Source organism: Eleutherodactylus coqui, chromosome 11, assembly GCF_035609145.1.
Source record: "Eleutherodactylus coqui strain aEleCoq1 chromosome 11, aEleCoq1.hap1, whole genome shotgun sequence".
Classification (NCBI taxonomy): Eukaryota; Metazoa; Chordata; class Amphibia; order Anura; family Eleutherodactylidae; genus Eleutherodactylus; species Eleutherodactylus coqui.
The window spans coordinates 88,219,865-88,291,953 of record NC_089847.1 but is presented as its reverse complement, the minus strand read 5'-3'; the positions used below and the strand labels follow the sequence as shown (position 1 = coordinate 88,291,953).

At 45.6% G+C, this 72,089-nt stretch overlaps 1 protein-coding gene across 1 annotated transcript; it reads left to right on the top strand.

The window, feature by feature from the left end:
* The first annotated feature begins 39,061 nt into the window (after positions 1-39,061).
* Positions 39,062-71,618, top strand: LOC136582791 (4-galactosyl-N-acetylglucosaminide 3-alpha-L-fucosyltransferase FUT6-like). The gene is made up of 2 exons (XM_066584043.1): positions 39,062-39,089; positions 70,379-71,618. Exon 2 carries the CDS (start codon positions 70,446-70,448, stop codon positions 71,502-71,504), a length of 1,059 nt encoding a protein of 352 aa, XP_066440140.1. The 5' UTR covers positions 39,062-39,089; positions 70,379-70,445; the 3' UTR covers positions 71,505-71,618.
* Positions 71,619-72,089: the final 471 nt, after the last annotated feature.

Sequence of the window (72,089 nt, the reverse complement as noted above, 5' to 3'; positions counted from 1 at the left end):
CCTGGAGATGCTTGCTTGTCCTGCGGCTAGCGTCTTGTCAGAGAGTGTGTTTAGTGTGGCTGGGGGAATCATCACGGATAAGCGTACCCACCTGTCAACCGACAGTGCTGACAGGCTTACACTCATCAAGATGAACAAAGCCTGGATTTCCCCAGACTTCTCTTCTCCACCAGCGGACAGCAGCAATACATAAACAATACGTAGGCTGCACCCGCGGATGGAAGCATCGTTCTCTATCACCATCCAAAACGGGGACCTTTTTGCTTCATCAATCTTTGTATAATATTCATCCTCCTCCTCCTGCTCCTCCTCCTGAAACCTCACGTAATCACGCCGAACATGCAATTTTTCTTAGGCCCACAAGGCTCAGTCATATAATTTTTCTAAACTTTTTTTATACATTTCAATGCTCATTAAAGCGTTGAAACTTTCACCTCCACCAATTTTTATTTTAACTGGGCTGCCTCCAGGCCTAGTTACCAATTAAGCCACATTAACCAAAGTCATTAATGGGTTTCACCTGCCCTCTCGGTTGGGCATGGGCAATTTTTCTCAGGTACATTACTACTGTTGGTACACCAATTTTTGTGGGCCCTCGCCTACAGTGTAATCCAATAAATTTTTGGCCCACCTGCATTACAGCTGACATAACATCAGCTGTGATGGGCACTGCAATGGGATATATTTATGTACCGCCGGTGGGTTCCAGGGAGCCACCCATGCTGTGGGCCCACAGGGAGTTGTAAATGCATCTGTTTCCACTTCTAAAGAACCCCAGTCTGAATGGGGCATGCAGTGTGGGCAGAAGCCCACCTGCGTTAAACATGACATTACTACCTCAGCTGTGATGGGCAATGCAATGGGATATTGTTATGTACCGCCGGTGGCTTCCTGGCACCCACCCATGCTGTCGGTCCACAGGGAGTTGTAAATGCATCTGTTTCCACTTCTAAAGAACCCCAGTCTGACTGGGGCATGCAGTGTGGGCCGAAGCCCACCTGCATTAAACATGACATTACTACCTCAGCTGTGACGGGCAATGCAATGGGATATTGTTATGTACCGCCGGTGGCTTCCTGGCACCTAGCCATACTGTGGGTCCACAGGGAGTTGTAAATGCATCTGTTTCCACTTCTAAAGAACCCCAGTCTGACTGGGGCATGCAGTGTGGGCCGAAGCCCACCTGCATTAAGCACGACATTACATCAGCTGTGATGGGCACTGCAATGGGATATATTTATGTACCGCCGGTGGGTTCCAGGGAACCACCCATGCTGTGGGTGCACACGGAATTCCCATTGCGGAGTTGTACCTGCCTGTGACTATATATAAAAAAACGCGGTCTGACTGGGGCATGCAGACACCTTGACAGAATGAATAGTGTGTGGCACATAGGTTCCCCATTGCTATGCCCACGTGTGCAGCTCCAGATGGAGGTGGCACAGGATTGGATTTCTCATTGCTTCTGTACAGCATTGTGGGCTATCGCCCCGCCCCTTTTAAAGAGGGTCGCTGCCTAGCCGTGCCAACCCTCTGCAGTGTATGCCTGGTTTTCCTGTTGCAGACGCACTTATAAATAGACATGAGGGTGGCGTGGCATGAAGGCAGCTGAAGGCTGGGCAGGGACAGTTTGGTGTGCGCTGTGGACACTGGGTCGTTGGGGGGGGTGTTTTGGCAGCATGTAACCCAGGAGAAGTGGCAGCGGAATGTCATGCAGGCAGTGATTGTGCTTTGTTGGAGGTAGTGTGGTGCTTAGCTAAGGTATGCATTGCTAATGAGGGCTTTTCAGAAGTAAAAATTGTTGGGAGGGGGGGGCCCACTCTTGCCGCTATTGTGGCTTAATAGTGGGACCTGGGAACTTGAGATGCAGCCCAACATGTAGCCCCTCGCCTGCCCTATCCGTTTCTGTGTCGTTCCCATCACTTTCTTGAATTGTTCCGATTTTCACAAATGAAAACCTTAGCAAGCATCGGCGATATACAAAAATGCTCGAGTCGCCCATTGACTTCAATGGGGTTCGTTACTCGAAACGAACCCTCGAGCATCGCGAAAAATTCGTCTCGAGTAACGAGCACCCGAGCATTTTGGTGCTCGCTCATCTCTATTTATGAGCACAGGACAAACGGCGGTATCCATTTTGAGGTGCAAGTCTTCATTCATACATTTGCTGTAGAAAAAAAGAACCTGTTTTTAAAATGACACAATTGCCAAAAAATTAAAAATCGTAATTTTTCCTTTCTGCTTTGCTTAGATTCATTCAAAAACTGTGGGGTCAAAATACACAGTACACCCTTAGATGACTTCATTAAGGGGTCTTGTTTTCAAAATGGGGTCATTTGTGGGGGTTCTCTATCGTTTTGGCCGCTGAAGGGCTCTACAAGTGGGTAATAGGGCCTAAATCACCTACAAGCAAAATGACTGTTCTGAAAGCCACCGGCTGCTCCTTTCGGTTTGAGCCCCGCATACAAACATAAGATTAGGGCCACAATGGGTATGTTTCTGAACACAGGACAAATAGGGGTATCCATTTTGGGGTGAAAATCTTCATCCTTATGTGTGCTGTACAAAAAAAACAACAGTTTTTAAAATGACACAATTGCCAAAAAAATGAAAATCGTAATTTCTTTCTGGATGAATTTGTTATGGGGTCTAGTTTTCAAAATGGGGTCATTTGTGGGGGTTCTCTATCGTTTTGGCCGCTCAAGGGCTCTACTAGTGGGCAAATGGGCCTTAATAACCTTCAAATGTCTGTTTTTGAAAGCCACCAGCTTCTCCTTTCTGTTTAGGCCCCGTTGTGCATACAGACATAAGATTAGGATCACAACTAGAGATGAGCGAGTCTACTCGGCCACGCCCCTTTTTCACCCGAGTACCGCGATTTTCGAGTACTTCCGTACTCGAGCGAAAAGATTCGGGGCCCCGTGAGTGAGCGGGTGGTTGCAGCGGGGGGAGGGGGGGGGGAGAGAGGGCTCCCCCCTGTTCCCCGCTGCTACCCCCCGCTCCATCACGCCTCCCCCCGCCCCCCGAATCTTTGCACCCGAGTGCTGAAGTACTCGAAAATCGCGGTGCACAATCGAGTAATTACTCGAAACGAGTAGGTTCGCTCATCTCTAATCACAACGGATCTGTTTCTGAACACGGGACAAACAGGGGTATCTATTTTGGGGTATCAATCCTCATTTTCACGTGCACTATAGAAAAAAAATATGTCTTTGAAATGACATATCTGCAAAAATATAAAATTGTATTTTTTCTTTGCATTAATTTCTGAAAAGAAAAACTGTGGGGTCAAAATATTCATGACACCCCTCTGAATATATTAAGGGGTTAGTTTTTTAAATGGGGCCATTTGTGGGGGTATCTATCATTCTGACACCTATGAGCCTTTGCAATCTTGGCTTGGTGCCGGAAAATAAAGTGTTCCTTAAAATGTTGATAATCAAAGTTAAATTTGTACATCTCCTAAATGGTTAAAAAAAGTTTTTTTTAAATGTGCCCCAGAATAAAGTAAACACATGGAAATATGTATCTTGGCAAAAATTTGTACGGCATGTTTGCACATATTTTAGATATTACAGTTGAAAATGTGAAAAAAATAACTTTTTCCAAAACGTTCCCAATTCTGGCAATTTTAATATTCACAAATTCTATTGGTCTATTTTTACCACCTAAATGAAGTACAACATGTGGCGAAAGAACAATGTCAGAATCACTGGAATATGCAAAACCTTTACGGAGTTATTCTATGTTAAAGATACATGTCAAATTGCCAAAATTTGGCTTAGTCACTGGCAAACAGGCTTGGTCACTAAAGGGTTAAACATAGGTTTTTGTTTTTTTCCCAAGGAACCCCAATCCATCGCAAATCTCCATTTAACTTGTATACAGAATGTGCACATTAAACGGAGGCCAGAAATGTGATGTGAACAGGGCTGAACAATATCCTTCTATTTCCCAAGTACGGCTTTACAACTCTGGATGGTTGATAGAAAGTATATTAGAGACTTGACCGACTTCTACAATGAATAACGTTAACGGACGTAAAATTAGGAAACTCCTTTTAATTACTGATTTGCTGTTTTGTGAGTTAGTATTATACCAGGGTGTATTGTACACGTGTCAGTAAGTGCTTCAGTGGCTTTTATTCTTTCGTCATACACGTCTGCCATACCTGAAATTAACCACAAGATGTCACTGTGCGCTATAAAACATCTATCTGTTCCCTGGACGGTTTTTCTAACATTTAATTTTTATCAATTTGATTTTTGAACAATGAAAAAGGTGACTGTTAGGGATGAGCGAGTATACTCGCTAAGGCACTACTCGCTCGAGTAATGTGCCTTAGCCGAGTATCTCCCTGCTCGTCCCGAAAGATTCGGGTGCCGCCGCGGGGCGGGGAGCTGCGGGGGAGAGCAGGGAGGAACGGAGGGGAGATCTCTCTCTCCCTCTCTCCCGCCCGCTCTCCCCTGCTCCCCACCGCAACTCACCTGTCAGCTGCGGCGGCTCCTGAATCTTTCGGGACGAGTGGGGAGATACTCGGCTAAGGCACATTACTCGAGCGAGTAGTGCTTTAGCGAGTATACTCGCTCATCCCTAGTGACTGTACAAACAAATCTAACAAATGTAGCCGCTAACGTATAAACAATGAAAAGAACATGTTAACAAAATATAGTCAAATAAGGTGGAATCAGTTTCCTGACTGAGCAGATATCTTATGGCCCTTTTACATGCAACGATTATCGCTTGAATGACTGAACAACTTAATGACTTTTTTGCATAAAATGCTAAACCTTTATATGTGATCAAATCTGGCCAGAGGACTTTAATTAGTGTGAAGAATCTGCTTTGTCTCCTACTGACATGAGTAAACAAGTAGTCTATGTCCTTAACATGACAAACAAACACCTCTCCACTCAAGTGATTCGCTTGAAAAAATGAACTACTGCCATTTAAATGGAATGAATAGCGAATGAACTAACGAGTATTTTTATGTCGGCTGAAACTCAGCGATAAACCACAAGTGAACGAATTGTGCACAACAGCCGCATGTTTACATGTAACTATTATCGCTCACTTTTCCTCACCGTTTGAACGAATTTAGAGTGATAATCGTTGCGTGTCAATGGGCCTTTAGATAAGAAATTAAATTTGCTATTCAGCCAGACCTTCTAATCAGATCTGAACCTGGCATTTCTATTTGCCGCCCTAGAACTCATAAATTCAGGCCAATAGTCCTTGTTTACTCCTTTTATTACATCCATTAACCTCTTAACGCCACAGGATGTAACTTAAGATCCTGTCTGGGGAGCACTCACTGGAATAGGACTTGGACTTGCGTCCTGTGGATGAGACGAGATCAGAATTTCTGTACTGCAATGCATTATCACAATAGTGATTGTACTTCCTGGCAGAACCGGACACCAGCGTATGGCGTTAGTTGCCATGACAACCCATCGACCCTCTGCAATTACATCGCAGAAGGACTGCGCTCCCTCTGTGAACCCTTTTTTTGTTCATTTTGCCTCTGAAAATGAAATATCTGCATATAATTAAAGCACGCTACTTCGCGGAAGACAACTGCTCAAATACATTTCTCAAGAAAGAAGCTTGGTGTCTGTCAGGCGCATATAATGCAAGGACATTGTATGGAGTTATTGCTCAAACAAACTGTCAGGTTGTGCTACTGGGATCTCTAGTTCTACTGGGTTCCAAGAGAAGACCTTCACAGGTAGGGGTTAATTGAGCTGGTTGGGTGTGGTATTCTCCGCCAGCCAATTAGTCTGCTGCATATAAAGACCAGCATCTCTCAGTAGTTGATGCTGGGCATTTTACTGCTTGGATATCAGTCTTGTGCCCACTCAGAGCTATGTTTGCATGCCTGTCAGTTAGTTCCTCTCTGCTTCCCAAAGACGGTTTGGACACCTGTAGTCCTTGTCTGTATCATATGCAGACCCCTCTTTCCTTCTCCTGACAGGTGCGGCCTCCTAAGGGCTTATGCCCCTGGTTGTGACAAACTCTGCCAGCGGAATATCGCAGCAGAGTCCACCATGATGCCCCCCCTAAAACGCGCATACTTACCACTCCGGATCCTCCGTACGCATCCTGCCTGTAGGGCTGGCACGCATGCGTAGTACAGCAGTGTCATATGACACGGCCGGCGTGGGCCGGTCCCGCTTATTAACGTGATACATCCGCTGTGCTACAGCGGAAGTATAGCATGACGGCCAGCTTCCATTGACTACAATGGAAACCGGCCGCGCGTATTCCCATGGTGGAATTTTGCAGCGTGAACATCGAGCTATTAGGTTTTAGCTATTATCTACTGGGCAACGCTGCGGATTTCTGCCGCGTACAACTCAGCAGAACTCTGGCTGTGGGCATTAGCCCAAACGTCTTATATTGTCTTTGTGTGTCAGATGGGTGATGTTTAACTCAGTTCCCTATGCCAGCACGATGGCTGACTGTCTATCCCCCTGGTATGAGGACACTTTAGACTTGCTGTGGAGTTTCCTCTGTGTGGATGTGAGCTCTGTGTGGATTCCGTGTTGTATGCACTACCTGTTGTAGTCTGGAATGAGCAGTCCTGTTCTGTGCTCATTCTGTCTCTGTCTGTGGTGTGAACAGGTTCTATGCGTTGTGGCTGTAAGAGAGGTTGGTGTTGCTGGACTCCTGGTTAGTGTAGGGACTAGCGGTATAGCCAGGAGCCGTGACGTGGCCTGCTAGCTTCCATATTTTGATCAAAATGTCAACTAATACCTGGTATTTATACCTTAACAACTGCTATTATTGGTTGCATTGTAGCTGCTGTATGGTGCGTTTTCTGGCTCTGTGTGTCTCCTTACTCTGTCCTGTTGTCCCTGTCGTGGTGGCATGTTTATGTGTCCTATCCTGGGTGCATGGTTTCTAGCAGAAGCAAAGGCCCAGGTCCAAAGACCACTGGGTCACCCATTATAGGGGCGATGTCCCTGCTTAGCATCTGAATTAAAATTAAGGCAATTAAGGGCAACCAAATTTCTAATTGCAAAATGTACCTTTTTTATTACTTGCATGTGAGGAAAACAAGAATTTTGAAGTCTAACCGGATCGGCCTCATTTAGTTGAGATTCTTGTACACAAAGGATGTCCCATCTCTTTCCATAACAGTGAATGTTTACATGGGTTGCTGAACCCCTTGACATAAAAAGATGGAATTGTTAACACCATAGGAATGAGGGTTCAGTTACAAATGTATATCCCTATAAGGGTCAGGAAAGACTGGAGGAGGTATGAGCTGCACCAGAGCAGAGGACAACTTCCACAAAGTAATAGGAGGAAAAATAATCTATCAGGAAAGATATACTGTATGTAAAAGAAACTGTAACAAAACCCCCAAAACAAACAATACAACTTATTGTGCAGAGTCCTGGCTCTACGTGAACCAATATGATCCAAATGGAGTGAGTATTTGTAAAGGTATCACAGCTGCAGGGGAATCAACAATTCAAAGAAACGCCTTCACTGACTTGACTCCTTAATAAAACATAACTTTTAATAATGACTTATAAAAAATGAAAAAGGCCTCACAAAAAAACTATTTTTTAAAAACGAAAATATTGCGATAGGCGCCATAATCAGCCAAAAATGTGGCCCATGAGTAATCCCATGTTTGAAGAGCAGGAGCAAAAAGTACCAGTCAATCTGGGTGATCTATGCTTTTGTTTTACTCAATGACCGACGTTGGGGCCCCGATGACTATTCTATCCGTGGGAAATGGTCCACTGGAAAGGTGGTACCGGTAGATCCAATCCCACTGTGGGCCAAATAAAAAAGTGCGTATCCGCGTCCAAAACAACTAGGCTTGTCCACCTGCCAAACGGTGCGGATCAAGTCTAAATACACATTGGTTTTGTAAATATTTTCCACATTATCAGAGTCAAAAATAGATCAAGAGAGTAGTCCTTAGTTCTGTTTCCTTAGATAAGCTCCAGTTGTAAATATGGACATACCCGGAATTAGATCTATTATGAATCTCAGATCGAGAAAAAGGACCTAAATGATTCACTAGATAAATTGGCTCAACGCGTTTCTGACGCAAAAGCGACTCATCAGGAGCCTTATTAGTAGGGAAAGAGGAACCAGAAAATGGTCCGAAAAATATTTGGATAATAAGGACAATGCCTCTCAGTGCTAAGAAAAAGGGTTAACTATAGTACATGGTTTCTAATCCCCAGTATTGCAACCAGAACAGCACCTATATAGTAGTTTCCCCTAGCCTCAAAGTTGTCAGATATCCCTGAGCTCCTTTGGGCTAAAAGCAAACCCTGTTTAACTAAACAAAAACTGCCCAATCACAGTCACTCTGGCACTACCCGCAGTCAGTACCCGGAAAGAGGTCTGTTGGTAAGAGAACCAAAATAATAAATTGGAAACCTAGCAGAGTCTATCGTGCAAACTTGAAATGCTATAAGCTCTGCAATTTCACGAGGATTAATCATTTTCTCACTATGACAGTCAAATAGGAATGGGATTCTAGTTTTTGTTTCAGTGGCTTTAACCCTTTTGGCTAATAATTTGGAGGCCCTGTTTCCCTGGCTATAGCTAATAAGCTTCAATCTGCGAAGATGAAATTCTTATTTGTTTTGCATGAGGTTGTATAAACAAAAGCGTGAATTATTCAGATCTGACAAGGTTTAATCTGAGAAATTGCTTTTGTTTAAAGCCTCTAGCTGTTTAATGCATAACAAGAGATCATCTATTTCATTCAGTCTTTTTTCTTTTCATACACTGCTTTCTTTAGAAAGTGGCCTCTTATCACAGCTTTATGTCACACCAGATAGTGTTGCTGTAACAACACATATTCTGCACAGTACCCCTGCTGCAAAGTTCTGATTTCGAAGCTATAAATTGGTTAGTGCTTTACTGCTAGCACACCAGATGGACAAGATTGAGGTATCACCTATATCATTTGGAGAGAAGTACTCTTCCAAGTGTGTTTGTGTTTTATTTGAGAATTCCAAGTCATTGAGAATAAAGTTAAGTCTCCAAGGAGAAGATGGAGCTAAATTAAACACCTCACTGATGGCCAGGGAAACAGGGGCATGGTCAGACCAGATTATAAGACCTATGTCGGACGAGTGGGACCTCTGCAGTACCCATTTGTCTACTAAGATGTAGTCAATTCGAGAATATACCTTATGCAGGTGTGAGAAAAAGGTAAAATCCCTCTCGTTAACATGTTGTATTCGCCAAACATCATAAAGATCATTTTGAAAGAGGAGGTCTTGTGGCTCCTGTGCATTACCAGTGAGGAATGGACCACTTTTGTCGAGAGAGTTAATGGGGACAGTATTGAAGTCTCCACAAATGATCAGTGCTCCTTGCTTAACACCTGGTAGGCGATCTAGGACTCCCTAGACAAAAGTGGATTGTTTGATATTTGGAGAATAAATCATGAGAATAGTGTATGAAGCATTATTGATCAGGCATGTTAGAATAATAAATCCCCCCTCGTCATCAGCAACCACATTTAGGCATTGAAATGCTACAGTCTGTTTTATAGCTATTAGAACACCCCTTTTTTATTGATAGCATGGGAATAGAAGATATGCAGGAAGTTTTTATTTTGAAGTCTAACAGTATCTTTTTCATTTAGATAGGTTTCTTGAGCGCAAAAAATATTGCATTTCAATTTCTTGGCCTCTTTCCAAAAGAGATCGATTAAAGGGACTACTGAGGCCTGTTACATTTAGTGATGAAATTTTTATAACCATATTGTGGGGAATTTATGTTGTATCTGTGAAATCCGCCCACACATCCTCGACCCCCAGGAGACGATCACAGAGAAGCAACAATGAATCATGGGAGGAATCAGATTGGGTATTGACCTAAGAAATTCACCTATAAAAAATAAGCCAGGGGTGTGGCAGTGAGACAGGACACACAAAAAACAGCTACGCTGTCCAGCCTTTGAAATCCCCTAAAACCCTGCTAACAGGAGGACCCTGACCTGCTGATTGGGTCCTGTGCTATCCCCCTTGCCTTCAAGGAGAAGCTAGAGACCTTTTAAGACCTTTTAAGGTCTTTCTGTGGACAGACCTAGACTGGTGCCTGGTGCAGCCTGCTGAACCCAGAGGATCCCCAGGCTGGATTACCGGGTGACTGTGCCCAGCAAAAGTCCCAGCTGCATCCCTCCTGCTGTCCGGGCTGCGGGCTCTGACCTGGGGCTCTGTGTACTGCTCTCTCCACTCTGCTCTTGCACCAGTGACCGGATGAGTGACAGACTTTGACAGAGGCTTGCGGCTGCTCCCAGGCTGTGGCCCACAGCCCAGGCCCCTGCACTTCACTGCTGCCACTTCCCTGGTGCCTACACAGCAGGAGCTGTACTAACTGCTGACCCCATACTGCACAATGTGCATTGGGGGTGGATGCTGACAGGCTGTCACAGGAGCTGGGAGGCAGAGAGAAACATCAGCTCTCAGCTTCACCTCTGGCCCACATAGAGAGGATGGGGCGATATTGGAGGAGAGGGAGCAGAGTGAAGGAGTGAGAAGAAAGCCTGCAGCAAGTGAAAAAGTGCCTCTACAAGAATAAATTAAAAAATAAATTTACCACAAGTGAAGTCACCTACCTGTCTTCCTCGTCTGACCACCTGCAACCCCCCCCCCCCCACCCCCACCCCATCCTTCAAATACCAGGCAAAAGCTTACATCCAGGAAAGAGAGGAGAGACACTCCGGAGAGATACAGCCGCTGTCTTATGAGATCAGGACTGTTACTGTACTCTGCTACCACCTAGTGGAGTGTTGCTGAAACAACACATATTCTGCACAGTACCCCTGCTGCAAAGTTCTGATTGTGAAGCTATAAATTGGTTAGTGCTTTGCTGCTAGCGCAACAAACTCACGATGAAACACAACCTGCACTCTGCTAATTATGCTAGGGCTGTGACCATCTTAGTAGCCAAATCCATTTAATTTACTTTTAACACTTTCCAATCTAATTTTGGATTCAGGGTTTCCTAAAAGGCTTTCTCTTTTTGCTGTTATAGAACGGTGCCATCTGCTGGCTAAAGCCAGTGTGTGTGCACCAGAGAGGCTCCGACAGCGGAGTGGCTGGGAATAGATGGTAAGAATACCCTGTCGGACGTCTTCTGACATTGGAGCTGTACAAGCTTCAATCAGAATATAAGATGTCAGAAAGTGGATTGAAAAGGGTTAAGCATCTGCATATTGACCCTAATGGTCGCTTTCTTATATTACAAGGTCTTTTTAATGGGCAACCACTAACTATAGTCAACGTTTATATACCACCTCCAGCTAATATTCAAGTACTATATGATATTATGGGCAAGGTGATGCTCCTAGATGCAAGCACATTGATATTAATGGGAGACTTTAACAATCTCATGGACCCGGTGAAGGACCGTCTCCCCCAGACGAAGCTGACAAATTCCCAATTACCTACATGGGCCTCCTCCTATCTGCTGGAGGAGATATGGCGCTTAAAACATCCACAGCATACTCTAGCTACTCAGTGTCGCTGAGTAGCTAGTCTGTGACATCTCTTATCTGCTTCTGGGTATTTCTGATCACTCGCCACTCCAGCTAACTCTCAATTTGAGAGGGGGGGGGGGGGGAACACATCCCCTGTGGAAGCTTAATCCCCTATGGCTTGATCAGCCAGAAGTCGGCGACTATATTGGTCAGGAGGCAGAGATTTACTGGGGGTCAATGCTGCTTCAGCGTCTGAGTCTATGGTCTGGGAGGCCTTCAAGGCCTTCACTAGGGGCTCTTTTGCTGTAGCCATTTCTACCTATAGAAAGTCCTTGCAGCAGGATAGGCTTGACTTAGAGCGATGCCTCTCTGAAGCATAAGTCTGTTATACTACAGATCCCACTGAAGCTAAGCACGCTGCTCTTAACTGCTTACGAAGGGAGAATAAGCTTCTACTACTCAATTACACTAGGAAAAAGCTCCTGCGCTCCCAGCATCAAGTTTTCGACCAAGAAGATAAAAATGGTCAATTACTGCCCTATCTTGCTAGCGAAGACCGTGTTATACCTCCAATTGTAAGAGTTCAAGACGTATCTGGAGCTAAGGTTACTGACCCTGAGCTCATTAACAATACATTTGCCAATTTTTACACAAACCTGTATACTTCCAAACTCACTTGTACTGAGGGAGCCTTAGCTGTTTATCTAGACAATATTAGTTTTCCAAAATTGCTCCAAAGTAGTGTGGATATGCTAGATGGAGATTTAGAGCAGGACAAGAATTTGGAGGCTATTCAGTCTTCCCCGAACATGAAATCCCCAGGACCGGATGGGCTTCCAATGGAATGGTACAAGAAAAATGTAGAATTCATAGTCCTGAAACTCCTTGCTCTATACAATAGTATCCTTCGGGAGGGGATTCTGCCGGGGACTATGCGAGAGACCCTGATCTTAATTCCCACGCCCGGGAAAGACACAGAGGACTGTGGCTCATACCGCCCTATCTCTCTCCTTAACAACGATATTAAAATCCTAGCCAAAGTATTGTTGTGATGTGTATTAATAGGGCCCTCAGTCATTATACATTATACATGACGAAACGTCAGAATTTATGCCGGGTAAAACTGCAGCCATGATTGTCTGGCGACTTTTTACTAACCTAGCATTGTCACAATCCAACCTTGGCAAGCATTCTTTGGTAGAGATGAGCGAACGTACTCGGATAAGCACTACTCGTCCGAGTAATGTGCGTTATCCGAGTTCCTCTCCGCTCGTCCTGAAAGATTCGGGACGCGCTGCGGAGCGGGGAGCTGCAGGGGAGAGCGGGGAGGAACGGAGGGGAGATCTTTCTCTCCTTCTCTCCCGCCCGCTCTGCCCCGCTCCCCGCTGCGACTCACCTGTCAGCAGCGGAGCGCCCCGAATCTTTCAAGACGAGTACAGCGGTACTCGGATAAAGCACATTACTCGGACGAGTAGTGCTTATCCGAGTACATTCGCTCATCTCTATTCCTTGGTCTTCATTGATCAGGCTAAAGCTTTTGACTCAGTGGAGTGGAAATATTTGTGGAAGGTGATGTCTCATTTTGGGTTTGGGATAAGTTTTATCAAATGGGTACAAGCATAATATTATTTCCCGGTAGCCCGGATACGGACAAACACTCATATATCCAAGCAGTTTTTCCTTGCCAGAGAAACGCGACAGGGCTGCCCTCTATCTCAAGCACTTTTTGCTGTTGTAATTGAGCCACTTGCAATCCAAATCCGGGCATCAACGGAGGTTATAGGATTCTGGTTGAAAGCCTATGAAGAGCGTGTGGCGCTATATGCGGACCATACCCTGCTGTTCTTACAAGACTCGGAGTCATCCCTGACCTCAGTCCTTTCTATTTTTGACACCTTTGAAGTATACTCTGGAGTGAAGGTTAACTGGGATAAGACGGGACTGATGGCAGCTGATGGCCCTGCAGCCTCTCTAACCCTCGCTGCCTTCCTAGGATGGACAGACAGTGTCAACTACTTGGGCATAGTGGTACGGAGATCTACTGACTACTTTTACACAGACAATCTAGCTCCACTTTTGGAATGGGCTGGAGATATGGCATCGCGTTGGGCTTCACTCCCATTGATGCTAGTGGCTCTTATAAATTAAAATAAAATGAAGCTACAGCCCAAATTCTTGTATATATTTCAAAATACCCCCATCTTTATACCTAAAAGATTTTTCACAATACTGTGCAAGATACTCCTTCGTATATTGTGGCGAGGCTCCACTCCAAGAATTAAACTACAGATCCTCTGCTTATCCATGGAAGAGGGGGGACTGGCTCTTCCCCACTTTCACTGTTATTATTTAGCTAGTCAGTTGGTGTGCGCAGGGTGGTGGCTGTCATCCACTGACTATAACCCAGTGATAGGACTTAAACGCAGAGTAATAGGTCCTGAGCAAAGCCTGAGAGGCTTGCTGCTAAGGGGACCGACCTCACGTGTAAGTGCTCTACCTACACATGTGGGTCACTCCCAAGGTCTGGAATATCGCCCTCCATCTGATACCCGATGAAGCAGCCAAATGGTCACCCCACACTTCCCTATGGAACAATCCCAATCTTCCACACTTACAGTACATGCCAGATACTGTCTACTGGAGACGTCATGGAATCACTACCCTCTCGGATGTAGTGGAAAGGGCGCTCTTTGCTCCTTCTTACAACTGCAGATGCATCTTGGCCTCTCCAGTAGTTCCCTTTTCAGATAGTTCCAACTCTGACACGCCCTTAGAGCCCAATTTGGGGGCTTGAAAATCCCCCTTGTTTTGACCAGGCTGGAAGACCTGGCACAGATGGCCAACCTCCTGAAACCTCTCTCCAGTTTTTAGAGGCAGCTAACACATAGCCTTACTCCGCTGAAGGATAAGACTCTTGAGAAATGGGGCTTAGATATACCGGACCTGGACTCGGACAACCAGAGTGGCCTCTTGGCCACCTCCAGACCCCTCCTGATTAGTGCTAGGGACAGACTAGTACAAGTTAAATTCCTTCATAGAATATATTACACCCCTACACGGCTGCATGGTATGGGCCTATCCACTGAGGCGTTCTGTCCAAGATACCAGGTATGGGCACAATCATGCCTATGCTCTAGAATTGTCATGTCTTACAGACTTACTGGCGCGATATTCTCGAGTTTCTAGAAACAAATTTGGGGACCCCGCGTATTTTGCACCCTAAGGTTTGTCTCTTTGGCCTTGTGGAGGACATCCCTCTTGATGCAGTAACATGCACTTTATACAAACTACTGCTTTTCTACGCAAAAAAAGTAATATTACTCAACTGGAAGCACCCCAAAAAACCCACTACGACTGCCTGGCTGCGTGAAATAAATAGTGTTACCCCCTTATGTAAGCTGACATACATGGCTCAAGGTTGCCCTGCCAAATTTAATAAGCTATGGGGCTGGTGGATGGAATGCCCTAACACTACATCAAACATCTCTAACAAATTCGTTTAGAGAAATTTAAAGTTTTTCCGCTTTTTTTCGAGTTTTGATTAGAGATGATTGAACATGTTCGGCCCCGCCCCTTTTCGCCCGAACACCGAACTTTGCGAGTACTTCCGTGTTCGGGCGAAAAATGTTCGGCGGTCGCCGTGGCAGCGCGGGGGGGTGCGGCGGGGAGTGGGGGGGAGAGGGAGAGAGAGAGGGCTCCCCCCTGTTCCCCGCTGCTGCCGCCCGCACTGCCACGGCGCCCCCCGCCCCCGGCGGCCCCCGAACATTTACGCCTGAACACTGAAGTGTTCGGGAAAGCCGGTGTCCGGGTGCGTAAGTGTCCGTAACGGACACGTTCGATCATCTCTAGTTTTGATACTTGCATATAGACTAAAGGTCCACTGTACTGGCAATAGCGCTGTGGGTGAAGTTACAGTTAGAAGTTTTGTATATTTTAGTTAAGAATAAAAAAGAGAGTATTATAAATTTTAAAGGATTGATGGAAGTATGATGGTCTAATACTGTGAAATATTACTGATGCACTTTCCTTTATGTTCTTTTTGTATTGTGATTAGAGATGAGCGAGCACCAAAATGCTCGGGTGCTCATTACTCGGGACGAAATTATCGCGATGCTCGAGGGTTCGTTTCGAGTAACGAACCCCATTGAAGTCAATGGGCGACCCGAGCATTTTTGTATTTCGCCGATGCTCGCTAAGGTTTTCATGTGTGAAAATCTGGGCAATTCAAGAAAGTGATGGGAACGACACAGCAACGGATAGGGCAGGCGAGGGGCTACATGTTGGGCTGCATCTCAAGTTCACAGGTCCCACTATTAAGCCACAATACCGGAAAGAGTGCCCCCCCCCCCTCCCAACAACTTTTACTTCTGAAAAGCCCTCATTAGCAATGCATACCTTAGCTAAGCACCACACTACCTCCAACAAAGCACAATCACTGCCTGCATGACACTCCGCTGCCACTTCTCCTGGGTTACATGCTGCCCAACCCCCCCCCCCACACACACACACACACACACACACAGCGCACACCAAAGTGTCCCTGCGCAGCCTTCAGCTGCCCTCATGCCACACCACCCATGTATATTTATAAGTGCGTCTGCCATGAGGAGGAACCGCAGGCACACACTGCAGAGGGGTTGGCACTGCTAGGCAGCGACCCTCTTTAAAAGGGGCGGGGCGATAGCCCACAATGCTGTACAGAAGCAATGAGAAATATAATCCTGTGCCACCGCCATCAGGAGCTGCACACGTGGGCATAGCAATGGGGAACCTATGTGCCACACACTATTCATTCTGTCAAGGTGTCTGCATGCCCCAGTCAGACCGGGCTTTTTAATTCATAGACACAGGCAGGTACAACTCCCTATTGTGAAGTCCCTGTGGACCGACAGCATGGGTGGCTCCCTGGAACCCACCGGCGGTACATAAAAATATCCCATTGCAGTGCCCATCACAGCTGAGGTAGTAATGTCATGTTTAATGCAGGTGGGCTTCGGCCCACACTGCATGCCCCAGTCAGACTGGGGTTCCTTAGAAGTGGAAACCAGATGCATTTACAACTCCCTGTGGACCCACAGCATGGGTGGGTGCCAGGAAGCCACCGGCGGTACATAAATATATCCCATTGCATTGCCCAACACAGCTGAGGTAGTAATGTCGTGCTTAATGCAGGTGGGCTTCGGCCCACACTGCATGCCCCAGTCAGACTGGGGTTCTTTAGAAGTGGAAACTGATGCATTTATAATTCCCTGTGGACCCACAACATGGGTGGGTGCCAGGAAGCCACCGGCGGTACATAAATATATCCCATTGCATTGCCCAACACAGCTGAGGTAGTAATGTTGTGCTTAATACAGGTGGGCTTCGGCCCACACTGCATGCCCCAGTCTGACTGGGGTTCTTTACAAGTGGACAGATGTAGGTTAAACTCCGTGTGCACCTACAGCATGGGTGGCTCCCTGGAACCCACCGGCGGTACATAAAAATATCCCATTGCATTGCCCAACACAGCTGAGGTAGTAATGTCGTGCTTAATACAGGTGGGCTTCGGCCCACACTGCATGCCCCAGTCTGACTCGGGTTCTTTACAAGTGGACAGATGTAGGTTAAACTCCCTGTGGACCCACAGCATGGGTGGGTGCCAGGAAGCCACCGGCGGTACATAAATATATCCCATTGCATTGCCCAACACAGCTGAGGTAGTAATGTCGTGCTTAATACAGGTGGGCTTCGGCCCACACTGCATGCCCCAGTCTGACTGGGGTTCTTTAGAAGTGGAAACAGATGCATTTATAATTCCCTGTGGACCCACAGCATGGGTGGGTGCCAGGAAGCCACCGGCGGTACATAAAAATATCCCATTGCATTGCCCAACACAGCTGAGGTAGTAATGTCGTGATTAATGCAGGTGGGCTTCGGCCCACACTGCATGCCCCAGTCAGACTGGTAATATGTACCTTAACAGTAACCTCGTTGGTGGTAATGTGGTGGTGACTGCGGACCTGGTAGCGCGGTTTTATGTAGTTGGTTTTCGGAATGTGGCCAGGATTAAGTGGGCCGTGGCGGGGGGATGGTGGTGGTGCTCTCTTGTTGTGTCGTTAAAGGTGAAATTCTTGGACTGCCACCAGACGGACCAATGCAAAGGTATTTGCCAAGAATGTTTTCATTGTTGGAGGAGGAGGGGGATGTTTTGGAGGCACTATGTGTCCTCTACACGTGTCCGTGGTTATATGCACCTTAACAGTAACAGCGTTGGTGGGAAATGGCCTCGCCGCCATCATGTCTTTGTGAAGCCTCTGTTTCCACACCCCAGTGACATACCATTAGCAGCGGTATAGGCAGAGCCCAGAATTATTAACATTTCAGCGGTAGCATTAGCGACAGGCCCCACTAACATATCACTAGCAGCAGTATAGGGGGAGCGCAGTCTTAGTTCCATTTCAGTAATAGTAGCACTCAAGACAGGCCCCAGTAACATTCCCATTGCAGCAGTTTAGGGAGATAACAGTCTCTTTCACATTTCAGTAGCTGCAGTATAGACAAGGCCCCAGTTACATTTATGTAGCTAAAGTGTAGGCCAACCCCACACACCTTTCGGTACCATGAGTGCAGGCGAAGAACATAGAAATTACTATGATTACACTGTAGGTGAGGGCCCAAAAAATTTGGTGTACCAACAGTACTAATGTACCTCAGAAAAAATTGGCCATGCCCAACCTAGATGGCAGGTGAAACCCATTAATCGCTTTGGTTAATGTGGCTTAAGTGGTAACTAGGCCTGGAGGCAGCCCAGTTTAACGAAAAATTGGTTCAAGTTAAAGTTTCAACGCTTTTAAGAGCATTGAAACGTATAAAAATTGTTTAGAAAAATTATATGAGTGAGCCTTGTGGCCCTATGAAAAATTGCCCGTTCGGCGTGATTACGTGAGGTTTCAGGAGGAGGAGCAGGAGGAGGAGGAGGAATATTATACACAGATTGATGGAGCAGACATGTCCCCGTTTTGGATGGTGAGAGAGAACGATGCTTCCATCCGCGGGTGCAGCCTACGTATTGCTTAGGTATCGCTGCTGTCCGCTGGTGGAGAAGAGAAGTCTGGGGAAATCCAGGCTTTGTTCATCTTGATGAGTGTTAGCCTGTCGGCACTGTCGGTTGACAGGCGGGTACGCTTATCTGTGATGATTCCCCCAACCGCACTAAACACCCTCTCTGACAAGACGCTAGCCGCAGGACAAGCAAGCACCTCCAGGGCATACAGCGCTAGTTCAGGCCACATGTCCAGCTTCGACACCCAGTAGTTGTAGGTGGCAGAGGCGTCATGGAGGACGGTCGTGCGATCGGCTACGTACTCCCTCACCATCCTTTTACAGTGCTCCCGCCGACTCAGCCTTGACTGGGGAGCGGTGACACAGTCTTGGTGGGGAGCCATAAAGCTGTCCAGGGCCTTAAAGACTGTTGCACTGCCTGTGCTGTACATGCTGCTCGATCTCCGCACCTCCCCTGCTACCTGGCCCTCGGAACTGCGCCTTCTGCCACTAGCGCTGTCGGATGGGAATTTTACCATCAGCTTGTCCGCCAGGGTCCTGTGGTATAGCAACACTCTCGAACCCCTTTCCTCTTCGGGAATGAGAGTGGAAAGGTTCTCCTTATACCGTGGGTCAAGCAGTGTGTACAACCCAGTAATCCGTAGTGGCCAGAATGCGCGTAACGCGAGGGTCACGAGAAAGGCATCCTAACATGAAGTCAGCCATGTGTGCCAGGGTACCTGTACGCAACACATGGCTGTCTTCACTAGGAAGATCACTTTCAGGATCCTCCTCCTCCTCCTCCTCCTCAGGCCATACACGCTGAAAGGATGACAGGCAAGCAGCATGGGTACCGTCAGCAGTGGGCCAAGCTGTCTCTTCCCCCTCCTCCTCATCCTCCTCATGCTCCTCCTCCTCCTCCTGAACGCGCTGAGATATAGACAGGAGGGTGCTCTGACTATCCAGCGACATACTGTCTTCCCCCGCCTCTGTTTCCGAGCGCAAAGCATCTGCCTTTATGCTTTGCAGGGAACTTCTCAAGATGCATAGCAGAGGAATGGTGACGCTAATGATTGCAGCATCGCCGCTCACCACCTGGGTAGACTGCTCAAAGTTTCCAAGGACCTGGCAGATGTCTGCCAACCAGGCCCACTCTTCTGAAAATAATTGAGGAGGCTGACTCCCACTGCGCCGCCCATGTTGGAGTTGGTATTCCACTATAGCTCTACGCTGCTCATAGAGCCTGGCCAACATGTGGAGCGTAGAGTTCCACCGTGTGGGCACGTCGCACAGCAGTCGGTGTACTGGCAGATTAAACCGATGTTGCAGGGTCCGCAGGGTGGCAGCGTCCGTGTGGGACTTGCGGAAATGTGCGCAGAGCTGGAGCACCTTTCCGAGCAGGTCTGACAAGCGTGGGTAGCTTTTCAGAAAGCGCTGAACCACCAAATTAAAGACGTGGGCCAGGCATGGCACGTGCGTGAGGCTGCCGAGCTGCAGAGCCGCCACCAGGTTACGGCCGTTGTCACACACGACCATGCCCGGTTGGAGGCTCAGCGGCGCAAGCCAGCGGTTGGTCTGCTCTGTCAGACCCTGCAGCAGTTCGTGGGCCGTGTGCCTCTTATCTCCTAAGCTGAGTAGTTTCAGCACGGCCTGCTGACGCTTGCCCACCGCTGTGCTGCCACGCCGCGCGACACCGACTGCTGACGACGTGCTGCTGCTGCTGACACATCTTGATTGCGAGACAGAGGTTGCGTTGGAGGAGGAGGAGGAGGGTGCTTTAGTGGAGGAAGCATACACCGCCGCAGATACCACCACCGAGCTGGGGCCCGCAATTCTGGGGGTGGGTAGGACGTGAGCGGTCCCAGGCTCTGACTCTGTCCCAGCCTCCACTAAATTCACCCAATGTGCCGTCAGGGAGATGTAGTGGCCCTGCCCGCCTGTGCTTGTCCACGTGTCCGTTGTTAAGTGGACCTTGGCAATAACCGCGTTGGTGAGGGCGCGTACAATGTTACGGGAGACGTGGTCGTGCAGGGCTGGGACAGCACATCGGGAAAAGTAGTGGCGACTGGGAACTGAGTAGCACGGGGCCGCCGCCATCATACATCGTTTCCACAACCCTATACGGCAGCATCTCAAGGCTGATAAATTTGGCTATGTGCAAGAAGAAAAAAAGAAAGAAACACAGCAGCACTCCAAGGGTTCAGCCACACCGCTGGTGCAAGGCACTATGCAATAGCCCAGTTAGGGTCCCGACTCCCTGGGTCCACTGTTGATCAGCAATGTAGAGAGGAGGAACCAGGCAGCATTCATTGAAGTCTTCTTTATTAAATAGCCATGAGGAAGTTGGAAAATTAATCATATTCGTACCTTTAGGTATGGGTGCACGCTGTAGGGAGTCCATAATCCACAAGAAGAAAAAAAGAAACACAGCAGCACTCCAAGGGTTCAGCCACACCGCTGGTGCAAGGCACTATGCAATAGCCCAGTTAGGGTCCCGACTCCCTGGGTCCACTGTTGATCAGCAATGTAGAGAGGAGGAACCAGGCAGCATTCATTGAAGTCTTCTTTATTAAATAGCCATGAGGAAAGAAACACAGCAGCACTCCAAGGGTTCAGCCACACCGCTGGTGCAAGGCACTATGCAATAGCCCAGTTAGGGTCCCGACTCCCTGGGTCCACTGTTGATCAGCAATGTAGAGAGGAGGAACCAGGCAGCATTCATTGAAGTCTTCTTTATTAAATAGCCATGAGGCTATGTGGACGGTTAACGCTTGAGCATGCGGGTGCGTGGCGGCGTACTTGCGCTTGCGCTCCAACACTTGCGCTAGCGACGGCTGGACGGTGCGCTGAGAGACATTGGTGGATGGGGCCGAGGACAGCGAAGGTGAGGGTGTGGGTGCAAGCCAGGAGACGGTAGTGCCTGTGTCCTGAGAGGGGGGTTGGATCTCAGTGGCAGGTTGGGGCACAGGGGGAGAGGCAGCGGTGCAAACCGGAGGCGGTGAACGGCCTTCGTCCCACCTTGTGGGGTGTGCGTGGCCATCATATGTCTGCGCATGCTGGTGGTTGTGAGGCTGTTGGTGGTGGCTCCCTGGCTGATCTTGGCGCGACAAAGGTTGCACACCACTGTTCGTCGGTCGTCAGGCGTCTCTGTGAAAAACTGCCAGACCTTAGAGCACCTTGGCCTCTGCAGGGTGGCATGGCGCGAGGGTGTGCTTTGGGAAACTGTTGGTGGATTATTCGGTCTGGCCCTGCCTCTACCCCTGGCCACCGCACTGCCTCTTGCAACCTGCCCTGCTGCTGCCCTTGCCTCCCCCTCTGAAGACCTGTCCTGAGTAGGCATTGCAAACCAGGTGGGGTCAGTCACCTCATCGTCCTGCTGCTCTTCCTCAGAATCCTCTGTGCGCTCCTCCCTCGGACTTACTGCCCTTACTACTACCTCACTGCAAGACAACTGTGTCTCATCGTCATCGTCCTCCTCACCCACTGAAAGGTCTTGAGACAGTTGCCGGAAGTCCCCAGCCTCATCCCCCGGACCCCCGGGAACTTTCCAATGGTTGGGCATCAGTGACGATAAACTCCTCTGGTGGGAGAGGAACCACTGCTGCCCAATCTGAGCAGGGGCCCGAGAACAGTTCCTGGGAGTCTTCCCGCTCCTGAGCATGTGTCATTGTAGTGGAGTGAGGAGGCTGGGAGGAAGGAGGAGCAGCAGACAGAGGATTCGGATTTGCAGCAGTGGACGGTGCAGAACTGTGGGTGGACGATAGGTTGCTCGAAGCACTTTCTGCCATCCACGACAGGACCTGCTCACACTGCTCATTTTCTAATAAAGGTCTCCCGCGTGGACCCATTAATTGTGCGATGAATGTGGGGACGCCAGAAACATGCCTCTCTCCTAATCGCGCAGCAGTCGGCTGCGATACACCTGGATCAGGAGTTCGGCCTGTGCCCACACCCTCACTTGGCCCTCCGCGTCCTCGGCCGCGTCCACGTCCTCTTGGCCTACCCCTACCCCTCAGCATGCTGTATTACCAGTGATTTGATTTCCCAGGCAGGAAATAAATTGGCGCAAGCCTGCAGGCCAAATAGAATTTTTTCCCTTTTTTTTTAAAGGAAAGGCCCACTGCGTATATTCAATCAATAATAAATGTGTTGTGGCCCTGCAAATGTGTCACAAAACTGCAGTGTTGCAGAGTTATTAACTACAGCAGAGTGGTGATTTCCCAGGCAGGAAATAAATTGGCGCAAGCCTGCAGGCCAAATAGAATTTTTTCCCTTTTTTTAAAGGAAAGGCCCACTGCGTATATTCAATCAATAATAAATGTGTTGTGGCCCTGCAAATGTGTCACAGAACTGCAGTGTTGCAGAGTTATGAACTACAGCAGAGCAGTGATTTCCCAGGCAGGAAATAAATTGGCGCAAGCCTGCTGTTAAACTTAGCTGGCTGCGTATGATTTTTTTTACGTTCTCCACCCAGCACACACGTACCCAGAACGCTAAGGACTGTCAGAGGCAGGCCAAATAGAATTTTTTCCCTTTTTTTAAAGGAAAGACCCACTGCGTATATTCAATCAATAATAAATGTGTTGTGGCCCTGCAAATGTGTCACAGAACTGCAGTGTTGCAGAGTTATTAACTACAGCAGAGCGGTGATTTCCCAGGCAGGAAATAAATTGGCGCAAGCCTGCTGTTAAACTTAGCTGGCTGCGTATGATTTTTTTTACGTTCTCCACCCAGCACACACGTACCCAGAACGCTGAGGACTGTCAGAGGCAGGCCAAATAGAATTTTTTCCCTTTTTTTAAAGGAAAGACCCACTGCGTATATTCAATCAATAATAAATGTGTTGTGGCCCTGCAAATGTGTCACAGAACTGCAGTGTTGCAGAGTTATTAACTACAGCAGAGCGGTGATTTCCCAGGCAGGAAATAAATTGGCACAAGCCTGCAGGCCAAATAGAATTTTTTCCCTTTTTTCTAAAGGAAAGGCCCACTGCGTATATTCAATCAATAATAAATGTGTTGTGGCCCTGCAAATGTGTCACAGAACTGCAGTGTTGCAGAGTTATGAACTACAGCAGAGCGGTGATTTCCCAGGCAGGAAATAAATTGGCGCAAGCCGGCTGTTAAACTTAGCTGGCTGCGTATGATTTTTTTTACGTTCTCCACCCAGCACACACGTACCCAGAACGCTGAGGACTGTCAGAGGCAGGCCAAATAGAATTTTTTCCCTTTTTTTTAAAGGAAAGGCCCACTGCGTATATTCAATCAATAATAAATGTGTTGTGGCCCTGCAAATGTGTCACAGAACTGCAGTGTTGCAGAGTTATTAACTACAGCAGAGCGGTGATTTCACAGGCAGGAAATAAATTGGCGCGAGCCTGCAGGCCAAATAGAATTTTTTCCCTTTTTTTTAAAGGAAAGGCCCACTGCGTATATTCAATAATAAATGTCTTCTGGCCCTGCCTACACAATTCTGTCCCTGTAGTATTACTGCAGGGCGCAATGCTCTGCACGGCCGATTTGGAAAAAAAAAAAAGTGCAACACTGCTAACTGCAGCCTCCACACTACTGCACACTGTTAGATGTGGCCCTAAGAAGGACCGTTGGGGTTCTTGAAGCCTACACTAACTCCTAACACTCTCCCTGCCTAACCACCACTTCTGTCCCTGTAGTATTACTGCAGGGCGCAATGCTCTGCACGGCCGATTTGGAAAAAAAAAAAAAAGTGCAACACTGCGAACAGCAGCCTCCACACTACTGCACACGGTTAGATGTGGCCCTAAGAAGGACCGTTGGGGTTCTTGAAGCCTACACTAACTCCTAACGCTCTCCCTACAGCAGCTCCGGCACCAGGAGCACTGTCCCTCAGCTATCTCACAAGGCATCTGAGGCGAGCCGCGGGAGGGGCCGACTTTTATACTCGGGTGACATCTGATCTCCCCAGCCACTCACAGCAGGGGGGTGGTATAGGGCTGGAACATCACAGGGGGAAGTTGTAATGCCTTCCCTGTCTTTCAATTGGCCAGAAAAGCGCGCTAACGTCTCAGAGAGGAAACTGAAAGTAACCCGAACATCGCGTGGTACTCGTTACGAGTAACGAGCATCCCGAACACGCTAATATTCGCCCGAGCATCAAGCTCGGACGAGTACGTTCGCTCATCTCTAATTGTGATGCATAAAATGCCCAATAAACGTTCCTTTAAAAAAAAAAAAGAAGCTCAGTAAAAAGCCAAATATCTTGACCATATGAACAAACAGAATATGTATGTAAAATGAAACAGACAATTAACAATAGTCCTGGCTCTATGTGAACCAAAATCGGTGCCATAAGACAGACAAATGAAGGCAACTGTGATGAAGGAGGGGTGATGAATGGCATCAGAGAGTTTGGTAGGAGAGTCTATCTCTATGACCGGGAGAAGGAATTGGAGGGTAGAAGGGTTGGGGTAAATAGGCCAAGGCACAATATATGCAAATGTATGTTTTGGAGCATTCATGGATCTTGAAAAACTACCCCTTATGACTGGAACATTTTAAAGGCAAATCTGTGCTCATTCATGGGTTTTAGAGGGGTGCTTTCTTGTGACTCTGGACCATTCCTGGTTAAGGGATAGGGGACGTTCTTTTGAAGAAGGCCCGCCCTCTTCCTTTGGCAGGTTGAGGGACAATTTTGAGAATGCAGCTTCTGCTTGTTTAGGGGAGAAAATCACATGCGTGATTCCATTTTTAACGACCAGTAGTTTTACTGGAAAACCTCATTTGTACGGGATCTTTCCTCCCTCAGACCTTTTGTGAATCTTGCAAATTCTCTTCTTCTGGCAAGTGTAGCAGGAGAGAAGTCCGCGAACAGTGAGATCTGCCAGAAGCGGTCTGGAAGGTCTTCAATTTGTGATGGAGCTTTTAAAATCGTGTCCTTGACATGAAAGAAGTGTAGCCTTGCAAGAACGTCCCTGGGTACAGTAGCTGGGAGGTTTTGGGGTTTAAGTACCTGTGAGGGGTTAATTCTAGATTTTCCCTTGTCTTAGAATAAATAAGAAAATACGTTTAATTTCTTTTTCCAAATTTACTTCTTATCTGTCCTGTTCCCACTATGTGACCCTGAAACTTGCCTTCCACATATGTTATCCTGTTTTCCCTCGTCATGTTCCGAGAAATCTTACCAAGGACATGTTCTTCTTTGATACAACTATCACCGGGCGTTGATGTATTGTTCATGTAGGAGACGTCTTTGAAAGACATATTGTTCATTAAAATTTGCAGATGTTCAGCGGCCTTGGGCATGCGCAGTAATCAAATAACTACGTCAGCAAAAATCTTCTATAACTGTAACCTCTTTTGAATAAACTTCACTTCGCTTATGACAATCCATCGTACATGTGACTGTCTATTCTGCGTCGTCTGAGTACTCACATCTTAAGACTAATTCGGAAGCAGACAGCATCAGGTCAACGGTCGGTTTGACCCTAACATTACTTGGCGCACCAACGAGGGCCAGAGTTAACTCCTTACCTGCAGCCGATACCTGACAACCCTGCCTGCCGACCAGCTGGACCAGAGGCCACGGGACCCCAGATCTACAAAACACCGGTGTAAGGTAAGCCCTTGACTTACCACTCTAGATCTGAGTTCCCCTGTCTTCAAGTCACGTGTCGACAGACGGTTTGTTGCTGCATGTTTATAGGATACTTCTGCCTGTTATTTACGGTGTTCTTGGTAACCGTGCTAGACGGAAGAACCCATATGTGTATATTGCCATGCTGTCTGCTGCAAGCATTGAACTGATAACTTTTTGTTGTACTTTAACTGCCGCACTCATTTTCTTAGCTGTAATTTGTTATAAGATTACAAAAGCCGCGTATAGAGGTGAGCCGTGGTCTCCTCTCTCTCCATAAAAAGGTCTATGTGACAAATAAGTGTCCTGCTAGTCGCGGACTTGGCAGAAGGGACTAAAAGGTCTTTGTGACCGCCAGATTTACCCAGAGGACGCTGCGTGCATCCTCACTACTGTGTGATTGGGGTAAATCAAAAACGGTAAGTCCAATTATTAGTATGGGGTCCGGACAGTCTAAGACTTTCTTGACCCCTATTGAGATAATCAGGGAGAGAGAAGGGGAGGACATTTACAGGCAAGCCTATAAAGTCTACAAGCTGATAGGGCTTAGAAGAGCAGGAACTTTTAACTATGAGTTCTGGCGGCAGTACGGAACAAAACACATGAAAGCCATCAAAGACGCCGGTCTAGATAAAGGACTAGCGGCAATAATCAAATATAGTAGAAAGGTAAACGTAGAACGGTGGGATTGTGAGCCAAGGAAAGAAGGCATACTTGTGTATGCATCCCCGGTGCCCGATCCAGCCAGAATGTACCCGATCTTACCAACCGCGAACAGCTCTGACACTCTACCTGATTATCAGAGTTGTACCGCTACAGCTCCACCACAGGAGTCCCAAAGAGGAAAACCTTATTGGGATTGCCCCAGGTGCGGACAACAGAACCCCTCAAGCCGAAACACCTGTATTGTCTGTGGGGCCCCCAGACCCCACAAACAGGAGCTCTACCCGATCACCGTCAGGGTAGAGCACTCCTCTACTCGCCCAAATCCGTCCCAAAGAAGTTCCGGCAATCCCGCCCCAGTGTCCCTATTGGAAGCAGAAGACAGAGGCATCCATATTTTCGAGCCTGTTTCCATAGGAGGGGGGAGGTGCCTTTCCTCATAGACACTGGGGCTACCAAATCCTGTATCAGCTCACGAGTAGTACAAGATCTTAACATTCCTGTTTCCACAGATACTCAGACGGCGCAAGGGGTTTCAGGAGTGCCAATTCAATTGGCAGAAACTGAACCCCTAGAGGTTATGTTCAAAGGGTCGCGATGCCTCACGCGTTTCCTTGTGCTGGAAGGTCCTGAAAGCATATTAGGAACTGACGTGATGGGACCCTTGGGATGTTGTATCGAACTTCACCCGTCCGGTGAGGCTCGTATACACCCCAGGTCTGAGAGTCACCCGACTTTTTGTCGGATGGCAGCAGACCTAGCGACACCTCTCCCTGTTTTCACCCTCACACACACAGAAGAGCAAGCTCTTAGTATCGTTCCTTCGGGCCTTTGGGCCACTAGCAAAACAGACCTCGGTAGACTGTCAGTCTCACCAGTAATGGTTTACCTAAAAGAAGGGGAGAAAGCCCCCATGGTCCGTCAGTACCCCCTGGCACACGCCCAGGAAGATGCAATTGCAGACACCGTCCTTTCTTTATGTCAACTTAAAGCCCTTAAGGAATGTGTCTCCCCAGCCAATACCCCTTTGTTCCCCGTTAAGAAGAAAGGTATAAAAGGCCAGCCAGACACATACAGGATGGTTCATGATCTACGTGAGGTACACAATGTCACAGTGTTAGAAACTCCCGTTGTCCTTAATCCATTTACCTTGTTATCTACAATTCCATCAGTCACCAAATGCTATACACTGATCGACTTGGCAAACGCCTTCTTTTCAGTTCCGTTGCACCCCGATTGTCAATACTTGTTTGCGTTCACTTTCAGGGGCAAGCAGTACTGCTGGACAGTATTGCCGCAAGGGGAACAGATCAGCCCAAACCAGTTCACCAGATGCATGAAGCTGGTATTGGACGCCTGGCCAATCCCTGAGGGCATCGCCCTCTTACAATATGTTGATGACTTGCTTTTATGTGCTTCTGACCCGACAAGCTGCCTCGATGCATCACTAAGCCTTTTGTGTTTCCTCTATCAGAGTGGCTGCAAGGCAAGCAAAGACAAACTTCAGTTCTGCAAATCTCATGTAGTGTTCTTGGGCCACTGCCTAGGTCCAGGTACTAAACACCTGACGCCGGAGCGCACGAAAGTGGTAAGTGACATGCAACTTCCCACCTCCCATGCTCAGTTGCGTACCTTCTTGGGACTGGTTTCTTACTGTCGGCCGTGCATACGCTCTGCCTCCATGACCATGCAGCCTCTGTACGACTGTTTGGGCTCACGGCCATTTGCCCTGACCCCGCAGGCCGAGTCAGCCTACCCATCAGCTGAAAATACAGATAACCAGTGCACCCGCACTGGGGCTGCCAGACTATGACAAACCTTTCCTAATGTACGTCACTGAGATGGCGGGACACGCCACCGCTGTACTGACACAAATGCATGGTGACAAAAAACGACCTGTAGCATACTACAGTGCCCATCTTGACGCGGTGGCTAGAGGGTCTCCATCATGCATCCGAGCGGTTCTAGCAGTCCAGGCACTACTGGACAAAAGTTCTGACGTTGTCCTAGATCACACCATGGTGATCTACACCCCACATGACATACATGGTATCCTGACTCAGGTAAGCCGTAGACATCTGTCTCTTGCCAGACAGATAAAAATGGAACTCGCAGTGCATTCCTCCTCGAACATCTCATTCCAAAGGTGCACCACCTTGAATCCAGCCACCTTACTTCCATTAGGTGACATGGATTCAAATGGGGGAGTCAGTACGGGAGATCAGTTGTTTTACAACTCCCTGACTGACGAACAGGAGGCATTTGACATCGAAAACCAGCATGGCTGTGTGGCCCTCATGGCCCAGGAAACGGCTGGATTTGCGCATGTCACAGACAAGCCCCTGCAGAACCCCCAGTTTGAGCTGTTTGTGGACGGATCCAGATACCTAAATGACGAGGGAAAGTTTGTAACAGGTTTTGCAGTAGTCACACTGAATGAGATACTTGTACAAAGACCACTGCCGCCACACATGTCAGCGCAGGAGGCTGAGCTCTGTGCTCTAGCTGAGGCCTGTACAATCGCGAAGGATGCCACTGCTAACATCTACACTGATTCCAGGTACGCCTTTGGTATTGCACACGATTATGGACCCATCTGGCGGTCCAGGAGCTTTCTCACGGCACAAGGCAAGCCCATTAAGAATGGTGTATCAGTAGGTAGATTAATGCAGGCCATCATGTTACCAGAACAGGTGGCCATAATAAAGGTAAAAGCACACACCCAGGGTCAGTCCATGGAAAGCAAGGGCAACGAGAAGGCCGATAGAGCAGCCAAGGCTGCAGCCCTGCTGGACAGAGAGGACCATGTGTGCAGGGTTAGTACCCGGCTAAGATCCTGCCCACCTGAGGAGGACACCGGGGTACCTGCCAGCATTTCTTCTTTTGCTGCTCCTACCGAGCCGGAGGCGGTACTACACCCCTCCAGGAGGGAAGAGGAGAGATGGGCCATGGCAGGAGGGAAGAAAGTAAAGGATGTGTGGATGATGGGAGACAGAAAGTGTTTATCGGCGGCTGCCTACCCCAACCTCACCGTCCTAGCTCATGGGAAAGTGCACGCCTCTAGGAATGCCATGGTTTCCGTCGTGGACAAGGTATGGTATGCTCCGGGGTTTGACAGAATGGCGAGGGCATATGTGAAGGCATGTGAAGTTTGCGCCCTGCACAATCCAGGTCAAGTGGTAAGGACCCCCCGGAAGTGCACCCCCAGGCCGCTGTATCCCTTTCAGAGATTACAAATCGATTACATCCAGCTTCCCAAGTCAGGCAGGTATGAGTACGTCCTCGTGTGCCTGGACCTGTTCTCTGGGTGGGTTGAGGCCTACCCGGTGGGCAGGGCCACCGCGCAATGCACGGCAAAGAAACTTGTCTCAGAACTTGTGTGTAGATTCGGGGTACCGGAAACAATTGAGAGTGATAGAGGTACACATTTTACAGGTGAAGTGATGCAAGAGGTAATGTCAGCCCTTGGGGTGGAACAAGCATTTCACACCCCATACCACCCGCAGAGTTCAGGCAAGGTGGAGAGACTAAATGGTACGCTCAAGTTAAAAATCCAGAAGGCCATGGCTGAGACTAAGAAACCATGGCCAGAGTGTTTGCCTATAGCACTGTATTCAGTCTGTACCACACCAAACAGTAAAACGGGTCTGTCCCCTTATGAGGTTTTGTTTGGCTCTGTGCCAAGATTAGGGCTGTACCATCCGCAGGCCCTACAGCAGGGCTATGACACTGTTGCTGGTTACGTAAAGCACTTATGCGACCAATTGAACGTAACGCACAATTTAGTGTTTTCTTCCATTCCAGACCCAGACAACCTAGAGGGATCTCACTCCCTACAGCCTGGAGACTGGGTGGTCGTTAAGAGACATGTCAGAAAGTCTCTGGAACCCAGATTCGAGGGGCCTTACCAAGTCCTGTTGACTACACCTACCTCGGTAAAAGTTGAAGGAAAAGGCACCTGGATCCACGCTTCACACTGCAAAAAGGTTCCAACACCTAAAGAGACACCTGAGGGAACATGTGTGCCATAATTGTTTCCGCAGTGACTGCATTTTGTCTTATTGGACTGTCCTCTCATTGGGGACCACCTCAAATAATCCATGTTGAAAAGAGATGGACTGGTTGGGCAGAAGGACATCCTAATATGTGGGAATATCTGGCAAAGGACGTATTGAACATTTCTCACATGTGTATGCCTAACCTCAGGAGTGGAGAGGACATTTTGCAGACTTGTTTACTATCCGTTCCCACTCCTGTGAAAACCCTTCGACGTATATACTCAATAGTACATAATGATAGTGATGTAGAAGCAGCTAATATAACCGCCGCGAATACCTTTGTGAATGTGTATGAATATTGTCCGCATTGTAAAGAAGTTTCCCACACGGGATGGACTAACATGACTAAGTTCCAGGTAAAGAATGTAGCTGAGGCTGAGGTATGTTATAATTTCACCTGTGATCCTGATGAAATTGGAAAGTGCCAACAAGTTAAATTGACCCCTAGTCAGGCAATAGACGCCTCTTACATTCTCTGTAACCGCACCACAAGCCAATGTAGAAAGTTAGTCAGTCATATGAAATGTAATCAAACAGTTAAGAGCCCTAGCCATATCAAACATGTTAAACTACAAACAGGTTGGGTTCTGTCGTGTGGGAATCTTACTTACACATACAGCCCCGCTAACATTTCAGGAGGGCCGTGTGCATTGTCTAGACTAAGTATACTAATGTACCAAAAACCTAACAGCTTGGGACCTGTGGGAAGACAGAAGCGGGAGGTGAAGGGACTAGACAGCGCGTGTGAAGGACCGCCCACTCTACTGAGTTTTTCGGAACACACAGCACTTGCTTTCAGTATTGTGGGTGTTCCCGCGTTGGCCCAATATAATGCAAGAGCAATTAATGGTTTAGCATGTGATATGGTAAAAGGTTTAAATGCCACTTCCCAGGCTTTGGATCTTCTCCTATTAGATATACAAGGAGTTAGAAAAGCAGCCCTACAAAATAGAGCCACCATAGATTACTTGCTACTCGCACTAAATCACGGATGTGAGGAATTTGAGGGAATGTGTTGTTTCAATCTCTCCGATAACTCAGAATCCATACACCAAAGAATCAATAACCTAGGAAAAATAGCAACCAGTATAAAACAAGACGAAGATCAGGGATGGTTCAGCTTTCTTAACCCCGCCAATTGGTTCTCTGGTCTAGGAGGGTGGTTCATGGGAATTCTACAAGGTATGCTTCAAATAGTGATGATTTTGCTTGTCATATATATTGCTTTAAAGTTAATCATGTCTTGTATCACACGATGTAGTGAAAAGGCTTTTGCTAAACTTTAACCCAGATGGACTTTGGGACCACCACATGACTCTAGGGAATCTGGCAGGAGCTGGCACCACTCGGGTGAACGTACCTACCATGATGGTGGACCCTATGGCCAAATGGGGGAATGTGAGGGGTTAATTCTAGATTTTCCCTTGTCTTAGAATAAATAAGAAAATACGTTTAATTTCTTTTTCCAAATTTACTTTTTATCTGTCCTGTTCCCGCTATGTGACCCTGAAACTTGCCTTCCACATATGTTATCCTGTTTTCCCTCGTCATGTTCCGAGAAATCTTACCAAGGACATGTTCTTCTTTGATACAACTATCACCGGGCGTTGATGTATTGTTCATGTAGGAGACGTCTTTGAAAGATATATTGTTCATTAAAATTTGCAGATGTTCAGCGGCCTTGGGCATGCGCAGTAATCAAATAACTACGTCAGCAAAAATCTTCTATAACTGTAACCTCTTTTGAATAAACTTCACTTCGCTCATGACAATCCATGATACATGTGACTGTCTATTCTGCGTCGTCTGAGTACTCACATCTTAAGACTAATTCGGAAGCAGACAGCATCAGCTCAACGGTCGGTTTGACCCTAACATACCCTATGAGTTCTGTCGATCAGGAGGTCAGATAGTGGTGCATTAGGAATTATTGTAACAAAGAGGTCGGTGAGAAAATCCACGAGTTGAGAGTCATTTATGGTTTCTGGAAAATTTCTGAAGCGAATATTATTCCTCCGTGATCTGTAACCCAGATCCGCTAGCTTCAATTTGATTGCAGTGATGTCGTCTTCTGCTTCATTGTGAGCATCCAGCAGGGTATTATGAGCTATGACAAAGTCCTCCATTTTCTCTTCAAGATAGGCGGTGCGTTCACCTAGAGCTATAATATCGTTATGGATGGAAGAAACTGCTTCTTTGATATCTTTTTGTATTGATTCTTTAAGATCCTGAAACATGACCTTCAGGATCTAAGGTGAGATGTGCTCTGAATTTGTATTGGTTTGCTGAGGCGGTATCTCGCTTGGGGACGAGAGTGCTTGTTTACCTTGAGAGTCTCCATGCTTTTCATGAGGAGAGTTTGGAGAGTGAGGTGTTGGACTTGCAGTGTTTAGATCGGTCGGGTTGGGGTTCCTCTTATCTTGATGAGATGAGGTTGTGGATGAGAAGAAGGATATGAGTTTAGGGGGACTGATGCCTCTTTTTCTGCCTTTTGTCATATTGCTGGGAGCTGAGATGGATGGTATAAGTGAAGTATATGAAAGAAGCTAAAACTGAAGGATCTGGAGAAAGCAGAACTCTCGCTTAGGATAAGTGAAGAATGCTAGAAAAATGTGCGTGTCTTAGGCCATTACAGATAGATCCTCAACCTGGCATTTCCTCAGCTGATGTTGGGAAGTAGTAGATTTTTGTGCATACCACATGGTGGCGGTGAGCAGCTGAGGGGAGCAGTGTGCAGTGATTTTATAAAGGCCTGCTGTATAGCTTTATTGAATAATTTGCTGCGTCTCTTCAAAGGCAGGAAAGCTGTAGGCTTGAGGTGGCTGTATAAGAATCTTTTTACTGCCTCCTCTGTGCAGACTGTGTTTAATGCAAAGTGGTGTTCTAAATGTTAGTAAAGCAGCAGGACTCCACCTGCCTCTGCCCAGCAAGAAGGCAGCTGCTGCATGTACTCTCCACTGCTGCTCTCTCCACGCAGCTTATAATTGCTGTAAGTAAGCACCCCTACTTCACTGAGCACACAGGATGTGCTTATTTCTGCAATGAAGGAGCTTACTTTCTCCCTCTCAAGCCAGCAAAATGGCAGCCGCTGTGTGTTTGCAGCCCAATGGTTTTAAAGATGGCGGCTCCTGGGAATGAGGGGTCTGTTAACAGGATCCTAGGTGCAGGGCAGAGCAGGCTAGTAGTCCCCCCGCTACCTCCCCTCCAGCGGAGATATAGTCAGCTGGGACCTGCAGTGAGCAGGGGCTCCCTCTTTAGTGCCGCGACCGGTAGCGCCGTGGACAGTGACACCCACCGGGCCCTAAGCTGAGGTGAGGAGACTTTAGTCCGCATATCACAGTTCCAGGCTCGTCTCAGGAGGAACGCGCAGGAGCAATGCCGCCGCAATCTGGTAAGCGGGATGACCTTGGCTCTGTTGGGCGGCGGCAAGATATGACTTCCGGGGGGCCACACTGAGACTTCAGTAGGCCACGGTAGCTCCGAGGTTGGCACTGTGGCCCGGCGCCAAGTATAGCTCCTGGAATGCTCACCTGGGCTGGAGGGGGCTGCGGTGACTCTGAGTGTAGCTTTGTAGTGCCAGGAACACCCGATATCTCTGTTTTTGCCGTGTGAGTAGCAGGAGCGATGGAGCTGTGCGTCCTGTCTTCTCCAGTGTTAAGCCACGCCCCTCCCATCATCTGTTTATACTGGTTTATGCTGGTCACCGACACTGCGGCAGGCTGCAGTGCAATCCTCAGCGTTGACACACTACTCTCTTTCTGGTGACAGGGCTTTGAATGCCTCGCCTCTAGCAAGCGAGTGCTGTGATTGGATCACGAGTGTCGTGACTCAGCCAATCAGGTGAGTTTGGCTGCTGGCTAGGAGAGTATTGCTTTTTTTTTCATGTAGTTTAGTTAGGGCTTATTTTCGGGTGAGGGTTTATATTTCAAGCCTCCTCTACAAATCGAGGTAGGGCTTATTATGTGGGTAGGACTTATTTTTGGGGAACGCAGTACTATGTTTCTCTGTTACTGTAGTTTGTTTTCGGTTATCTATTTCACCAGGGGCGTAGCTAGAGGCTCATGGGCCCGGGTGCAAAAGTTTAGCTTGGGGCCCCCCTACAGACCCCTCCAACCCCCACTCCTTTTCACGGCTACTACTTCTACATCACATTTAGCTACATTACTGTTTTTTTAAATGACCCATCAATAGATCATTAGTAATCAGGGGTTTTAGCAGAGTTTTAAAACATCCAGAACACAAGCCTCAAGGCATACTTTGCTTCCTCAGGAAAGAAAATTTATATATATATACACACACATACATTGGAGACAGCATAATAACAATACATACAATAGAGACAACATAACCTAACTTTATATAACATGTTAGGGCTCATGTCCACGGCCAGGTTTTCACCACCTATTATGCGTGCATTGCGCACACACACGTGGTGCGCAGTGAACTGAGTCAATAAAAAGTCAATGGACTGCGTGAAGATAAGCAAGAGAAATAAATCCCAGCATGCTCTCTTTCTTTGTGTACCATGCAACGTGAGCCCTGTACACTTGTATGGGCTGCATGTGATAAACCGCCCATACGCAATACATTGTTTCCATACGCATTGACACTCTAAACACTCCCCATTACATGGAACACCCCTTGTCGTCGTCCCCCCCCACTCCCCATCACACAGAACGTCTCTTGTTTTCCCCCCACACACTCCCCATCACACAGAACGCCTCTCGTTCCCCACCCCCCACTCCCCATCACACAGGATCCCCCTCATTCTCCCCCCCCCCCCGATCACACAGGATCCCTCTCGTTCTCTCCCCCCCATCACACAGTATCCCCCTCGTTTTCCCCCCATTACACAGGATCCCCCTCATTCTCCCCCCATCACACAGGATCACCCTCGTTCTCCGCCCCATCACACAGTATCCCCCTCGTTTTCCCCCCATTACACAGGATCCCCCTCGTTTTCCCCCCATTACACAGGATCCCCCTCGTTCTCCCCACCATCACACAGTATCCCCTCGTTTTCCCCTCATTACACAGGATCCCCCTCGTTCTCCCCCCATCACACAGGATCACCCTCGTTCTCCCCCCCATCACACAGGGCCCCCGTCGTTCACCCCCCCCCATTACACAGGGTGCCCCTTGTTTTCTCCCCCCCATCACTCAGGGTCCCCCTCGTTCTCCCCCGCCCCATCACACAGGGTCCCCTTCGTTCACCCCCCATCATACAGGGTGCACCTCGTTCTCTCCCCCCCATCACTCAGGGTCCCCCTCGTTCTCCCCCCCCCATCACACAGGGTCCCCTTCGTTCACCCCCCATCACACAGGTCCCCCTCGTGCTCCCCCCATCACACAGGGTCTCCCTCGTGCTCCCCACCCCCATCACACAGGATCCCTCTCGTTCTCTCCCCCCATCACACAGTATCCCCCTCGTTTTCCCCCCATTACACAGGATCCCCCTCATTCTCCCCCCATCACACAGGATCACCCTCGTTCTCCGCCCCATCACACAGTATCCTCCTCGTTTTCCCCCCATTACACAGGATCCCCCTCGTTTTCCCCCCATTACACAGGATCCCCCTCGTTCTCCCCACCATCACACAGTATCCCCTCGTTTTCCCCTCATTACACAGGATCCCCCTCGTTCTCCCCCCATCACACAGGATCACCCTCGTTCTCCCCCCCATCACACAGGGCCCCCGTCGTTCACCCCCCCCCCCATTACACAGGGTGCCCCTTGTTTTCTCCCCCCCATCACTCAGGGTCCCCCTCGTTCTCCCCCGCCCCATCACACAGGGTCCCCTTCGTTCACCCCCCATCATACAGGGTGCACCTCGTTCTCTCCCCCCCATCACTCAGGGTCCCCCTCGTTCTCCCCCCCCCCCATCACACAGGGTCCCCTTCGTTCACCCCCCATCACACAGGTCCCCCTCGTGCTCCCCCCATCACACAGGGTCTCCCTCGTGCTCCCCACCCCCATCACACAGGGTCCCTCTCGTTCTCCCCCACCCCCCACCCCATCACACAGGGTCCCGCACACTGACCGCAGTTTCAGCCCCACTTCTGCAGCCTTGAGCAATTCCAGCAACCTCATTGGTTGTTGGGGACACACCTTCCTTTAAGATGTGCCCGAGGATACAGTTACACAGAGCTGTGCACGAGAAGCAGGTGCTGACAGGAGTACAGTACACAGATCTGCGGTGTATTCACAGAGCTGTGGAAGCACTAGAAGCAGTGAATACACCGCAGATCTGTGTACTGTACTCCTGTCAGCACCTGCTTCTCGTGCACAGCTCTGTGTAACTGTATCCTCGGGCACATCTTAAAGGAAGGTGTGTCCCCAACAACCAATGAGGTTGCTGGAATTGCTCAAGGCTACTGAAGTGGGGCTGAAAAGAAACATATGCGCGCGGGCCGGCAGCTTCTCCTGCAGAGGGGAGGAGTCTGAGCGGAGGTCCGGGAGGAAGCGCCAGCGTGCAGGAGAAGCTGCCGGCTGGTGCAGAGACCTTAAAGGGGTTGTCCCGCGCCGAAACGGGTTTTTTTTTTTTTCAACCCCCCCCCCCCCCGTTCGGCGCGAGACAACCCCGATGCAGGGACGTACAGAAAGCTCACCGGAGCGCTTACCTTAATCCCCGCGCTCCGGTGACTTCTATACTTACCTGTGAAGATGGCCGCCGGGATCCTCTGCATCCGTGGACCGCAGCTCTTCTGTGCGGTCCACTGCCGATTCCAGCCTCCTGATTGGCTGGAATCGGCACGTGACGGGGCGGAGCTACACGGAGCTACACGGAGCCCCATAGAGAACAGGAGAAGACCTGGACTGCGCAAGCGCGGCTAATTTGGCCATCGGAGGGCGAAAATTAGTCGGCACCATGGAGACGAGGACGCTAGCAACGGAGCAGGTAAGTATAAAACTTTTTATAACTTCTGTATGGCTCATAATTAATGCACAATGTATATTACAAAGTGCATTAATATGGCCATACAGAAGTGTATAGACCCACTTGCTGCCGCGGGACAACCCCTTTAATGAAAGTAACTGCGGTCAGTCCGTGTGAAAGAGGGCCCCCGGGGGCTCAGGGGCCGGGTCGCAACCGCGACCCCAGCACCCCCTATATGTACGCCTATGTATTTCACTATGTATGCTGCTCCACTGTTAGACATACAGGTATGTGCTCGTAACTGTGCAATACTCTTATAATCTTCATAGATATTTAATCCTAATTTAGGAATTATCATAAATTACAGGAGTTTCTGGAACATCCTCTGGAATGTCCAGTTTTAGCTGACTTTATCTTTTTGCCTTTACGTTGAGGTTGGATTATTTGATTTGTATATGGGACAATATTAATTTATTTTTTTTGCAAGACCGAAATGCACGCGCAAAATACACAAATGTGAAAGATCCCACCAAAATCAATGGGTTCTATTCTTTACATATTACGCACGCAAATACGCCTGTGTGAAGTTGGCCTAAGAGTTTGATTACAATTAGCTAGGATGTTTGATACGTAGCTAGCTAAAAATAGGCCATTGCTATGGTGGTTCTGGAAATATACAAAATCAACTAACCAGCTTACTGAGGCTTTCTTCCCACAAGCGTATATCGGCCGCCGTTTTCATGGACGTCCGATATACGCTACGATCTGAGAGTTAAAACTTGTGAACAGGTGCACAAATCTAATGTTTGTGCTTCCATTCAGACGGCATGGGCCCCGGCGCATATACACTGAGGCTGTCATGCCGTCGCCCCTTCCCTCCCCGGCTCACCTCCTCTCTCTTCTCCTCCGGCTGATTGCAATGGGAGGGGGTGGGATGGGGGCAGAGCTAAGCGCCGCCCTGTCCCATTGCAATCAGCTGGAAGGGAGGAAAGAAGAAACTCCCTCCCACCTCCCCTCTCCGGCCTTTGTCCTTGCCTTCTATTGGAGCCCATGCAGCGGCCGAAGTATTCCAGCCCAAAAGATAGTTTCAGGACTATCTTTTGAGCTCCATGTAAAAACGCCCGGCGCTGTATTTGCCGGACGGGCGCTTTTACGTTGCGGGAATACGGCCATGTGATCTGATGCATCGGAATCCAATTCATCAGATCACAGCATATATTGGCCGGCCATGAAAATAGCGGCCGATATACACTTGTGTGAAAGAAGCCGTAGGTACTTTGCCAGGATTCTATTGTCTGTATTCTAATTTCCTCCTCTAGGTACTTGTTGAACTAGTTTCTTCTCTGTTATCTCATTACTCACAACGCTCCAGAGTCAGGCACACAGGTACGTTGCTCTCAGCTCTATTACAATCCCATGTTTATTATAGATAAACCTAATTTCTGAATTAACCTAAATTACTAGATTCTCTGGGATTAGCTGGTTTTATCACTTTACATTTGTCTTTAGACTGTTTTTTTTTTTTATAGATTAATCATTGTATGTGAGACGATATTAAGATGTTTGATATTTAGAATAATAAGTTAACTATAATACAGATTCTAACATAATAAGACTAGAATTTCTATTTGCCGGGATGTTTTCTACATAGTATATATGGGGAACCGCTGATGTTCAGCGTTAGTATTCTAATTACATTTGTTGTTATATTTATAGTATGTAAACACCAATAATAGTCTTGATTTTACATATGATTGGGTGAATTACCGTATGATGCTGGTGGATTAAATAGAGTACTATATTGGATATCAATTATTTTATTCTTGTACGGCTTCAATATTTTACGGATTCAAAATGCGTCTTATTACAATTATATCACTTATAAATGGGAGCCCGGAATACAACAATCATAATATTTTGAATTGAAGGAATAATGTATTTTTATCTGCAAATTTTCATCAAATTAATGATATGCTAATAATAATAATCGTATAATTTCTGGCCTCATTTAGTAGTGAAGTACATATTATTGTAGCTCTAGTCGTACATTTTTCTGACTTGGACTTCTTAAATAAATGTTTGGTGACTTATAATTCTAATAATCATATTGTAAACATCATAGTCTAAAGTTATTTGCTACAAAGTATTTCTGTATTTTTGCTGTTACATATTTGCTGATAATAAGCGATAATCTATTGTTGCACTTGTTTCTGTCCATTACGTAACACCGCTACACGTTAAGCCACATAATTCATTCTTTCCTTTCTCATGGTACACTTAATTATAATTTAATATTAGAAGAAAATTGTGCAATTGCTTTTACATTAGTGAAACATTTTTAATAAATATGTATCTAGAGTAATTAATCACAGAATGATGGAAGAAGCTGACAACTATGTAAATATTATATTATAGAATTCCCTAAATAGATGGAGACGTTCATTATTTCTTAAAGCAGCTCCTAAACAAGTTCTTATAGAAGAACCTGAATCAGTGTTTGCCCATATCAATAAGCAAAACATGTTACCAAACGTTGTCATTTCTAGCGAATGCTGATGCCGACAGCAAACTGAGACCTTGAAGACATAACTGAGATCCGCTGTATTGTTTATACATGCACTGCCATATTACCAAGCTATACACCCATGGGTGTTAACAGGACACAGGACCTCAGTGCTGCGAAAACCTCACGGAATTTCCGTGCTGACCCGCTGCGGACATTACGCAAAATTTTAGCAGCATTTCTGCCCCGTGTGAACCCGGCCTTATATGCCTAGCACCCAAAATAAATTGTTTTGTTAAAAGGAACTTATATGAGACGTGTACGTACTTCAAATAGAAATATACAGATCATGTAAATTGTCACGATAGAACACATTAACATTAAGGACCAAGTGTGGTATTTTTATATATTTATGGCACTTGGTCCGGGACTTTAATCCCCGTCGTAGCAGAAGTACAGCGCCGGACTAAAGCTTCTGCTCCTGCAATCAAGCAGGAGCAGTTCAGGTTCTCAGCTATTAGTCACTCACTATCACAGGGGCAGTACACTGATCTATAGAAGAAACTAAACTTTTCACAGTATAGACAGTTGAAACTTAATTTTTATTAGGTATATATTAAAACCTGGGGCTCGAAGTCCATCTGTATCAACCTAAAATATTATAAAGACAATAGTATATGAGATTGAATCCTTCAAAACAATCAAATTCTGTTCATCCCACCTTGGGTAGGTATGTGTATAGTTTCTTGGTGGGAGAACAATCCTCACTGAGTTTCAAAATTAGTTCAATTGATCCGTTTGTAGTGTAAGCTACATAATTTATATCTCTGATGTAGTGAGTGTTCCTCGTGGTTCATAGCTCGACGCATTTCCTTCTGCTCATCAGGCAGATCATCAGAAGATCTATGAACTCACAATGGATCAACCTTTAATCTTCACCTTCTTTTATTTAGAAAGGTGTTATATTCCATAGACATATCGGAAGATCTTTTTGTGATAAATCACGAATCTATCTACTTCCATATACCTCATAGACGCCGTGATCTCTTGATCTACTGTCTTGTGATTCTTTTGCGTACACTAATAATAAATATTATCAAGCAGGCATTTATTCCTACTCTCCTAGTTTCATATACTCATAAAACCACTAGGGGTATTTATATACTTTTGAGGTAATTGCATACAATGTCTCTATACAATCTGCTTATAGGTATCTATATCTATGACTGCTTTATTAAGCCTTAGTCAGACGGGCGTTTTTAGCCGCGATTTGCGCATGCGTCCGGCGATTTTATAAAACCATTGCTTTGCAATGGTATCGGACACATGAGCACTTTTTATGCGCTCGTCCGATAAATTATAGAACAAAAAATCGCAGATCGCACCTATCTGCGATCTGCGATTCCTGTTCTCTTCTGTATATGCGCTCAATGGGGCCGGCGGCAGCAGCGCCGACCCCATTGAGAACATATAGAAGACATATCATTCTTCTCTGCCACAGCTGTAACAGTTGTGGCAGAGAAGAACGATGTTTGCCCATTGAATTCAATGGAGCGGCAATACAGCCGCTCCATTGAAAGCAATGGGCTGCCGGCGTGGTGCGCGGGGTGAATTGTCGGGAAGGGGTTAACTATATAAGCCCTTCCCTGCAATTCATCCTAAAATGTGTTAAAATAAAAAAAGATTGTGTACTCACCTTTCCGCTGCAGCCAGAGTCCAGCCGCGGCCGCTGTCAGTTCTCCTGAACTGCTTCTCGGCACTATTCAGCCGGCGGGGCTTTAAAATCCCCGCCTGCTGAATGATCTGCCTCTGATTGGTCACAGCCCTGACCAATCAGAGGCCGGTTTCACTCACACACCCATTCATGAATTCATGAATGGGTGGGTGACTGCTGCCTCTCAGCGCTGAGCCAATCAGGGGCAGGTCTGACTCACATCCATTCATGAATTCATGAATGGGTGTGAGTGAGGCATGCCTCTGATTGGCTCAGCGCTGAGCCAATCAGGGGGCAGGTCTGACTCACACCCCCTTCACACCCACTGCAGGACGGCCGCGCGGAGCTCCGGCTGCCGGGAGAAGGTGAGTATACAATCTTTTTTTATTTTTACACATTTTAGGATGGATTGCAGGGAAGGGCTTATATATTTAAGCCCTTACCGACAATTCATCCCGGGCTCGCCCGCAGCGCATTGCTTTAAATGGAGGCGGCTCTATTGCCGTCTCCATTGAATGCAATGCGCTGGACAGCTCCGGCCCATTTCTAATGAAACGCGGCTAGGAGCAGATTTGCGGGCGATTTGCGGGCGACTTGCGCGCACCGGTCACGCGATTTGCGGATGCGCATCCGTCATGCGATCCGCAAATCGTGCGAAAAAACGCCCGTCTGACTAAGGCCTTAATCAGTATAGCTGTCTCCCACATACGTGGTGTCCAGCCCTCCGGTCAATATCTAGGAGACGTCAGACCACGATTTGAAAATGCGTGGGTTATATCCTAAATATGCGTGGACAGTTGCTGATGCAGAAACACTTCTTTTATGGAGTCTGCGTGGGGAGATAATATATTTCCCTATGCTTGTCCACACTCTGGAAGGAGTGCTCTATGTACCCAAGGCTCAGATAAACCTGCCCTACCACTAGCAGATTTCTGCAGATTCGGCTTGTTATCTAAGAGCAGCGTTTCCCCTCAGTTAGCCCTCTTTCATTAGGGTGCTTTAGATTCCTGCCTGCATAGATTCTAAATAAAGGTTTCAAAGTAACAAACAGGAGTAGCTCATGGCCTGGATGGTAGACCACGAGTGAATTTGTCACAGTTGAGAACCCCGAGGAGAAGTGTTTTTTTTAACAGCTTCTGCTTTCTTCTTTCCCAGTTACATAGTGCTCAATAAGCGCTATGTACTGAGAAGTGAAATTAGAAGTATTACATCCACTATATGACCTGACTGCAAAGCTGCAGGGTGCTAGCAGACTCTAATCAGCTCTATTAGTGACTATTGTCACTACAGGGTGATGTTTTTTTCCTGTAATTCGGGCTCCTGTGGATGCCCCATCTACAGTGGAAAAGTGTGAAACAATAAATTTAAAAAAGATAATGTGAATGACCCCCAGAGTTCTTATATGACATTATAGGGGATGTAGATAGTAAAAACAATAGTTACAAATAAGTTTAAAAAGTTACAGAGCAAAATAAAAATATATATGTAAAAAACAAAATGGGCCACCACTGACGCCAACCAAAAGGACCCTGTAACCCAAAGCTATACATATTATATATCAAAATGTCCAAAACAAAATGAGGAGCACATTCCCATACTTTATTTTAGCATAAATATACTAATTTTCAAAAATACAACTATATATATATATATATATACACATATATATATATATATATATATATATATATATATATATATATATATATATATATAAAGCTGAAAGCCCTCACTCACTCACTCACTCACTCACTGACTGACTCGCCAAAAGTTCTCCAACTTCCTAATGTCGTAGAAACATGAAATTTGGCGGAAGCATAGATTATCTCCAAAATAGGAAAAGAAATTGGGTCCCAACTCGATTATTCAATTCTAGCGCAAAAGAATTGGCGTCGAAATTTAACGTACGTAATCTAAATCTCTCACTTCCCAATGTCATAGAAATGTGAAATTTTGCACGAGCATTATGTCATAAATAGGAAAAGCTAATGGGTCCCAACTCGATTATTCAATTCTATGCGCAAAAGAATTGGCGTCGAAATTTTACATACATAATCTAAATCTCTCACTTCCCAATGTCATAGAAACATGAAATTTGGCACGAGCATTGATTATGTCATAATTAGGAAAAGCTAATGGGTTCCAACTCGATTATTCAATTCTATGTGCAAAAGAATTAGCGTCCAAATTTTACGTACGGAATCTAATTTTCTCACTTTCCGGTGTCATAGAAACGGGAAATTTGGCACGAGCATTGATTATGTCATAAATAGGAAAAGCTAATGGGTCCCAACTCGATTATTCAATTCTATGCGCAAAAGAATTAGCATCCAAATTTTACGAGCAGAATGTAATTTTCTCACTTTCCGCTGTCATAGAAATGGGAAATTTGGCACGAGCATTGAATATGTCATAAATAGGAAAAGCTAATGGGTCCCAACTCCATTATTCAATTCTATGCGCAAAAGAATTAGCGTCCAAATTTTACGTGCGTAATGTAATTTTCTCAATTTCCGGTGTCATAGAAACAGGAAATTTGGCACGAGCATTGATTATGTCATAAATAGGAAAAACGAATGGGTCCTAATACGATTATTCAATTCTAGCGCAAAAGAATTAGCGTCGAAAAATTTACGTGCGGAATGTAATTTCTTCACTTTCCGGTGTCATAGAAACAGGAAATTTGGCACGAGCATTGATTATGTCATAAATAGGAAAAGCTAATGGGTCCCAACTCGATTATTCAATTCTATGTGCAAAAGAATTAGCGTCCAAATTTTACGTACGGAATCTAATTTTTTCACTTTCAGGTGAAATTTTACGTACGTAATGTAAATCTCTCGCTTCCCAATGACATAGAAACGTGAAATTTGGCACGAGCATTGATTATGTCATAAATAGGAAAAGTTAATAGGTCCCAACTCGATTATGCAATTATATGCACAAAAGAATTAGCGTCCAAATTTTACGTACGGAATGTAATTTTCTCACTTTCCGGTGGTATAGAAACGGGAAATTTGGCACGAGCATTGATTATGTCATACATAGGAAAAGCTATAGGGTCCCAACTCGATTATGCAATTCTATGCGCAAAAGAATTAGCGTCCAAATTTTATGTACGGAATGTAATTTTCTCACTTTCCGGTGGTATAGAAACGGGAAATTTGGCACGAGCATTGATTATGTCATACGTAGGAAAAGCTATAGGGTCCCAACTCGATCATGCAATTCTATGCGCAAAAGAATTAGCGTCGAAATTTTACGTGCGGAATGTAATTTTCTCACTTTCCGGTGTCATAGAAACGGGAAATTTGGCACGAGCATTAATCATGTCATAAATAGGAAAAGCGAATGGGTCCCAACTCGATTATTCAATTCTAGCACAAAAGAATTAGCGTCGAAATTTTACGTGCGGAATCTAATTTTCTCACTTTCCGATGTCATAGAAACGGGAAATTTGGCACGAGCATTGATTATGTCATAAATAGGAAAAGCTAATGGGTCCCAACTCGATTATTTAATTCTATGCGCAAAAGAATTAGCGTCCATATTTTACGTACGGAATGTAATTTTCTCACTTTCCGGTGTCATAGAAACGTGAAATTTGGCACGAGCATTGATTATGTCATACATAGGAAAAGCTAATGGGTCCCAACTCGATTATTCAATTCTATGCGCAAAAGAATTAGCGTCGAAATTTTACGTGCGGAATGTAATTTTCTCACTTTCCGGGGTCATAGAAACGGGAAATTTGGCACGAGCATTGATTATGTCATAAATAGGAAAAGCGAATGGGTCCCAACTCGATTATTCAATTGTAGCGCAAAAGAATTGGCGTCAAAACTTTACGTGCGGAATCTAATTTTCTCACTTTCCGGTGTCATAGAAACATGAAATTTGGCACAGGTATTGATAATGTCATAAATAGGAAAAGCTAATGGGTCCCAACTCGATTATTTAATTCTATGCGCAAAAGAATTAGCGTCCAAATTTTACGTGCGGAATGTAATTTTCTCACTTTCCGGTGTCATAGAAACGGGAAATTTGGCACAAGCATTGATTATGTCATAAATAGGGAAAGCTAATGGGTCCCAACTCCATTATTCAATTCTAAGCGCAAAAGAATTACTGTCCAAATTTTATGTACGTAATCTAATTCTCTCACTTCCTGATGTCATTTTATATAAAGTAAACGTCACATGGTTACCTCCACGTGGTGTTTCCTGGGTAACGCAGAGAACTATGCAAAATGGTGAACATATGTTTTTCCTCAGTATCTTTAAAGTAACCACGACTTCATAAGACTTTTCGTGTGAACACCAGATAAACACCAGTGCCAAATTAACTCGGGCGAAGCCGGGTATATCAGCTAGTGTATATATATATATATATATATATATATATATATATATATATATATATATATATTTAGCTTTTTACCCCCAGTAAAACTAAAGAACACAAAAAGAGTCAGCGAAAAAATAGCCCTATATGCCGCGAAAAAATAGCTGAAGGAAAAGAAAAAAGGACAGTAAAACCACCACATGGGTAAAATCCCTAAAAAGTGTCCGGTCCTTTAGGTACAAAACAGCCTGGTCATTAAGGGGTTAATATGTATCGTCTATTGAGCTATGCCTGTGACATTATATTGTGACATTATATTGCTCATAACAAATGTCTCAATACTAATTAAGTACCTTCTGTGTTATTAAATTGATGTTTACTTACTTCATTTTTGTCTTAGACATTGTGGCACAGATGGCTCTACACCCTTTTAAGGGTGCTTTCTGACGAGCGTGTGCGTGTCCGTACATAGGTGCACACACAACCACGTGTCTATTAGAACTATTGGTTCCCTATGGTGTGTTCACATGTCTGTGTTTTACAGGCGTCCAATCGGTACGTACCTGCAAAACATAGGACATGCGTGCACCCTGCAGATTAACCTCTTCCTGCTCCAGGATGTATATTTACATCCTGCAGCATTGGGGTATGTATGAAGAGAGATCATGACTCAACCTCTCTTCATACAGTGCAGGTGTCAGCTGTTAATTACAACTGTCACCCGCGGGTAATAACTACAATCATACAGCATTAAGTCACACTGTAGTCCCCCATATATTTGGTATCGCCACGTCCATGAAAGTCCTATCTATCAAAGTACTGCATTATTTATCCCACACAGCGAACATAGTCCGAAAAGAAAAAAAATAAAGAACTCCAGAAATGCACTTTTTCAGTCACCCTGTCTCCCAGAAAAAAATAATAAGCAATCAAAAAGTTGTATGTATTCCGAATTGGTACTAACATAAACTACAGGACATTCCGCAAAAAATGAACCTTTGCTCAACTATGTTGACGGAAAAATGAAAAAGTTATTGCACGCAGAAGATGCAGCAGAAAATAATTTTAGAAAATGAAATGTCTTAAAAAAAAATACAAGCACTACAGCAAAAAAAGAAAAAAAACTATACAAGTTTGGTAATGTAGTAATCGTACCAAAGGATAGAATAAAGTTATCATGTCATTTTTGTTGCAGTTTGTGTGCTGTAGAAACAAAACGCACTGAAAGATGGCGGAATGTCGTTTTGTTTTGTTTTTGCATTTTTCTCCACTTGAAATTTTGTAAAAGTTTTTCAGTACATTATATGGTACTTTAAATAGCACCATTAAAAAATACAACGCGTTCCGCAAAAAAACAAGCCTTCATGCAGCGACATTGATGAATACATAAAGGAGTTATGATTTTTTGAAAGGGGGGAGGAAAAAACGAAAAGGAGGTGGCGGGGGGGAGGAAAGGGGCCGTGTCATTAGGGGGTTAAATAATGTACTAACTTCCTTCTCTGGGTTATTATGAATGCAGGGATACCACATGTGTAATTTTGTTTTTTATTTTTAATTTTTTACAAAGTAAAGGGAGAAAGGTGTTTTTATTTTTTTTATAGGTTTTTTAATTATTTTTTTTTAAACTTTTTAAAATTATTTGTCCCTTTAGGGGACTTTTACAGACACTCATCAGGACCCCCTGATCACATTGCGGGGGGTCCAATGGTATCAGCCCTTTACATGCTGCGGTCGCATAGACTGTGGCATGTAAAGGGTTAACCCAGCAGAGATCAGAGGTTTTCGCCATTCTCTGCTGTGTAAGAGCTAGTGCCCGGCTATCCTTTGACAGCTGATCACCAGCTCTCCCTGCCACAGGGACCATCAGCCGTTTTCTGACAAGCCGATGGTCTCTGTGGAAACCTGTAAACAAAGCAGTGCAGGAGTTTAAAAAAAAAAAAGAGGGAAGTTGCCGGCAGATTCGTTCTATGTTCCAGCTTCTTTTTTTAACGTCCTGCACTGTTCTCTGTGGGACTGTAAAGGCAGAGCACACTGCCACAGCTTATGGCATTGTGCTCTGCAGGTCCCATAGTGACACATATCCCGGAAATCTTCCGAGCTATATCACTATGCGCAGTGGAGCTCGTCCCGAAAAATTTCTGGGCGTGCCACTGAAGGGGTTAATCCTCTGTATGTGAACATCCTAACCAAGTTACTATATGTGTTTCAGACTGATTCCTGGGATTTGCTTGGGAATCATCTTTTTATGGTTCAAAATAGAGATGAGCGAACGTACTCGGTAAGGGTGATTTCGCAATCGAGCACCACGATTTTCGAGTACTTCACTACTCGGGTGAAAAGTACTCGGGTGCGCTGTGGCTGAGCGGGGGGTTGCAGCGGGGAGTGGGGGGGAGAGGGAGAGAGAGAGGGCTCCCCCCTGTTCTCCGCTGCTACCCCCCACTCCCCTCTGCAACCCCCCGCCCCACAGCGCACCCGAGTACTTTTCACCCGAGTAGTGAAGTACTCAAAAATCGCGGTGCTCGATTGCGAAATCGCCCTTACCGAGTACTTTCGCTCATCTCTAGTTCAAAAGTATTTTATTGAAGAACTACAAGGTACATAGAGGAATGAGTTTACATTTAAGATATGCATCAACAGTTGTATGATATAATTCCTAATTAAACTCAAACTACATAGCTCTTTCATTTTATTAAACACTAACAATAATAAAAGAAAAAATAGGTCTACGCTCACGCCAGGCACGTCAAGACCTTAACTCAATAGCATGGCAAAGTTTGAGGACACTGGGGGAAGAAAGAGGTAGGAGGTGTTGGGGGAAGGTGGTAGTAATGTTGACAACCTGTAGGGCTTGAGCCTCTTATAGTAATATTTTGATGAGTGGAGGATGAAGAATGCGGTAAATTCTGATTATGGGGTCAAAACACCCGATACCAACCAAACATTTAGGCGTGGGAATGCATGGAATGTTATCCAAGCTGCCTATGTATTATAAAAGCTGCCATGTTTTTTTATCATCATTCGCAGCAATCTCTTCTATGTGAATGATTTTATCTAATGTCTCTATCTATTGTAGCCGTGTGGGAGGAGATGTTTATTTTTATAATTTTGAAATAAGCTGGCGCATGGGTAGGAGAAAAAATCTGAGGGGCTCTTTTTAGTCTATGCCAGAGAGCCTGGAAGCAATGAAAGCAGCGCTAACTCTGGGGAAAAGGTTAAGGATGCCACAGGGGCCTTATTAGGGTACAAGACCACCAAATATGTATGAAGGAGCCTGTACCTGAGGTGCACCTCCAACAGGATTTTGAAGTCTGAGTGAACTTTTTGGCTAGTCTCATTGGGGTTCTATACATTTGAGTCAACAGCTTATAGTTGAGTTCCTGGCCTTTGCTAGACCTAGAACCTTTGTGTGTCAGAGTGAAAATTTTGGCCTATTGTTCTTCTGTTAAAGCTTTACCTAGTGCTTTTTCACAACCTCCCTTAAATACCAATGAGTCTTTCCAGGTCTCCTCTGTCAGCAAGGTATGGTATACCTGAGAGATCTCTTTTGTAGGTGGTGTGGATGACATACAAAGTTTTTCGAACTAGGATAAAGGGGCAACAAGCTGGGGGCGTGGCCTGAATGCCGACCGAGCAAGTTGCACTTCTTTGAGCTCCGCCGGCAAAATCCATTCCCTAGCGACTCCAAGCAACAAAAAGAGAAATATTCTCCTCTCAGAGCGGGCTCTTACCTGTAAGTCTACAGAGATGTCCAAGCAGAGGATTTCTAAATCCCATCCACAGAAGGTTTCAGACTTTTCCCTGACCCGCAGCGCTTACCGATGAGAAGCCGCGGCTGCAGACAGCCCCCCCCCCCCCCGCTCCGTCTGATCTCTTCTTAGAGGGAGACGCTCCAAGCGCTGGTGCTGATCCTGCACTCACTGAAGGGGGCCCCACCGCTGGAGATGTGACAGACGAGCGGAGACAAGACTCAGCAACTCACAGACAACCGCTGCCACCTCAAGGACAACGCCAGAGGAGGGTGAGTGATGAAACTACACCCCACAGTCCCAACAGAGAGGCAAGTAAGATGGCGCCCAGTACTAACTTTCGGCGGGAGGAGAATTCTTTCCTCTCCTCCAGCCCCGAAAAACAACGCCCGAGAGTAGCCTCTCCTTCCTCCTCAGTTTCTAGCTTACCTCTAATGGAAGACCCAATTATAAATCTCCCCTCCTCTGATCAACCCGCATCAGAACTTTTTATTAAAAATATGGTTGTCGCTCTGAGGCAGTCTATGCACATTGATTTCAATCTACTATCATCCTCTGTTAACGCCTCCTTACAAGACTTGGGAGCCCGTACAGACCATATGGAAAACAAAATGGAGGAGTTAACTTCCTCGCACAACAACCTAATCGACTCTCATTACACCTTAGAGGACGAAGTTTCCGCCATTAAAAATAAGCTTGCAGACTTAGAGGATCGAAACAGAAGAAATAATATAAAACTTCGAGGGATCCCTGAAAACATCAGTCAAACCAACTTAAAAAATTACATATCTCAACTTATCAACACCATTCTCCCAGAAACACCAGACTCTGAGCGGATTATTGACAGAGCACACAGACTCCCCAAACCAAATTTCCTCTCCGCAGAAATCCAAAGAGACGTCATAGTCAGAGTAGACTTTTTTCACGTTAAAGAGGCCATGATGCAAGCAACACGAAAAATGGGCACCTTACCAGACACATTTTCAAAAATTCAAATATACGCAGATCTTTCTCAAGCAACCATACAAGCAAGAAAGGCCTTTGCTCAGGTTACCTCGGCCCTACGTTCAAACAAAATTCCTTACAAATGGGGATTCCCAACTAAATTACTTATCCATAAAGAGGGCTCCCTCCATGTAATCTCAACTCCTCAAGAAGGTAACAAAGTCCTCACGTCTTGGAACATTGCTATACCAAACGACTCTCGCTTTACAACAGCTGCAAGATCAAGCAAAGTAACCAAATCCTGGTCATGCTCGGTCCATACCTAAAAACTACTACCTGAGCATATATTCTTCAACCTGTTACTCTCCACTGCGTATACCTTGAGTTTATTACAGTGGAAGGTGATTGACTTCAGGCGAACTTTTCTCCATTCCCCACAAGCATGCAGGCACTAACTCCTGCTTTCCATGCTGTTTCATATTTTTGCTTTGTTTTTCTGTATTATTCTTTCAGGCATCCAGATTCCACTACCACCATTTCTCCACATTCTGAATCTGATGTCTTCTTAGTAGTATGTGCTTATAACTGTTTATTTGTTATTGTTCAAGCGGTCTCTCTTCATCCTCAAAATCGTATGATCTACTCATTTAATAACCATGACACTTAAAATTATTTCCCAGAACGCAAGGGGCTTGAATTCACCTTTGAAGAGAACATCAGTTTGAAAAGATGCCAAACAATTTGGTGCCGACGTGATATGCATACAAGAGACCCATTTTTCTTCCATAGCATGCCCAAAAATTACTAATAAAAACTTCCCTCAAATTTATATGTCCAATGCCCCAAAAAAACAAGCAGGCGTCCTGATAGCCTTTAAAGCGAATGTCAATTTTATTCTCAAATCCAGCCTCACTGATCCCAAAGGTAGATATCTCATACTGACCGGCACCATAGATCAAAGTCCCATCACTCTTGCCAACATCTACGCTCCAAATAAATCCCAAATCTTCTTTTTAAACAAAGTTATAAAGAAAATAAAAAAAATAAAAATGAGAAAGATGATAATATGCGGGGACTTTAATATCACTCAAGATAGGGACCAAGATTCAACAAACAAACATAGATCCTCACCCATTCTCTTTCCCTGGCTCCACAAAGAAGCTTTGTACGATGCTTTCAGATGCCTAAACTCCTCGTCTAGGGAATTTATGTATTTCTCTCCACGCCACAAATCTTTTTCCCGCATTGATTTGTTTTTAGTAGACAGATGGACCCTCCCACTTTTCACTTCCTCTGAAATAGGATTAGCAACATGGTCGGATCATTCTCCAATATCACTGAGAATAGATCTAGGTCACCCCAAAACAAACACAAAAATCTGGCGTGTTAATATCCCCTTAATTAAATCCCCAAAGAACAAAATTTTAATTACCAAAGCCTTAGAGGAATACTTCACCTTAAATGACAACCCGGAGATTGGCCCCTATACCCTTTGGAACGCCCACAAAGCAGTAATTAGAGGTTTTCTGATCAAATTAAATTCTCAACATAAAAGAAATAAACAAAAACTAACAGATGAGCTTCTGAACCAAATCCACACAATTGAAAAAAGATTACAAAAAACCCCTTTAAATTCGGATCAGTTGGAACTGGGAACCCTCAGAAGAAAACTACGAACAATCCTCATAGAGGACCACAACAAAAACTACAATTTTATGAAAGCCAACTACTACTCCTCGTATAATAAACCATCCAAACTGATGTCAAGTAAGGTTAAGCAAAAACAGATCAAAGCAAAAATACTCTTCCTGTTCAAATCAAACAACCCCAACAACAAACTTACCCACCCACAAGACATAGCAAATGAATTTAGTTCCTTTTACGTAAATTTATACAATCTAAAAAATGACACTGAAACACCCCAACCTAACTCTTCTACTATCAATGACTTCTTACAAAAAATATCTCTTCCCAAAATAGACCCCTTACGCTACAACCTAGATGACCCTATCTCCATAAAAGAAGTCTCCTCCACTATTAAGCTACTAAAAAACTTCAAATCGCCCGGTCTGGATGGATTCACAAATGAATATTATAAAACCTACGCCCAGACCCTATTCCCATATCTTACATTTATTTTACAACGAGGCTATGTCCTCAGGCGCCATGCCCTCAGAGATGCTTCAAACCACCATTATCACAATCCCCAAACCCGGTAAACCATCAGACACCCCTGCAAATTTTAGGCCAATCTCCCTCCTCAACTCTGACACAAAACTTCTATCCAAAATGTTAGCGTCCAGACTTCTCCAAATACTCCCAAGTATAATTCATAGCGACCAGGTGGGATTTACCAAAGGTAGGCAAACATCTGACGGCACAAGGAGAGTTCTTAATCTCCTGGCCGGGGTGGGGTCGAGTCGAGCGCCTTCAGCTTGATCTTGTATAGTGAGGATTTGTTGGCGAAGAGCGGATATCTCTGCATGCAACTGGTCAGATGTGGAGGTTTCTAAGGTATTTAGGTTTATGAGGAGGGTCTCTAGTTTTGGGGGATCTCTCTTTTTTTAGTCTGGAGCTGTGTGATATGAGTATTCCCCGAATTACACACTTCAAGGCTTCCCACTGAATGGGGGCCGATGTGGTGTCCGACAAATGGTCATCGGGGACGTTTTTGATTGCTGTCTGGACATCTTTCAAACATGGTGCGTGGTTTAGTAGGTTATCATTGAGCCGCCAGGAGTGGTACCCTCTAACACCTTTCACATTATTTAGTGCGCCACAGACCGGGGCATGGTCAGACCACAGAAAAACATCAATAGAGCAAGAGGGATTAAAGTCTAGTAGGTTGTGCCAGATGAACAAGTAGTCTATTTGACTGTAACTGCTGTGTGCCACTGAGTGATGGCTAAAGTCCTTGACCCTGGGATGTAACACCCTCCAGAGGTCAACAAGTTTTAGTGCTGAGAGATCTTTCTTTTGTTTAAGTGTTGCGGCAGAGGAGACACTGGACTTACCTGTGGATGAATCCCGGAATGGGTCGACGCAAAGATTGAAGTCTCCTCCAAGGATAATGCCTGAGCCTGCAGCAAATCGTGTCAGGGCCTCCAACATTCAGGATCCGAAGGAGACCTGAGCTTGATTGGGAAAATATGCATTAGCAAAAGTATATACTTTGGTACCCACTGCAATTTTCAGGAATATCTATCGACCTTCTGGGTCGATTTCGGAAGAAATAAATTGGTGTGGGAAATTTTTGTGAAGTGCTATGGATACTCCACTGAATTTTTAATTGGGATGGGAGCTATGGTGCCAAGTTGTGTAGAAGCGGGATCTACACTGTGGTACATTGTTAGATTGAAAATGGGCTTTTTGCAGTAGGGCTACCATTACTGCTTTTTTGTGTAAAAATGCCACAATCTGTGCCCTTTTTGCTGGTTTATTTAATCCCCTAGTGTTATATGAGCAAAGTGTGATGTTAGTCATGGTTCTGGTATTGATGTGTGGACTCTGGTTGTCTGGGCTTGGAATAAGAAGGGGGAAGGTAAAAAATAGGGAATTTACATTCAGGACAAGACCCAACAAAACTAACCAAAGTGCTAGTCCAAAGCTAGCATTAGGATAAGTGTTGTCCACCCTAAGTAGGGGAGAGGAGGCAAGCAACGGAGGAGGCCCACCACCCAGCTCCTATGTATGTTGTGTAAAACCCTTGCAGGTAATTTTTTATAAAACAGGTATTAAACATCTAAGCTATAACAAAAATCTGGTCAAGGAGGAGAAAGGTTTCTCTCCTCTCCTTGATCTCAGATGCAGCGAAGTTTCAGCAAACCAAATCGTTGCCTATAAGAACTGGCATCTGTGTTCAGATTACTTTTATCTCAACATATTCAATTTTAACTGCTAGTAAAACCTATAACATTTTCTTTCTGTGCTTTTCAAGGTGACTCATTCTAGATCTCTGCAGATAAGAGCTGCTCATCCAGCAGCTTCTGTTCATGTAGGTTGAATATGCGGGTGCTGACGCACTCTGCATTGTTGTGGTGGTACCATGTCCCAGTGCTCTCTTGGTGCCGACGTTGGAAGTGAGGGGCCTGATGGCAACTCTGGCAGGGAGATCTTAGGAAGCTCAAAAGCGCTTAGGAAATTTGGCAGATCTTCCAGAAAGCAAAAGAAGATCTGCCATCTTTTCTGGCTGTGAGCTGGAACGGGAATCTCCAGTGGTATGAAATGTCTCTTTCTCTGAGGATTTCCAATAAGGGTTTAAGGGCCCTACGCAGTGGTAGTGTGCGTTTGGCTGAGTCTGGCATGATCATTATTGGAAAGCTTTTATATTTGAGATTTGATATCTCTAGGCGCTTTTCAAAATGGCTTCCTTATCCTTGTAAAAATGGATATGACAAATAATGTCTCTTGGCCTCATATGATCTGGGGGTTTAGGAACCAATGCTCTGTGGATGCGAATAATCTCGATTGGTTTATCCAGAGGATGTTATAAAATGGCATTGAAGAAGGCCTATGCCTATGGCACAAGTTGGGCTGGAGTGACATCCTCTGGAAGACCCAGGATACAGAGATTGTTTCTCCGGTGTCTGTTTTCCAGATCATCAATGTGGGTTAAAATGTCCGCAATTTGGATAGCCTGTGCTCGAATAGCCTCACTGTGTGCTTCTATAATAGGCAGCATCTGTTCCTGCTCTTCTTCTATGGCAGAAACCTTTTTTTTAATTTGTCGTACCTCCTTTTGTATAAGTGCCATATCCTGCTTGTTGGATGCTGCCAGATTTCAGAAAAGGGAATCTATATAATTTCTAGTAGGAATAGCCCTGATGAGAGCTTTTCAGTCCCACTCTGTCTCTCCCATAGGAGATGTTAATGTAGCAGAGCTGTGGAATTCACAGTCCTTACTATTGCTGGTATCTTCTCCATTATCTGGAGATCCTGCTTGCTGGTGATCAGTAGGAGCCATCCCTGCAGAGCCCGGGTGAGGGGTGGTCTGGCTACTATTATCCTTTCCATTGTCTGGAGATCTATACTGCTGGCACTCAGTGGGAGTCCTCCATGCAGAGTCCAGAGAAGAGATTGGGCTGCTGTTATCTTTTCCATAGTTTGGAGATTTATCATGCTGGCACTCAGCAGGAGTCTTCCTTGCAGAGCCCAGAAGGGAGGTCAGGCACTCACATGTAGGCACCATCTTGGAGACCATGCCTTGATTGCTGGGGGAGCTGAGGAAGCTCTCCAGCTGCCCTTTTTCAGCTGCTGGTCTTGCTGTTGGTCTAATTTGACTCTCATTTTTGGCTTCATCACATGTGGTTTCCCTACTGTATAGATTGTTGCTGGATGTGCAGATCAGGGATTCTACCCCTAGGTGTAGGGAAGCTTGGGAGGAAGAGTTGGGTCAGAACTTCCCTGGGGAACTCTGGAATAAGGCATTTTTCCTTACTCATAAATTGTTGATCTCTTGTGACCTACAGAAGTTTAATTTTAAAATTATATCTCAAGGGTACAGACCCCCCCCCCCACACACACACACACACACACACACAAACTACATAAAATGTACTCTTGGGTCTCTGACCTATGCTGGAGGGGCTCTGTGGCAACGGGTACTATGTTCCATATTTGGTCGGGTTGCTTGCTGGTAACTCCATTATGGAGGGACATCTCTGCCCCATACAAAACATCATATATTTTACAACAGAGATGGGCTTTCTCTCCATGTTCCCTGCTCTATTTCTCCTGACATACTTTTTTATGGCTGCAAGAGAGATAATTCCTAGGCTCTGGAGGTCGGTCACTCCCTCATCTCGGGTATTGTGAGTTTGAGCCTTGGACTCACTAAGATATATGGAAGAGTTAAGATCTTTAGATGACAATGCTATTTCCAACTTTTATTCCACTTCGGATACATGGATAAACTCTAGGGATTCACCTGCTTTTTCAAGCTGGCTCTGAAATAGATGTGTTATTAACCCAGCAACCATCGGAGACACCACAAAATTGTTTTTCTCTTTTCTGACCTTCTTTTCCTTTCGCTATTTTCTTCTTCACTCAATTCTTCTTATCTATAATTGTTGACTTATTTTATGTTTTAAATTATACCTGAACTTGACTTATTTTATGTTTTAAATTATACCTGAATCTCTCTATCACTCCCTCAATTTTTGCATGTTATATACTTCTCATTGCCTGTAAAGAAGATAACCCCTCTATTATTGTATTGCATATTGTGGTGAAAATTTTTGTGATGTCAGATTTTGAATAAATATTTCTTCATAAACACAATAATTTTAAAAATCCAGTTTTTCTTGAAAAATAGTCATGTAATATCAAAAAAGTTTTTTATAATTATATATATATTTTCTTTTTTTAATTAATTTTTTTTTTATGTATACGTACACTCACACTTAGGGTGCATTCCCACGAACGTATATCGGCTCAGTCTTCACGCCGAGCCGATATACGTCGTCCTCATGTGCAGGGGGGGGAGAGGATGGAAGAGCCAGGAGCAGGAACTGAGCTCCCGCCCCCTCTCTGTCTCCTCTCTGCCCCTCTGCACTATTTGCAATGGGAAGAGGCGGAACAGGGGTGGGACTAATTCTTGGAACTTAGCCCCACCCCTGTCCCGCCTCCTTGGTGAAAACCGAGCCGATATACGTTCGTGGGAATGCAGCCTAATATTGTATGAGGTATTTTCCCCATTTTGATGGCATTTTTAAATTTGTTACATTTGTAACATGCACCTTTTTGTATAGAAGTCTTCTAGCAAAATGCCAGAAAATAAACGCCATATCCAAAACAGAACATGCTATGCTTTAAAGAAAAACACCACTGACCCAAAAATGGAAATATAAAGCCATTAGAATGTCACAAAGAAAAATTCTTTTTTTAGTACCTTCAAGCTATGCAGCCAGCAAGACAGAAGGCAAAAGTGGTTAAAAGCGCCTCTGTCTTCTCCTCAGCTTTTTCAGCTGTGATTAAAAGCTGAACACCCGACTTGCTCCTGCTACACTGCAGGAGCGGAAGCGCCAATCCCATGTCATATTTTTGCTATTAGCCAGGATTAAAGCCCAGGACCAAGCGATGTAAATTTACATTGCTCAGTCCTTAATGCCTTAAATCTGCATCATGTGAATTTATGCTGTGGATTTTCAATGCAGATTTCACTTCTTCAAATGAGGAGGTGAAATCCATGTCAAAAACTTCACTAAGATTTGCATAGAGTCAAATACAGATCTCCATTAAAATCTGCAGTTAATTTTCAGCTGTTGAAACTCTGCATATGAATATACCCTTAGTTAGTTTCCCATCGGTGATTATGATTTAGCCGTGAAAAAAATTGCGGCAGAATCGTGGCAAAATCACGTCTTTTTCCCGTGATTTTTGTACATCAGCGCTCCTTTTACTCGCAAAATAATCGCTACTGCTCTTGATTTTCTCACACGTTTTTATCACATGATTTTGGCACATTCCATGAGTGAAAGCATTGCTAATGGAAAGAGAAAGATTGTAAATTATTGTTTTCATAATCTGCTTTTTTACTGACTCTTGCATCACGTGAAAATCGCACGATTTTCTCACCGGTGTGCAGCCACCCTTATTGGTATTAAAGTAAATTCAAATAGCAATATTTGAACTCACCCAGTCCCAGGTAAATTCCCAAAATATTCCAGCTGAATGTAATCTTCAAGGGTACATAAAAGCTCTAGTGGACTGCTAGAAGAGGAACACTTCCAAGAAAGTTTGTAAGATAAACCAGCACCAACTTGATAAATAAAAACTTTTTATTATGGCATCTGTAAAAACAGTTCTGACAGGCATCACTAGCCCCCTAGTCAGTGTGTTTCCAGTGTGACCGCTCTTAATCATGGCATATATATACAAGTGAGTACACCATAATATTAAAACCAAGTAACAACCAATCAAAAAAGCACAAGCAAGGTCACATGTTCTGACTCAATATAAACGTTCCATATGCACATTTACATAGAATTATAAACCAATAAAAATACATCATTCATAATGCAATCCAGTGAATATTCAAAATGTCAAAGTTCAAACCCAGTGGGTATCTTGTGTTCAAGGTTAAAATCCAAAACACCTCCCGGGTAGGGTTGCCACCTTTGTCACGAAAAAATACCGGCCATGGTTTAAAAGGTGTGTGTCAGGGGCGTGGCTTATCACAGCATTTTTTTCCTCTTTTATCTCCTGGATCCCGTCCAGTAGCTGTGCGCATGTGTAGGATCTCGTCCAGCATGTTCTCACGAGTAGATGACATTTAGTGTGATTCACACGTCATCTACTCGCGAGAACACACTGCAGACGCTCGCATCGCATACAATCTACACATATATAATTATATACATGAGATACCCAGGTTACCCCAGCATGGTCCATATCACTATATACAGGAGATATACCTGCCCTGTATATAGTGATGCTGATGTAAGGTAGATATGTCCTGGCTGTAATTATATGTACAGCTGGTATGATGTATACTACCTAAACATACAAGATTACATGCAGTACATGGTGCATACCTCGTACCGCATGTACTGCTCCTCCGCTCTCCTCCTTGGGTCGCGACACTGTCACTGCAGAACCGTCTGGATATCCATCCTGATCCCCAGAAATCGCACACACAATTCCACTACATCCATCCTAATCTCCAGACATCAAAAACACACAGCTCCACTACATCCATCCTGATCCCCAGACATCACACATACAGCTCTACTACATCCATCCTGATCCCCAGACATCACACACACAGCTCTACTACATCCATCCTGATCCCCAGACATCACACACACAGCTCCACTACATCCTTTCTGACCCCCACACACATCACACACACAGCTCCACTACATCCATCCTGACCCCCACACACATCACACTCACAACTCCACTCACTCACTCCATCAATCCAGAACCCCACAGCTCCAACACACACGCACACAGCTCCACTACATCCATCCTGAGCTCCACACATCACAAACAACACAACACACACACAGCTACAGAGTCCTACCACTGCTGCAGAGTCCTACATTTACTTAGCCCCCGTGGTCATGTGATCCCTGACCCCTCCCACACAGAGTATCACATGACATCATCAGAAGCCCTGGAAGCTGTCGGCTCTGCAAGTCTGTGTTTTCCCTGCCGGCGGAGAGTTTAACCAGCACTAGGGAGCAGTGCAGGCTCTGAAAATACCTGACTGTAATAGGGCCGGTAAAAAAAAATACCAGCATCGACCTGACAGAAAAAATACCGACCAGGCCAGTGGATTACCGGACAGGTGGCAACCTTACTCCCGGGGGAGGAGTTGCTTCCGTCTATCACCTCCACTTGTGGGCCTGTTAACTATTTCAATATCATAATACTGAAACTAACTTGTATCCCCCCATGTATATTTACGAAGTGTTTAGCAGCCCCAGATATATTTCTATCAGCAGGTGTCAGGGAACTGGAGTCTGGGTACTGGTAGTCCCTAAAAGCTGCCCGCAACCCCTGTCCTTACCTAATTGCCCCCCTGGGCTAGGCCCCAGGGCGACAACTGGGCAACAGTCCCTATACTCTCTAGGGAAGCAGGGCAAGGGGTCAGACTTTCAAACAGATACAGAGACAAACAAACACAGAGGCAAGTTAGGAAGTCCGGGTCGGCAACGGGATAATACGCAGTACCAGGGATCAGGCGAGGTCAAAGTCGGGTCCAATAGCGGAGAGTCACAATGGGAAATCAGATCAGAATAACGCGGGTGTAGCCTGGAGACAAACAAACAGTGGCAGTGTTAGGAGGAAACAGGCACATTTAAATGCTGTCAGACCTCCCGTTCCAGCAGCTGATCAGGGCGGGAAGCCTCCCAGCAGCAAAACCCAGACATAAGGCAGCGAGTGCAGAGACCCTTACATGCAGCAGTGAGTGGAGAACATGCTAATCAGGATGTCATGGCAATGGGGATGGCATCTGCCTCGTCCCCAGCAACCTGATTACCCAGGCGCCGCCCCCTGAGCACGGGAGGGCGCGCCATTAGCCGGCGTTCGGGACTCCCGCGACCATGGTTGGTCACCAGCATCGGGGCTCCCCGTGCTGCACCCCAGCCACCCGGGTGATAGGACCAGCGGTGTGGACACAGAGGCCCGGGAGCCGTTGGTCCTGACAGCAGGGTTATTGAAGCCTATAAAATGTACTCTGCACCTTAGTTTACAATCTACATAGTTTAGCCAGCATGTGAACTGATCTGCGACTATATTTTGTTCACACTGGTGTCATTATAATTCATAAAAATGTGTGTTTTATGAGAAGATTGCTTTGGGTTCTGGGGTCCATTGCATGCAGCAGTTGGTAACACCTAGTAGTGGTACGTGGGACAATGACAGCTCAGCGATATGTTCAGGACATCCTGCACCCATATGTGTTTCTCTCATGGTGGCTTACAAGAGGTATTTTGCAGCAGGATAATGCTCAGCTGCACACAAGGGGGTCACAGGAATGTCTCCACAACATTGCCATGCTTCCATCGCCTGCCTGGTCTCTAAATGTATCCCCAATAAATCAAAAAATGACGATCTGGAATGCCAATTTCAACAGCCTACGAGTTTGCACCACAGGGTACTAGAGCCTCCAGGTCTGCCCATATCACATCTTGTATCAAAGCTAGAGGTGGTACTGCAGGATACTGCAGCCTCCATACCCATCTGTATCACATCTTGTATCCAAGCTAAAGGCAGTACAACAGGGTACTAGAGTCTCCGTGCCCATCCTTATCACATCTTGTATCCAAGCTAAACGTGGTACCACAGGATACTAAAGCCTCTATGCCCACCAGCATGACATCTTGTATCCAGGTTGGAGGCGGTACAACAGTATACTAGAGTCTCCATCCTCACCCACATCACATCTTATATCCAAGCTAGAGGCGGTACAACAGGGTACTAGAGCCTCCATGCCCACTCGTATCACATCCTGTATCCAAGCTAGAGGCGGTACAACAGTGTACTAGAGCCTCCATGCCTGTCTGTATCAGATCTTGTATCCAAGCTAGAGGCAGTACAATAGGGTACTAGAGCCTCCATGTCTGCCTATATCACATCTTTTATTCAAGCTAGAGGCAGTACAACAAGGTACTAGAGCCTACATGCCTGCCTGTATCACATCTTGTATTCAAGCTAGAGGCAGTACAATAGGGTACTAGAGCCTCCATGCCTGCTCATATCACACCTTATATTCAAGGTAGAGGCAGTACAAAAGGGTACTAGAGCCTCCATGCCTGCCTGTATCACACCTTATATTCAAGGTAGAGGCGATCCAAATGGGTACTAGAGCCTCCATACCTGCCAGTATCATAACTTGCATCAAACCTAAAGGTGGGCCAAAAGGGTACCAGAGCCTCCATGCAGGCCTGTATCACATTGAGTATCCAAGCTAGAGGTGATACAACAGGGTACTAGAGCCTACATGTCTGCCTGTATCACACCTTATATTCAAGGTAGAAGCGATCAAAAAGGGTACTAGAGCCTTCATAGCTGCCCGTATCATAACTTGCATCAAACCTAAAGGCGGTACAACAGGGTAGTAGAGTCTCCATCCCCAACTGTGTCACATCCTGTATCTAAACTAGAGGCGGTACAACAGGGTACTAGAGCCTCCATGCCCGCCCGTATCACATCTTGTATCCAAACTAGAGGCGGTACAACAGGGTACTGGTGCCTCCATGCCCATCCGTATCACATCTTGTATCCAAGCTAGAGGCGGTACAACAGGGTACTGGTGCCTCCATGTCCGCTTGTATCACATCTTATTTTAATTCAAATCTTTTTTATTAAGAATTTTTTTGCGTCCAAAGACTCTTCTTAACATACAACACAAAACAAAGAACCCCCCCCTCCCCCTTATAAGCCTTTCCCATAAATCTCTCTTGTACTGTCACCGCTTGAAGAGTTGTTGTATTCAACATTATTCACTTGTTACCTGCAATGTAAATGTTTAGTACAGTAAGCTCCCTCTTCCCTCCTTGCCCCTCGCTATTCCTCCCCTCTCCCAGAACACAACTATTCCAGTGAACAATAAGCACTATCCTCTAAGCAGATCGATGTTAAGGAGACCGTAGGCATGCAGCCATTTGAGCCATATACTATAATATTTCTGCACTATTTTCCTTTTGCAATAAACACTCTTTTCCCACATTAGAATTTGAGTGACTTTTTTTGTGAGTTTGGTCAGATCAGGAGGGGCTTCATCCAGCCAGTGCTGTACTATTAATTTTCCGGCTAAGTATAGTAGTCAAGCTACTGCCAGTTTCTCATTTTTGTCTAAGGGTAAATCATTCACATATCTCAGAACGCATACCAGTGGGGTAAATCGAATATAATTCCATACACTCTATGGATCAGACTGCATATCTCGGTCCAATATCTTTGTAGTTTTGGACAGCGCCACATCATATGTATAAGATCCGCTGTGTGGGTCTTACATCTATTACACAGAGGGGTGTCCTATACCATATAGGAACGCTGGAGTACAATACACTCTATGCAACAAATATATTTATGATAATCTATGGGACTCACTTAGAGACAGATTGGGAGTCATCTGTAATATTTCCTCCCACAGTGATTCTTCAATAGAACTGATATCTTTCTCCCACTTGCTCCTTGTTGCTAGAGGATATCGCAAATTTATCTGACCCTGTATACAGGAATATATGCGTGATATCTTCCCCTTTGTACTTGTATCATATCTTGTATCCAACCTAGAGAGGTTTTGTTGTTCATAATACCACTACAAATGATGGTGTCAATGACAGTACACGTAATAGGCGCCGTGGGACCAAATGTCCTTCAGCCAAGCATCTGCAAATGGTTCTGACATATACAGGGGCCTGCAACGATGGTGCCACCTGTCTCTGAATGGCGGACAATTAAATAGTTGGAGCTGCTCATGTTTGTTGGACAATCAGATGATCCTCTCTACTGGTGGTATGCTGAGGGTATCCTGAGCCCAGTTGCCTTATGTGTATGATCTCATGCATCCACTGGTCTCAATATCTCCTAACAGTCTGGTCACACTGGCCCAGGTGGCAGACAATTTAGCAATATGACCATACAACATTCTCGCATTCCAGTAATACACCCCCTCTCAAACTCTGTTAACTGGGAAAAATCTCTTTAATTGCATCATAGAAGTATCTCTAGTGGTCATAAAACTACACAAGCATAAAAAGAGGTACATTACACATTTATATCCTCTAAGAGCTTTTCTTTATAGGCCAAGGGTGCCCCTCTAGCCACGCCTTCTCTATATTTGCTATGGGGAATCTCTGTGAGAAGCCCTATAGCCCCTCCCCCTCTCTCTAGTCCCGTCCAATCTCTCTGCGCCATGGGAATATTCCTCGGGGATGCCCAGAACAGGGAGAGAGAGGGTGGAGCTATGGGTAATCCCCCATAGCAGGGAGAAAAAGCTTAAACTTAAACTTGCGATCATTTGATCACTTATACAGTATAAGGCAATACTATGGTATTGCATTGTATGGCTACCTATTAAAGACATGCAGCTTGCCCCCTCACCCCTCAACTTTGATTCCATTAGTATATCTCTGAGGAGGTGTGAGGGGACAAGGATGCAGTCTGCACTCAATGCCATGTGCCAGCAGTTGAGACCCTCTGTGTGAAGAACTAACGCAAAGATCTGAAAGTTCAAAACAAACAGCATGCACAAGGAACCACCATTTAGTTGGAGAGGGAGAAATACAGAAAGAACCAACATTACCTTGAGAAGAAATGCAGAGGGGACCACCATTACCCCCTTGTGGGGGGAAAACATATAGAGCACTACCATTACTTTGTGCAGGGATAAATACAGAGTGGATCATCATTTACTTTGTGTGTAGGGAGACATAGAGGAGCATCATTACTTTTGAAGGGGATAAAAAACGCATTACATTGTGGAGGAACACAGGGAGCTGACATAATTTTGCAATGGGGGGGGGGGGAGAGATACAAAAAAACACCATTATTTTGTACGGGAGAGAAACACAAAGTATCACCATTACGGTGTAGGGGAGGACAGACTCAGGGGACCAACATTATTTTGTGTAAGGGAAAACATGGTGAATCAACATTATTTTGTGGAGAAAGACACAGGGAACAGCCATTATTTTGTGGAGATTTAGATGCACCTACGAAGACAAATATCCCTGAGGAAGGGACGCAACCATGGGGGTAAAGCCACTCAAGCTACCCGCTTGTTCTTGTGGACAATGATCTACGGAAAAATCATCTCCTGGCCCTGGCAAGGCAGTAGCTTGGGCACCCGTCATGGCACAAGTGCAGGGGACGCAGGTAAGTCCACACTGGTATTGAACCTCCAGGTTGAAGAAGCCCAAGAAGTAGGAGTCCATTCTTTTAAGGTGCTCCTTCCGCAGGACCTCCAGGAGTAGGCTTAGGGGCACTCAGTTCTGGAATTTCATCCTCATAACCCTAAAAGAACCTTGGCTGTGGCGGCAGGTAACCGGCAGTCACACCTGAAATGGTCTGGCTAGTGGAAGCCACAGGAAGGAACATCTTGTCTGGGCAAAGATTGTTGAAGGTCTGAAATAGGGAGTTTGCGGCCGCAGGTAACTCCTCTCTTTGGGGGTTGTCTCGTAATTGAGTCCAAGCACCACTGGTGAGGGTAGTCCTCCCCCTACTTTGCGCTCAGCCAGGGTGCGATCTTTTTGGTGCCAAACATCTGGCGGGAACATTTTGGCGGAAACAAGTGAGAGAGATGAGAGCGATGGCGATTGAGCACCATTTTGAGCGATTTTGGTGGTAAAAAGTGGTGCAGCCACTTTCAGTTCACAGAACGTCTTCACAATTTTGCAGATTCTTCTTGTATCTATGCGTTATCACAGGCAGGATCATGCAGCACAGAGGATTCTATTCTGTTTGTGATGCCAAGAAGAAGTAGGGCACTGCAGCATCCCGTAGGGTGACCCCGGACACAGGGCATACATTGAGGAGCTGGGAGGGTAAGATGTGCGCTTGTCATGTTGGCAGTTACCAGGCTCCCTCCCGGATGGGAGCACGTAGCCTCGGCCAGGGCAGCGCTGGGCCTTTTCCGTACACCCCTAAAAGGGGGTTGTCACGGGTGATGCCACGGTTCTATTACCCACCAGAATTACTCTTGGTGGTAAATAAAGGAGACGCAGACAAAGGTAATGTACCTCAGGTCCCTGGGAATGGTCAGGGCCTGGTAAGACTTTACTGAAACAAGTTCTGAATGTAAGGTACAATTTACACAAAATAGGCAGTGCAGGTAAAGAAACAGACTTGAGAGTACCTCCAACCGGTGATCCCAGACGTCAGGACGGCTGGATGTGAAAAGTAAATTGGCGTACCTCTACATGGTGATCCCCTAGATTAGGATGGCCGCATAATCAGCGAGTACCTCTGCACTAGGCCTGGCTGTATACAGCTTCAATTGCTCATGCTCTCTCTCCTAAGTAGGAACTCACTCTTTCTTCATACGTAGTGCATGCACACGCGGGGAACCTCTCTTCCTCCTCCATCTTTCACCACATGAGAGTTGATGGTACCCCCATGTACCTGGCATTCCCAGGAACCCAGAGGAATAGAGTCTGCAGAAGAATCTCCCAAGACTCCAAGACTTCATGACTCCAAAACTCAAAAGCTCCAATCACACCCAAAACACTCATATTCATAATCTCACTCCTACCACGTGACTGACAAATTGATACAGTGCATGCATCACCCACACTTTTGCAAACAGTTAACTCCTCACACGCTGCAGCTGTATAATACATATAACAGAATGAATAGATAGCTTTGCATGGCGCAGCAACATAACACATTACATGTAAGACACTTATGGAGGGGACCAGGATGGTATGTACTGGGCCACTAAAGTTATACAACCATAAATACTTTAGCTCTCTGCCAGAAGGAAACTCAAAATTTATGCATGGCTAAAAAAACAGAATGGAGATGAAATAATCACACAAAAAGCATATTCCTGACACAGGCGGGCACTTGTGGTTGGCAATGTCTGTGCCTATGTGTGTGGGCACAGTAGCATAATGCCACATAGGCATTGTGCTAGGTAGGGCCTGTTGAAATAATGAGGTGCTTAATGTGCCTTGTGGCCAGTCTGTATAGAATAGTGAGTGACAGTGGATTGGGCAGTGTTGCAAGTGACAAGTGTACCTGACCTGAGTGATAGCAGTCTGGAAGTCCTGTGACTGGAGTTGAGCCTGCCAAGGATGATCAATGATCCTGAGATTCGACTGAGTGGTTAAGGACAGCTTTTTAGTGCCTTGAACCCACTCTGGACTGCTGTGTGGTCTGGTAAGCTGGGAAGAAGGAAAAGCTCTTGTGAACAGAGATGGTCTAAAAATCCTGTCAGTGCTTACAGACCACTTCCAGAGTGATACCTGTGCTGAGGGTAGGTGAAAGCTATGATGCCTTGTCCGATTTGTCTGACCAAAGACTGAGACCCTGCCAGAACACTAGATCCTGCACATCATCTACTCCTGCTTAGGGCTCACTCACACGGACCTATTGTCAATGAGTATTATGTGTGTATTGTTTACATACGTAATATGCAGTTCTAAAACCCCATTGATTTACATTGGGTCACTCACACCTGCATTTTCCTCACGTGTATAATAAGTGTGTGAAAAAACACATGTCCTATTTTGGTGCTTATTACTATTCTTTCTCTATCCAGGCCAAGACCGCCATGACAGCTTTTTCCAGCCCCAACTCATGTCTGCATTTTCTCTACATTCTGGTGCTACTTTTACCCTTGTCAGTATTCCCCCATAGTAATAGTGCCCCCCAATAAATAAGTACCCCCTCTGTGGCTTCATATAGTAATAGTGCACCAAATATGTTCCCAAATAGTAATAGTGCCCCCACTAAATTAGTGCTCCTCTCAGTGGCCTAATTTAGAATAATGACCCTTCTGTGCCCCCAATTGGTAATACTCCACCCTCTGTGGCTTCATTTAGCATAGTGTTCCATTGTGGTTCTGATTACTGATAGTTCCCCCACTGTGACCCTAATTAGTAATAGTGCCTCCACTGTGGTCCTAATTAATAACAGTGCCTCCTGTGGCCCTCATTAGTAACAGTATTCCCGCCTCTGGCTCTAATTAGTAATAATGTTGCCTTCTGTGAGTATTCCCCTCACTAAACAGCTGGCTGGCAAGCCAAGCAAAAAAATCTTTTGACAAGTAGCTTCTCCTGTTGCACTCAGGCTACATTCACACGGGTGTGACGATTTTCAGCTGGCCATGTTATGGCCATAGCGTGGATGTAAATTGCGCAAACGAGAAGCAGACGTGACCAAGTCACGGCTGCAACTCTCGTTATAACGCCCGTTCAGACAACCGAGGCTACCGGGATACCGTCAGCTGGGGAGTGGGAGTTTAGCTCTGCTACAAACTCCCACCCAGTTCCCGTCCCCTTTCCACTCCTTGCCAGTTTGTGACAAGGGGAGGGGGCGAAAGTTTAGCAGAGCTAGTCCCTCTCCCTCTCTGCTCAAGCCTATGGGAGCTGCTGGCAAAGGGGAGGGGGCAGGACTTTAGCCCATTAGCTCCCACCCTGTTCGACCCCCTCCCATTGCAGACAGCTGGCAAGGGGTGGAGAGGGGGAGAGAAGGGGGAGGGAGTTTAACAGTCACACTGCTAAACTACCTCCCTTCTCCGGCAGCTGTCATAGGCTCCCATAAAAGTCTATGTAGCGGCCGCCGTATTCCGGTGAAAGACAGTTCCAGAACTATCTTTTCTTGCCAGTGTAAAAATGTCTGGCCGGAATGCGCACTGTTTGCGTTATTTATGCTGGCTGGCCATTTTTATGCATCGGGATACATCCATCTGAACTGATGCATTGGAAACCAATTCATCAGATGGCAGTGTATATCGTTCGACCGTGAAAACGTGGCCGATATACGCTAGTGTGAAACAGCCCTCACTGTTAGAAGTTCAGGCCACTTTAGGACAATTTGACTCTTCCCCCTTCTCCTGTCCTATTACACTATGTGCAGGAGAAGGCTGAGAATTCATGTTAGTCTGAGTATAAAGCAGCATGCGTTGCAGCCAGAACTTCTCACAGTGAGTCTGACAGAAGAAGCTACTTGTCAAAATAGCTCAGTAGGATGTTCGAGCATGGTTTCCAGTGGGTCAGTGGTGGATGGCACCCTCAGCCCCAACACAGATATTTATTTTACTTATTACCGGCCAGAAGTTTACAGTACTTCTAGGGCAAATACAGGACAGGATTTCCTGAGGTGTAGTGGACCTGCAGTACAAGCCAGGGGGTATGAAAAGTTACAAGAAAACCAGATAAAGTCCAAAGTGTAATAACCCGCTTGCTGTTGGATACAATTATGGACTGAGCACTTTATGGTGAAACAAATATCCGTACCTATACTTCTGAGATAAAACAAGAAGCAAAGAATTTATTGCAGGTGTGAAAAGTTGACAATTAGTATAAGTAAATTGCTACAAAACACTCATGGTAATTAAATTGTATAATTCTGTTAAATGCCAAGTGGGTTCTCCAGGAGCAATGACACTGCTATAGGGGGCTCAGTGGCTCCTTCTGCAACAACTTTTGGAGGAGTTTGTTACTGAACAATGGCCGTGCTCTGATGGAAATCAGACAGCACACGGATACTTGTCCAATATACATAGACCCCGCACATTGTGTATGCTAGTTTCATCTGTGAAAGTGGACAAGAATAGGACATGCAGTCATTTTCTTTTTCACACCTTCGGTCTGTGTGAAAGAATGTTCATGTGAATATCCTAAATGGCTATCATGGGTCTGTGTATTGTTCATGGAATACATGGACAGCACACAGCCCAGATATACGGCTTTCTGAATGAGACGTTAGGCCTGTTAAACCACCATATGTGCAACACAACCAAAAAGTATCTGGACATAGCACTGAGTGTTACGGGTTAAATTAAAGATCATTGTTTCCATGAGAAATATTTATATAACAGGATATATAAAAAATTAAGTGTGTCATAAGGAAGTGCAGAATACAAAGCAATATCCTGGTGAGCAAGTCATTTATGACCAAAGTGTTACCTGCTTGTGTAAGACCAAATGAACAGATGAGAATACATAGCTCACCTAGGCTACATTGGACAAGATATAAAAGTAAAAGAATAATGATATAGAGTCTAAACTAGGAACATTCACAGACTCTGCACCCACTGCTGCATTAGCCTATGGCCACTTGCAGACGGGTGATTCAGATTCCACATGCTGGAGCCCGCAGCGGAATCCGACTCTGACCTCGGTCGGCGGCCCTGCGCAGTACAAATTTTTTAAAAAAACATTTGTTTTTCCAGCGATATCGCTAGGCAATGTCAATTGGGCTGTGAGTTGTAAATATATTCTCTTGCTTTCTCCAATAGGTATCATACTTGTCAAAACGGGTCCAACCTCCATTTACAAGCTGCTCTATCAGTTCTGCTTCAATAAATGGAAAGCCAAGGGAAGACACTAACATTCCAGAAATGTTTTAAGATCGTCATTGCACAATTCTGCCTTGCAATCATTTTATTTTCATACTACAATTATGCAAACCGCTCGGTGTTCATTGATAAATCAGCATATACAAATATCAATCAAGAACTAGATAACACCACGAAGTTGATCCTTGTTTGGGTCTGGCCATTTGGTAGTAAATTTCCACTTAATGACTGCCCGCCATACACTAATATTTCTGGATGCCTTTACACAGATAACAAAACATTGTATTCTTCTGCAGACGCAGTTGTTTTCCATCACAGAGATGTATGCTATTCCAGAAGACAGTTACCTCAGGCACCAAGACCACCTAATCAGTATTGGGTGTGGTTCAACTTGGAGTCTCCATCCCATAGCCCAAACTTGTATTTTATGGATAATCTCATCAACCTCACAATGTCTTACAGAGCGGACTCAGATATTTTCTCACCTTATGGTTGGCTAGAACCCAATCAGCAGCAAGAAGATAACTTCACCATACCTCCAAAGACCAAGCTGGTGGCCTGGGCAGTCAGTAACTGGAACCCAAGTTCCAAAAGAGTGCGCTACTATCAGGAGCTAAAGAAATATCTATCTGTAGACGTATATGGAAGGCAGCATTTACCTCTTGCGGGAGATGACAATGGAAAAACACTGTCCAAGTACAAGTTTTACTTTTCCTTTGAAAACTCAATTCATGAAGACTATATAACAGAGAAACTCTGGAAGAATGCATTAACATACGGGTGTGTACCAGTTGTACTGGGTCCTTCTCGTAAAAACTATGAGCGTTTTATTCCAAAAGACTCTTTTATACATGTTGATGACTTCTCGACACCTGAAGAGCTCGCTAAATATATCCTAAAGTTGGACAAAGATGAGGATGCTTACCAACAGTATTTTACATGGAGGTCCAGACTTCATTCCTTTGCACATACTAATTGGCAGACTCATTACTGCCGAGTATGTAAGGCACTAAAAGAAGCTCCTAAGCACAAAACTATTTCAAAACTTGGAGCATGGTACAAATGATTTTAGGAGTTGTTTTTTTAATAATCTTTATTAGATTTTTTTTTGCCATTAATTATGTCAGCCTACAAAGTATAATAAATTAACACTGTAAAGACACGGCCGTTCTTTTTTTTGCTTTTCATTTTTTTGTCCTCACTTTCAAAGAATCCTAACTTTTTTTTATTTTTCCGTTAACATAAAAGGCTTGTTTTTTGCAGGATGAGTTGTATTTTTTAATGGTACTATTTAATATACTGGAAAACTTTTAAAAAATTCTAAGTGAAGTGATATGAAAAAAGAACCCCTCTTATTGCCTCATCGCAGGAGTAGGTACACGATACACACTAGACTTGCTATTGTATTTTTGTAAGTAATACAGCTGCATTGGAACTAGCAGGGGTATCAGTACTAGAGATGAGCGAGCACCAAAATGCTCGGGTGCTCATTACTCGGGACGAAATTATCGCGATGCTCGAGGGTTCGTTTCGAGTAACGAACCCCATTGAAGGCAATGGGCGAGCCGAGCATTTTTGTATATCGCCGATGCTCGCTATGGTTTTCATTTGTGAAAATCAGGGCAATTCAAGAAAGTGATGGGAACGACAC

What these genes read in the sequence shown, in the direction of transcription:
- LOC136582791 (XM_066584043.1), top strand. Translation starts at nt 70,446, where the DNA reads ATGGAAAGCCAAGGGAAGACACTAACATTCCAGAAATGTTTTAAGATC.